We start from the raw sequence: 72,089 nt of genomic DNA, 5'->3' as shown, positions 1-72,089 counted from the left end.
ATGTTGTGATGTCTAACTCAATATCAACTGGATATTTTTCTTAAGAGTAATAACATTAAAGGTTTTGGATACTAGATTTATGGGGATAGAACGTTGATCCAGGGAATTATTCTGGGTTCGGGAAGGAATTTTTCCTCTGTCATGGGACAATTGGCATCAGGTTTTTTGCCTTTCTCTGGATCAACACAGTAGGGTTTTAGGTTGAACTCGGTGGACTCTTTTTACGACCTTACAAACTATGATACTATGTTACTATGATTATAATAGTGTTTCTGAACCAGCTACATTAGCCAGTGAGGTGCAGCGATCTGTGCCACCAACAAAACGTATTCAAGTAGTACCTATTAATGCCTATAGTGCCTATAGTAGTGAATATAATAGATTTCCACAAACACCTTCAGTACTCATTGTGCTGTCATCTCTGCCACGCAAAAAGCGTCCAAATCGTTGACATTTAGATTTGACCAGTAGGATAAAAGTAACCCCAAAAATTTGTGTGAAAAGCAAGTTGGTGGACAGGGTGGAGGGCAGAAGATCCCCGCCATGTTATCTGCCAGTAAGAATGTTTGTGGCAGTTTTAGTACAGGTAGCAGCAACAGCAGCCAGGTTTTGTGTGGTAACCACGTCAGTCATCCCAAGTTCTCACTGCCTGAGAGAGGTTATGAGGTTTCACAGGATGATCCAGCTTTACTGGAATATTTCTATCATACGACTTCTGAGGAGGAAGACTGGCAATCTGACGGTGAATCACACACATGGGGAAGTGGAAAGGTCCATCCTAGACACTGTGCTTTCTCATCTCTGGCTTTGCCTCTCCCCTTATTGCTACGCAGAAGGATAGGACTAGCCACGAGGAGTTGTGTGGGGACAGTCAGTCTTTGGAATGTACTTTCCAAGGAAAGAAATGAGAGAACGGAGAACACACCTGTAGTTTCCTGCTGCCACGGCTTTATTCACAGTTTGTGTAGAACATCATCATGACATCTTCCCCACAGACACGAGCAAGAGGTACGAAGCAGGAGTGTTCACCTGGAATGTGTAGTGACACCTTTTATGGTTGCGCCGATCAGGTTCCACTGCTGACAGCCCCCGCCTATCCTCCTCCACGGACATCTTGCACTCCATGGGGAAGAGCGTAGCTTATTCTCTTCCTCCCACACCCTCCTTTCATCGCTACAATATTAAGTGCTGCCATGTTGTGTTACACCTGCTGAACCTGGACAAGAAAATCCACACATCGGAGGATCTGCTACCTTCCCTGCAACAAGAGGTTTCACACTGGTTCCCAGGTTGTGAGCTGACATTGGGAAATGGTTTCGCCAATAATGTCACAAACATCGTCAAAGCGCTGCGTGTAGATGATATGACACACTCTCCCTGTTTGACACATGTGCTAACCCTTTTGGTCAAATGTTTCTTGACAAGCCAGTGGTGTCTACATGCAAGAAAATTTGCGTTCGGTTTAGGCGTATGTATGCTTTTAAACATGACTTGCTTCATCTACAACTCCAAAATGGCCTTCCCCAACACCGCAGAATTTGCGACATTCCAACATGGTAGAACTCCACTTTATAAATGTTGGACTGCCTCTACCAGCAGCGCAAAGCGGTAAACGACTTTCTTATGCAACAGCAAGACGATTTCTGGAGCCAGTGGGATTTGCAGCTCAAGGATTAGCAGCTAATTAGGGACACGTTGCATGCTCGTGCCTTTTGAGGAAGCTACAAGATATGTCAGCAAGAAAAACAGTATATAGAACAAAAAGTCCCAGCACTCACCAGGTTGCAAGCCAATTTGCATTTATTGTTCACAAGGAAACAGGACGCGTTTCGGCATAGCCTTCCTCTGCTGTCTAGCTAGACCGCATACAACTGTCAACTAAATACATGAGGGGGCGCCCACTAATGACGTCACCCACTGGCCGGCACGCCAGGTGTGACGTCAAGATAGTCATGGTAACAATGTACACAAAGGAATAATAGTAAACAAACAAAAAACATGAGCCAATCTCGCTCTCCTACAGGGGAGTTGGCGCAGCTGGTGCGCATCACAGCGTGCACTAGTAAAGCGGTCACGGAGATAGGACCGTGCATCTGATGTCCTCAGTATTCCCAGCCGGGAACTTTAAAGCTATATGCTCCTTGTCATACACAGCAAAAAGTCTCATAGTTCATGGAGAAGTAATTCCAGATCAGCACATCGGCTGTAAGGTAAATCTGATAATCCGGGGTCCAACAGTCCGGCATACTGATGAAACTTTGAATGGAGACAAAGGCGCATGTAGCGCTCTGGTGTCAATATAAGTCCGTTATGATTAACAAAGCCAATCTCGTTGGTGTAATTAATACTAGGATGCTGTGATAATATAAAGGAGTAAACTCAGCAAGGGGAGCTGAGTTGGCAGAGCACCCAACTAAGGGCTACTTCGAGGGTGGCAGCGTATAACAGATCATAATAAGAGCAAAGTATAGTAAAAGCTATGATCAGCAGGGGGTAGATACAAACGTAAAAATAAAGTACAATGTAGTCAAGCGTATCACCTAGGGGAGAGACAAAAGTATCAATGTATATCAATATACATATATAACCATAGCAATCACAGTAATACATATACCAGATCCTGAAAGGTTAGTCATTTTAGACAGTTTAGACAGCTATAGAGATAACCCAGGCAGCCGCCTGGGCTAAGCAAGCGGAAAGTGAATGGTATGAACACAGTCGGCACACAATTGATAGTAACATACCCATCTTGCAAGATGAAAAGGAGACTATGCAATCCCACCTCCCTGAATATTGGGATCTGATCGAGCCTGGGATAACTAGGAAGAAAAAGAATGGTATGAGAATAAATCTATACATGGTTATAAAAGTCCCGAAATCTCATATTCCCTGTTAAGTCCTTTAGGCTCTAGTGTCTGGAGGGTATGGATCCAATACGCCTCTCTCTGCAATAGGCGTTTTTTTATGTCACCTCCTCTGATAGGCAGGGACACCTGTTCAACAACCTGGTACTTCAATTGGGAAATAGAATGTTTCTTTTGAGCAAAATGGTATGGTAGAGGCAACAGGAAATTGGCACATCTGATGGTGGATTTGTGCTTACACACTCTATCCCTGACGGTCTGCATTGTTTCGCCTATGTATAGTAGTCCACATGGGCACTTTATAGAATAGACCACGTTTTTACTCAGGCATGTGTGATAACCCTTTATTTTTTATGTTCTCTCTGATTGGGGGTGGAGAATCTTGTCTCCTTTTAGCACATTGCTACATTGAAATCATGGAGACAGGGAAATGTGCCTGTGCGTCTGGTGGTAAGCAATCTCTGCATGGTGGCCATCTCATCCGTCGTGGAATGGCTCTAACTAGGTTGTTGGACAGGTTGGGGGCCCTTTTATTGCAAATGAGTGGTGGGGTCGCAAATTCTGATTATGTTCGGGTATGCTTCCTGTAATATGTGCCAATGTTTACGGACAACCGTGTCAACTTTAAATATGTGTGGGTGATATTCTCTCACAAAAGGTATCCGGTGTGGCGTCTCTTGGGTTTGGATGCGTGGAGGGGTATTACGTCTGGCTTCTCTCAACAAATGTTCAGGGTACCCTCTTTCTTTAAATTTAGACTCCATTTCATCCAGTCTGATCTGTTGTATATGGGGATCACTGACTATACGTTGTACTCTTTTAAACTGTGATTTAGGAATGGCTTTCTTGATACTGTATGGATGTGCGCTATTTAAATGTAATAGGCTGTTCCTATCTGTAGTCTTTTGGTACAAGTCACTGGTGATGTGTCCCTCTGTATCTTTCAGAATCAATGTATCAAGGAAAGGTATGGAGTCTTGGCTAAGTGTCATGGTGAATTTGAATTACTGCCAGATGGAATTGAGATATGTCAAGAAAGCCAGGACGGATTCACGTGGCCCCTCCCATATGCAAAAAATGTCATCAATATAACAACGCCACATTTTGGCGTGTACTTGGAAGGTAGGCTGATTGTAAACATAAAACTCTTCAAAAAATGCCATATAGGCATTTGCATATGGGGGGCCAAGTTCGCGTCCATTGCGGAGCCACATGTATGTAAGTAATATTTGTTTTTGAACATAAAGTAATTGTCATGTAAGACAATTTTAAGTAATGACATGAGGAAGTCCTTTTGTTGTTCAGTATACATACTGCGTTGGAGTATACATTGTGTAGCGGTCATGCCTTTGTCGTGTACAATAGAAGTATACAAACTGACTACGTCGATGGTAACTAGCCAGGTGTTGGCTGAAGTCTCTGTGATATGTCTGATAGCAGTCAAAAAATCAGATGTGTCAAGTAGAAAAGATGTGGTTTCTCTCACTAGAGGTGTTAGAGCTTTTTCCAAAGTGAGAGGGGATTGAGACCAGAATCAATGGAAGCCACTATAGGGCGGCCTGGGGGGTTGATTAATGTCTTGTGCACTTTGGGCAGAATATATATCACAGGTGTGATAGGGAAGTCTTTTTCTAAAAAGATGCCCATTTTGACATCTATTGTACCCATGTCCAAGTGATGTGTCACTAAGTCATGTATTTCTTTCTGTATATTGGGCAAAGGATTCCCTGGAAGTAGTTTATATGTAGTGTTGTCAGAAAGTTGGCGGAGTATTTCGTTGTCATATGCAACAGTGTCCATAATGACAATGGATCCCCCTTTGTCCGCTGGCTTAATTGTCAAGTCAGTGTCAGTCATCAGGTCGTTCAGTGCTCTCCTCTCGTTTCGTGTTATGTTATTTCTGATTTCTATGTTATGGTGTGTGTAGGGCATCGTAAGTTTAGTAACCTCTTGCTGAACCAGATATATGAATGTATCTGTAGGATGATAAATGTGTAGGATTATATCTGCTTTTATCCTTGAGCCCAAACTGTTGTAGTGTGAGTGTCTCCCCCATTTGTGTGGGTGTCGTGATGTCGGTCTGGATGGTAGAAAAGTGTGTCTTGAGGCGGACATTACGGTAAAATCTATGTAGGTCTAGGTCAAGTTGGAAGGTATTGAGTCTGTTGACTGGACAGAAGGAGAGGCCCTTCTGTAAAAGGTTAAGTTGTGTTGTGTTGAGAGGTTTAGAGGATATGTTGAGGACGATGGATTTATCCCTACCTGTGCTCGTGTCTGGACCTGGGACCCCACTATGCCGGTGGTGGCGGCCGCCCCTCCTCGTTTTCTTGGTTTGCATCCTCCCCTGGCCCTGGGAAAAGGGTAACGTGATTGTGGAGCGCCTGATTGGTCGCTGCTGGACCCGGAGGAATGGTAGCCACCACTTGCTTGTCTCCCAAAGGGGCGTGCATTTCCTTGGGCGTCCTGCCATCTGTAGACCGTATTGTTCAGGCAGTCCTCGGTATCTCTCAAAAATTTCTGACGTTTAGTCTGTTCAATGTCTTTCTTATAGGTTTCCAATTGATTGTCCAATTTATCCTTCAAGGTTTTTAAATCCTCTGCACTCAGGCAGTCTTGTAGTTGTTTCTCAATACTTTCTATCTTGCTTTTGGATTCGTTGATTGCAGTATGCAGTTTGTCCACTGTCAATACAATAATGTCAAAAGAACACTTATTAATTATTCTTTCAAAGTCCTTACTAAAGGCTGTGTCATCCAGAAAAAAGGTTGGGCGCAGATTAACCTGGATGCCTCTCGGGATCTTGCTCTGCCTGTGGTATTCCGTGAGAGTTGCTGTGTGTAATTCATAAGCAGTTAGTTTACGTGACTCCTTTTAATAGTCACGCTTGATGAATTAACCAGGAGAAATTTGTCTATATTGATCGTTGGTTGTGACAATATGCGGGCAGTATCCTCAGTATCAAATGATAATGTGGTAGACATCTGGCTTGAATCACAGGTGCACGTACAAAAAGATCATGTAGTATAGGAGAAGAAGCCGGCACTTCTGTGGTGGGTGGTACACGTGGAAAAAGTAAAGCATATAGAACAAAAAGTCCCAGCACATAAATGACGATCAGTTGCAATAAAACCAAGGAGATTTATTAAGAACAACGCGTTTCGACGCCAGGTCAGGCGTCTTTCTCAAGTTCATACAACATAATGAAACATATCCAATATATATACACAGAGACATACCGTATTGCAAACCACAATTGGCCTGCATCACACCATGAGACCAGGATCCAGGAGATGGGAAGTTGTCATCAACACAAAAAGTAAGTAATATAAAACATACAAAAAAAAACTAATAATAATTATTAATTATAACCAAAATAGTTCATTAATATATAATCAAAAACAGCATGGTTGTAGTCCATAAAATTTTTTTCAGATTATGCGGTATGCAACAAGAAATACTAGAATTAACCATTTATGCTGTATTCTCGATGGTTTCATTTAACCCATCCAGGTACAAGCATTTAAGCTTGTATATCCAATACGATTCTTTGTTGATTATCTTTTGAAAGCGGTTTCGAATATCTTTGGATATCACCTCGATTATACTAAGCTTCAACAATTCGGGATTATTCATATGTTTTAACGCAAAGTGTCGTGACACATTATGCAAAGGAAACCCTTTCCGAATATTTAACCGTGGGTATTCATGCGGGCCCACATATAGCAGTTGGCACGGGCATTCCAATAAATAAACCGCATAATCGGTTTCACAGTCCCAATCAGTTTTAATAAAAAACAACTCATTAGTAGTATTGGATCGGAAGGTGTTACAATTATCCTGGATAATATTACAACATAAACAGCGTGATTTATTGCACTTCTTAATGTATTTTTATTGCTTTCAGATTTTTTTGCATATTGGTTGCTATTGGTGACATCTTTAAGTTTACTAGGTGCTAAAAAGTTCCGGAGAGACATAGGTTTTCTAAAAGTAATCCGTGGATGGGCAGGTACTAAATCTTTTAAAATAGGGTCACATTTAACGATCGGCCAGTGTTTACTGTATTTTTCGCCGTATAAGACGCACTTTTTCTTCCCCAAAACTGGGGGGAAAAAGTCGGTGCGTCTCATACGGCGAATACACCCCTATCGCGGCGGTCCCTGCGGCCATCAACGGCCTGGGACCCGCGGCTAATACAGAACATCACCGATCGCGGTGATGCCCTGTATTAACCCTTCAGACGCGGCGATCAAAGCTGACCGCCGCTTCTAAAGGGAAAGTGACACTAACCCGGCTGTTCAGTCGGGCTGTTCGGGACCGCCACGATTTCACCGTGGCGGTCCCGAACAGCCCGACTGAATAGCCGGGTTAGTGCTTACAGGACACCGGGAGGGACCTTACCTGCCTCCTCTGTGTCTTCTCCGTTCAGGGATCCCCTGTATGGCCGGCGCTCTCCTTCCTCGTCATCGCGTACCTGCGTCGGCGTGCGTAATGACGTGATGGCGGCGACGGAGAGCTAGGATACCCGGCCGGCAGCAGAGACGTTCCAGAGCGACGGGGACACGGCGACAGCGAAGGAGCGACATCCAGGGCAGCGGTGACGGGTCCGGAGCGGCGGGGACACCTGAGTATTACCTTATATGCAATGGTCTTCAATCTGCGGATCTCCAGATGTTGCAAAACTACAACTCCCAGCATGCCCGGACAGCAAACGGCTGTCCGGGCATGCTGGGAGTTGTAGTTTTGCAACATCTGGAGGTCCGCAGGTTGAAGACCACTATTGGGTTCAAAATCTTTATTTTTTTAGATTTTGCACCTATAAATTGGGTGCGTCTTATACGCCGGTGCGTCCTATAGGATGAAAAATACGGTAATTAAAATCTTTCTAACAGACTCTGATGCACAATTAAAAGTGGTAAGAAAATTATGTGTCGCATCTTTTTTCGGGGTATTACCCTCAAACTTATTTTTTACCTGTGCAAGATCTATCTGTTTAAGATTTTTTGTTTTATTATAAGCTTGGGTTAAGATCTGTTTCGGATATCACTTTTCTAAGAACCTTTTTTGTAATATACCTGATTTAAAATCCTCATCGTCAGAGCAATTTTTGCGTATTCTTAAATACTGGCCATAAGGCATATTTTTAAAGGGGTACTCCGGTAAAAACTTTTTTTCTTTTAAATCAACTGGTGGCAGAAAGTTAAACATATTTATAAATTACTTCTATTAAAAAAATCTTAATCCTTCCTGTACTTATTAGCTGCTGAATACTACAGAGGAAATTATTTTCTTTTTGGAATGCTCTCTGATGACATCACGACCACAGTTCTCTCTGCTGCTGATGTTATTATAATAATAATAACGCTTTACTTATTGTTTTCCTTAGTGGGATTTGAACCCAAGTCCCCAGCTCTGCAAGGCAGCAGTGCTAACGACTGAGCCACCATGTTGCCCTTAGCATACATTTGCTATGCATGGTTGCTAAAATGGACAGAGATGTCAGCAGAGAGCACTGTGTTCGTGATGTCATCAGTGTTCCAAAAAGAAAGGAATTTCCTCTGTAGAATTCAGCAGCTAATAAGTACTGGAAGGATTAAGATTTTTTAATAGAAGTAATTTACAAATATGTTTAACTTTCTGCCACCAGTTGATTTAAAAGAAAAAAGGTTTTCACCAGAGTACCCCTTTAACCCCTTAAGGATGCAGGACGTAAATGTACGTCCTGGTGCGGTGGTACTTAACGCACCAGGACGTACATTTACGTCCTGTGCATAACCGCGGGCATCAGAGCGATGCCCGTGTCATGAGCGGCTGATCCCGGCTGCTGATCGCAGCCAGGGACCCGCCGGCAATGGCCGACGCCCGCGATCTCGCGGGCGTCCGTCATTAACCCCTCAGATGCCGGGATAAATACAGATCCCGGCATCTGCGGCAGTACACAATTTCAATGAATGATCGGATCACCCGCAGCGCTGCTGCGGGGATCCGATCATTCAGAACGCCGCACGAAGGTCCCCTCACCTGCCTCTGTTCGGCTCCCGGCGTCTTCTGCTCTGGTCTGAGATCGAGCAGACCAGAACAGAAGATAGCCGATAGAACAGATCAGTATTAACAATCATGGTATTGCTATGAATAGTCCCCTATGGGGACTATTCAAGTGTAAAAAAAAATGTAAAAAAATGTAAAAGTAAAAAAAAAGTGAAAAATCCCCTCCTCCAATAAAAAAGTAAAACGTCAGTTTTTTCCTATTTTAGCCCCAAAAAGCGTAAAAAATACATTTTATAGACATATTTGGTATCGCCGCGTGCGTAAATGTCCGAACTATTAAAATAAAATGTTAATGATCCCGTACAGTGAACGGCGTGAAAGTAAAAAAAAAATCCAAAATTGCTACTTTTTTAATACATTTTATTTTAAAAAAAATTATAAAAAATGTATTAAAAGTTTTTTATATGCAAATCTGGTATCAAAAAAAAGTACAGATCATGGCGCAAAAAATGAGCCCTCATAGGTCATCAAAATAAAGGGATTATAAACGTACTAATTTGGCTAAAAAGTTTGTGATTTTTTTTAAGCACAACAATAATATAAAAGTATATAATAACAGGTATCATTTTAATCGTATTGACCCTCAGAATAAAGAACACACATAATTTTTACCGTAAATTGTACGGCGTGAAAACGAAACCTTCCAAAATTAGCAAAATTGCGTTTTTCTTTTTAATTTCCCCACAAAAATAGTGTTTTTTGGTTGCACCATACATTTTATGATATAACGAGTGAGGTCATTACAAAGGACAACTGGTCGCGCAAAAAACAAGCCCTCATACTAGTCTGGCGATGAAAATATAAAAGAGTTATGATTTTTAGAAGGCGAGGAGGAGAAAACGTAAACATTAAATTGTCTGAGTCCTTAAGGGGTTAAGCCATTTAGGGTAGTGACAGCTTCGATAGTCTAGGAAACTATTCACATCCACGGTTTTAAAAAACGTTTTAGTCTTCAGCTTATTATCATGATCTTTAAAAATCTCTAGATCTAAAAACTGTACAGCCAATTCTGAGAAGTGAAGGGTAAAAATTAATCCATATGTGTTGTGATTAATAAAATCTACAAATTCTAGCGCTTGCTGTTGTGTACCGGTCCACAAAATGAATAAATCAATGATATACCGTTTTAAAAATATATATATATACTTAAAAAATGGAGAGTCAGGCTGTGCGATATATAGGGACTCGAATCGCTCCATAAATAAGTTTGCATAACTTGGGGCGAAACGAGTCCCCATCGCACAGCCTTTAATCTGTCTTAAAGGGGTAGTCCAGTGGTGAAAAACATATCCCCTATCCTAAGGATAGGGGATAAGTTTGAGATCGCGGGGGTCTGACCGCTGGGGCCCCCTGCGATCTCTCTGTATGGGGGCCAGGCTCTCCGGCCAGATAGCGGGTGTCGACCCACGCACGAGGCGGCGGCCGACACGCCCCCTCAATACATCTCTATGGCAGAGCCGGAGATTGCCGAAGGCAGCGCTTCGGCTCTGCCATAGAGTTGTATTGAGGGGGCGTGTCGGCCGCCGCTTCGTGCGGAGGTCGACACGCCCCCTTCCCGCGGGCTGTCGGGGCTCCGTACAGGAGATCGCAGGGGGCCCCAGCGGTCGGACCCCCCGCGATCTGCAACTTATCCCTTATCCTTAGGATAGGGGATAAGTTGTTCACCACTGGGTCACCACTGGACTTCTCCGTTAAAACCTGACTATTAAAATCAAAACAGTTATGTTCTAAAATAAATTGAATCCCCTCAATTAAAAAATCACATTGGTCGGAATTCACATAGTCATTGGGTTTATGGTCGTGTAAAATAGCCTTAGTTCCTAAGGTGCTGTCAATATTAGAGTAAAGTGCTGCTACGTCTAAAGTAAGAAAGGAATAATTTACAGGGGTATCTAATCATTTAAGTTCTCTAATTAGCTGCGTGGAGTCTTTTAAGTAGCTGGGTAACTGGACGACTAAAGGTTGTAAAAATAAATCAATATAATGTGACAAGTGTCCAGTAATCGACCCGATCCCCGATATAATCGACCGGGAGGATTAGTGGTAAACTTGTGCACTTTGGGCAAATAATAAAAAGGGACTAGTTGATAAGATGTGATTTTTAAGAAGCTCTTTTCTTTTTTATTTAGAAGTTGTAATTTTTCCGCCTTATCGATTAAATTACAATAAAGTGCAAAGTTGCATACCGCATAATCTGAACATTTTTTTATGGACTACAACCATGCCGTTTTTGATTATATATTAATGAATTATTTTGGTTATAATTAATAATTATTATTAGTTTTTTTGTATGTTTTATATTACTTACTTTTAGTGTTGATGACAACTTCCTCTTTGTCCGTCTGACCTGTAGTTCACTTCCGCCCATCTCCTGAAACCTGGTCTCATGGTGTGATGCAGGCCAATCGTGGTTTGCAATACGGTATGTCTCTGTGTATATATATTGGATATGTTTCATTATGTTGTATGAACTTGAGAAAGACACCTGTCCTGGCGTCGAAACGCGTTGTTCTTAATAAATCCCCTTGATTTTATTGCCACTGATCGTGAGAATTGAACACCACAAGGTGGTGGAAGGGATTGGCTGCACGTTGGAGTCTATACACACCTACACCAGTGTTGTGCCTGTCTGTTTGCACAACTATTTTGGGTAAGCGCACGACATTAGCCCATACGTGGTTTACCCTATTAATTGCACTATGGAGCACTCTTTTTGTGTTTTATATCTTTAGAAAATCTACCATTGCATTTTCCTACATTTTGTGTGAAAATTGTGTTGCTTTTTTTCTCCTTTGGCAGTTTTTCCTGTTCCTATGTCCACTCTTTTTTTTTTTTTTAACTCTTTATGATAAATAAAATGTTCAAATGCCAGAAAAAAATGCCAATACAAAACCCACATTGTGTTTTTAATAGTTTTTCTTTCTGTGGGAGAGAAATACCAAGATTTCAGTAAGAAAAAATGCCATAGTCTCAAATTGCTGCAATTTTGAAAAACTGCCATTGAACCCAAAAACGCCAAAGAAGAGGAAAAAAACACCAAAGACAAAAATGCCTAGTGAGCCTGGCTTTCTTAAATCCCTAACATCTGGCTGCAGCATTGTTTTCACCATAAAAGCTGCTGTTTGGGTGTTTTTGTCAGTGTTTTAGGTAAAAGATTAAATAAAATGTGGAAACCTAGTTAGCATCGATGGACTGGGCCGATGCCTGCTGCTGAGATTCAGTAGTGTGAATGTAGCCTAAGATTTGGTCAAGGCCAGTGTTTTCTAACCAGTGTGTCTCCAGTTGTTGCACAACTACAACTCCCAGCATGCCCGGACAGCCAAAGTAAAACTGTTTGGTATGATAAATACCCGAAAATATGGGTAATCTGGAAGAGACAAATGCTCCTTCCCAGCACTGGGTGCACTGTACGCTTTCAGTAAAATACGAGCCTTTTTTTGTAAGGTATTTTACATTCCACAGTTCAGTAAATCTGGTGTAGACAGTGTCAGAATTCAGACCTTTATACAAACATAATTAAAGAATAGAAGTTTTGCCATGCCAAGGAATGTTCTCAAAATATGTGATTTTACAATTAAAAATTGTTGTGGTACGTGGCTTTTTAACCTGCAAACATATTGTAGAATTAAACAATCCTCAAAGGACACATCAAACTTTTCCTGCTACCATATAAAAAAAACACGGAAACATTGCAAATACAAGAAACTGGATATGTTTTGCAAAAGAGGATGTTTTCTTAGAATGAGGGTGATATGTATTTTGGCATATTAATCATTTCTTTTTTTTTATTTCAGCTTTACAAGTTGCAAAATCTAAAAACACCATCTGATCCTCACATATTTCGTTTAAGTAAGGATTTCGCTACATTTTGCCTAAAATTATCTCCTTATTAGACAATTAACTCTTCAAGGTATATCTGTGTCTCTAAGGCTAGGATTCCACTTGGGTTTTTTTCCAGCGTTTTTTTTCACTGAAAAAAAAACGGCAGAAAAAACGCCAGTGCAATGTCCTGGGTCTGACATTTTTTCTGCCGTTTTTGCATTTTGAGTTGAAAAAATTTATTTAAGGACATTTTTAATTTTTATATGAACTTTTAATTAGTTTTTAATAAAGTGTATGTGTGTTTCACTTTTTTTCTAATTGTTTTTTTTTTTTACATTTTTAGGTAGTTCTACTACTCCCAGCATGAAACAGACTGTTCCATGATGGGAGTAGTAGTACCTGTACTAATAGACATATCGCCCCGGTCGTCAATCCTAACACGCGCTGTGATCCTCCTGTAGAATGTATAGATGCAGTGGCCGCTCTTCTATGGTCCCCTGCACTGACGTATATATACACATATTCATATTTCCTGCAGAGAGTTGTGATTGGCTGGAACCATCTGGCCAATCACAACTCTCTGTGGGAAATATGAATATGTGTATATATACGGCAGTGCAGGGGACCATAGAAGAGCGGCCGCCGCATCTATACATTATACAGGAGGACCGCAACGAAACCCAGGGCAATCTGTCAATTAGTACAGGTACTACTACTCCCATCATGGAACAGTGTGTTCTATGCTGGGAGTAGTAGTACCACCGAAAAAATAATTTTTATTATTGTCGGCTATATTTTTAGTGCCCTGCCCGCCCACATAAATTGATCCCTGTTTAAAAATGTATAAAAAAAAAATTGTTACAAAAAGATAAATTTCTTAAATACAATTGTTTGATTTATCAAAACTTGTGCAGAGGAAAACTTGCCCAGTCACCCATAGTGACCAATCAGATCGCTTCTTTCATTTTGTATAAGCCCTTTAAAAAACTGAAAGAAGCGATCTGATTGGTTGCTATGGGCAACTGGGAAACTTTTCCTCTGCACAGATTTTGATAAATCTCCCCCAGTATAGTCCTTTGTGCATATATCCTAACATGAGTAAAATAGCAGTATTTTAAGCTTATTTCATAAATTGTATTTATTCGAAAGCACAGAATAAAAATGTAAATGAGATCATTGAAAAAGAACACTGATCAAAATTAGAGAAAACTTTCAGATACCTGCAAGTTATTGGGGTTAATCTGACAACTGGTGCTAATTTCCTTAAAGAGTACCTGTCATCAACAAAAACTTTTAATATGTTGTTCATAATCATTAATGAAGAGATATTGTAATATATCTTCATTAAAAAATATTAATATTTATACCAGTTTTTTTCATTTTATAATTTTGGCCACTAGGGGTCACTCTTCTATGCCTGGTCTGCAGGCAGCTTCCTATGCTTTTCATAGTAAGTGTACAGCTTTTAGGACTAATGCTGAAAGGGTTCTGGTCCTTCCACCGGAAGTTCAATACTCTCAGCTCAGGACTCGCTCCCAGCCTATGAGCTGAGAGTATTGAACTTCCGGTGGAAGGACTAGAACTCTTTCAGCATTAGTCCTAAAAGCTGTATACTTACTATGAAAAGCATAGGAAGCTGCCTGCAGACCAGGCATAGAAGAGAGACCCCCTAGTGGCCAAAAGTATAAAATGAAAAAACTGGTATAAATATTAATATTTTTTAATGAAGATATATTACAATATCTCTTCATTAATGATTATGAACAACATATTACAAGTTTTTGTTGATGACAGGTACTCTTTAATGATCTGACAAACTCTATTTAACTGGCAGCCTAACTTTCCAGCTTTTACTGACTGCAAAAATGGTGTGCTGTTCCAAAGTGACTGAAATCCTCCGGCAGCAGGTTGTCCAAATGAAGGCCAAAGGGGTGACCCTATCAGCCATAGCAAGAAAAGTTGGTCGTTCCAAGTCTGTGATTTCTAAAATATTTCATCTTTACAACATCACAAACTCATTCAAGTCCCCCAAGAAGGCTGGTCACCCTCGAAAGACAAATGCAAGAGAGGACAGGATAATGCGGAGAATCTCCAAGGGTAATCGTTTCAACACTGCAGCTGGAATTGCTCGCCAGTTCAGTACTGAACAGTGTCTCAACGTTTAAGAGCATTTGGACTGAAAGCCCACTCTGCAGTGACAAAACCTCTTGTGATGTCCCAGTGTGGGATATACTCCCGTACAGTACTTAAAGGGGTACTCCGGTGAAAACCTTTTTTCTCTTAAATCAACTGGTGGCAGAAAGTTAGACATATTTGTAAATTACTTCTATTTAAAAATCTTAATCCTTCCTGTACTTATTAGCTGCTGAATACTACAGAGGAAATTCTTTTCTTTTTGGAATGCTCTCTGATGACATCACGAGCACAGTTCTCTCTGCTGACATTATTAGGATAATAACACTTTATTTATTGTTGTCCTTAGTGGGATATGAACCCAAGTCCCCAGCACTGCAAGGCAGCAGTGCTAACCACTGAGCCACCATGCTGCCCTTAGCATACATCTGCTATGCATGGTTGCTAAAATGGACAGAGATGTCAGTAGAGAGCACTGTGCTCGTGATGTCATCAGTGTTCCAAAAAGAAAGGAATTTCTAATGAGTACTGGAAGGATTAAGATTTTCTTTAATAGAAGTAATTTACAAATATGTTTAACTTTCTGCCACCAGTTGATTTAAAAGAAAAAAGGTTTTCACCGGAGTACCCCTTTAAAGGGGTTCTCCGGTGCCTACACATCTTATCCCCTATCCAAAGGGCACTTTGCATGGCTGAGAAAAGAGCGTTTTAAAGGGGTTCTCCGGTGCTTAGATATCTTATCCCCTATCCAAAGGATAGGGGATAAGATGCCTGATCGCGGGAGTCCCGCAGATGGGGACGCCCGTGATCATGCACGCGGCACCCCGTTTGTAATCAGTCCCCGGAGCGTGTTCGCCGGCGTGTGACGTCACGCCTCCGCCCCGTGTGACATCACGCTCCGCCCCTCAATGCAAGCCTATGGGAGGGGGGGCGTGATAGCTATCACGCCCCCCTCCCGTAGGCCTGCATTGAGGGGCGGAGCGTGACGTCACACGGGGAGGAGGCGTGACGTCACACGCGGCCGGCCCTGTAGTCGCCCGTAATCAGACCCGGAGCGAACACGGTCCGGGGACTGATTACAAACGGGGTGCCGCGTGCATGATCCCGGGAGTCCCCAGCGGCAGGACTCCCGCGATCGGGCATCTTATCCCCTATCCTTTGGATAGGGGATAAGATGTGTAAGCACCAGAGAACCCCTTTAATCCCTGTCAGGTTGAGTCCCTCTGTTGCCTAGGGGCTCTCCTGCAGTGTTTCCTACCATTGTGTTATCTGTATATTAGGTGTATTAGGTATAAAGGACCTTTAACCCCTTAACGACCACGGACGTAAATGTATGTCCTGATTTGGCGGGACTTCCCGCACCAGGATGTACATTTACGTCCTGTGTATGACCGCGAGCATCGGAACGGTGCTCGCGTCATACACGGCAGGCTCCGGCTGCTAGCAGCAGCTGGGGACCCGCCCGTAATGGCTGACATCCACGATCGTGCGGATGTCCGCCATTAACCCCTTAGATGCTGTGATCAATACAGATCACAGCATCTGCGGCATTGCCATACTTTGATTGGATGATCAGATCGCCCGCAGCGCTGCCGTGGCGATCCGATCATCCAGCATGACAGCTGGAGGTCCCCTTACCTGGCTCCGGCCATCTCCCGGGGTCTTCTGCTCTGGTCTGCGATCGAGCAGAACAGAGCAGAAGATCACCGATAATACTGAGCAGTGCTGTGTCCTATGTATAGCACTGCACAGTATTAGCATTCAAAGGATTGCTATAGATAGTCCCCTATGGGGACATAAAAACTGTAAAAAAAAAATTTGAAAAATGTAAAATTAAAAAGTAAAAAAATAAGTGAAAAATTCCCTCCCCCAATAAAAATGAAAATTGTCAGTTTTTCCCATTTTACCCCCAAAAAGCGTAAATTTTTTTTAAAATAAACATATTTGGTATCGCCGCGTGCGTAAATGTCCGAACTATCAAACTATAATGTTAATGATCAAGTACGGTGAATGGCGTAAATGTAAAAAATAAAAAAAGTCAAAAAATGCTGCTTTTTTGTCACATTTTATTTAAAAAAAATGTATTAAAAAATTATCTAAAAGTTTTATATATGCAAATGTGGTATCTAAAAAAGTACAGATGACGGCGCAAAAAATGAGCCCTCATACTGCCCTATATACGGAAAAATGAAAAAGTTATAGGTGGTCAAAATAGGGTGATTTTAGACTACTGATTTTGTACAAAAAGTTTTAGATTTTTTTTAAGTGGTACAAAAATATAAAAGTATCTAGCCATGGGTATCATTTTAATCGTATTGACCCACAGAATGAAGAACACATGTCATTTTTACCATAAAGTGTACAGTGTGAAAACAAAACCCTCCAAAATGTGCAAACTTTTGGTTTTCATAAAAATTTCCTCCCTAAATAATTTTTTTTTGGGTTCATCGCACATTTTATGGTAAAATGAGAGGTTTCATTACAAAGTACAATTGGTCACGCAAAAAACAAGCTCTTATATGGGTCTGTAGATGGAAATATAAAAGAGTTATGGATTTTAGAAGGCGAGGAGGAAAAAACACAAAAATAAAATTGGCCTGGTCCTTAAAGGGGTATTCCAGGCCAAAACTTTTTTTTATATATCAACTGGCTCCGGAAAGTTAAACAGATTTGTAAATTACTTCGATTAAAAAATCTTAATCCTTGCAATAGTTATTATATTCTGAAGTTGAGTTGTTTTTTTCTGTCTAACTGCTTTCTGATGACTCATGTCCTGGGAGCTGTGCAGTTCCTATGGGGATATTTTCCCATCATGCACAGCTCCCGGGACGTGACATCATCATTGAGCAGTTAGACAGAAAACTTCAGAAGCTAATAACTATTGAAAGGATTAAGATTTTTTAATAGAAGTAATTAACAAATCTGTTTAACTTTCCAGAGCCAGTTGATATATATATATAAAAAAAAAGTTTTTGCCTGGAATACCCCTTTAAGGTGAAAATGGGCTTGGTCATTAAGGGGTTAAGGACCTTTGAGTTAGTCACATGATGTTATTGTTGCATGTTTGTTACCCAGAGAGCACCAGCCAACCAGGTGACCTGCTGCTTGACCTATGGGCTCCTTGCTCAGCCCCCCTTTTTAAAGAAGGGAGGAGCTGCACTCTGCCTCTTATCTCTGCACATCTGGAGGCCTCAAGCCTACCTACAGCCACATGTCAGTAAGTCAAGTCTTCTATGTCTGCTGTCAATACCTACAGTCAAGTCAAGCCTATAGTCAAGTCTATTATAGTCAGCGTGGTTGAGTTGAAGTCTGTTCAAACACTACAAGTCCCAGCAAGCTGCAAGGTCCCCTCTGTGTTACTGGCCACCTTTCTGGGATCCCGGCCTAGCTGTAAAGACTAATATCATCTGTCTACCTCAGTAAAGCTACAGTTAACTCTAACATGGTCTTGGACTATTATTACCCTGCCTAACCTAAGGATAGCGGTGCTACCGTTTGGGTGGTTACCAGAAAAACAACGCCCTGGCGTCACAAACATTTAGGGGTCAATACCATCTGCCCTGGGCTACAACATTGCCTCATACACCTCATCACAACCCCGTGGCACACCACACTCTCATTATCAGAAAGAATCAAAAGGCTAGACTCACCTTTGCTGAGGAGCATGTTGTGTGGACAGAGAAGTGGTCCAGAGTTCATTTTAGTGATGAAAGCAAGTTTAAAGGGGTTATGAAGAAATTCGAAGTGGATCTAGCAATTCCAATAAAGCATCGATTTTATTCGTAAGTGAACAGCATAAAAATCTTTTGCAGATAGCACTCACAGCACACCACCAAGCCAGTGATGCACAGCAACATGGACACGTTTCGAGCACATGCGCACTCTTAATCACCAGTTGGATCCAGTTGGTGATCAAGAGCACGCATGGGCTAGAAACACGTCCATGTTGCTGTGCATCACTGGCTAGGTGGTGTGCTGTGAGTGCTATCCGAAAAAGATTTTTATGTTGTTCAATTACGAATAAAATCGATATTTTATTGGAATTGCTGGATCCACTTAGAATTTCTTCATATACTACGCATCAAGCTGGGCCAGGCTTAGGATCCGTGCAAAACCATTGATAGGTGAACTGAAGATTTTCTTTTCGTTTTAAAGGGGTTATCCAGGAAAAAACTTTTTTTTATAAATCAACTGGCTACAGCAAGTTAAACAGATTTGTAAATGACTTCTATTTAAAAATCTTAATCCTTTCAGTACTTATGAGCTGCTGAAGTTGAATTGTTCTCTTCAGTCTAAGTGCTCTCTGATGACACCTGTCTCTGGAGCTGTGCAGAGTAGAAGCAAATCCCCATAGCAAACCTCTTGTACTCTGTGCAGTTCCTGAGACAAGCAGAGATGTCAGCAGAGAGCACTGTTGCCAGACAGAAAACAACAACTCAACTTCAGCAGCTAATAATTATTGAAAGGATTAAGATTTTTTAATCAAAAAGTAATTTACAAATCTGTTTAACTTTCTGGAGCCAGTTGATATAAGAAAAAAGTTTTTTCCTGGAATACCCCTTTAAAGCAGTTTTTTCCAAACAGTGTGTCTCCGGCTGTTGCAAAACTACAACTCCCAGCATGCTGGAAGTTGTAGTTTTGCAACAGCCGGAGACACACTGTTTGGAAAACACTGGGTTAAAGCCTGTAAGCAATAACTAGCATGTTTGGTGACAGATTTCTATAGGGCTCTGCTATGTTTTCTAAAGTTTTTTTTTTTTAATAAACTGGTGTCAGAAAGTTAAGGATTCGTAAATTACTTCTATTTAAAAATCTTAATCCTTCCAGTACTCATCAGCTGCTGGTTGCTACAGAGGAAGTTGTATTTCTTTCTGGAATTCTTTTCAGTCTTACCACAGTGCTCTCTGCTGACACCCCTGTGGACAGAGGGAAGCAGAGAGCACTGTGGTCAGACAGAAAAGAACTCCAGAAAGAAATACAACTTCCTGTGGAGTATACAGCAGCTGATAAGTACTGGAAGGATAATATAATAATTTATTTTTTTGAAAGAAGTAATTTACAAACATGTTTAACTTTGTGGCACCAGTTGATTTAAAAAAAAAATCCACTGAAGTACCCGTTTAACAATGAAGGATAAGCAGTTATAATAAATCATAATGCATAGCATACTGAACAACACGTGAGAATACGTTTATTTAGTTCATATCACTATTTTAGATAGATGGAACATGACATCTAGTGGCCATGCCTAGAAATAACCTACTACTGGAAGCAGCTGTATACACTATAAAGAACTGATGATTTTGTTCTTTCTTATAGTGTTTATGGCACTGGTGGAAATAGCCACACGCTCCTCCTAGTGGCTGGGGATAATGGTGCCTCTTGTTTGGGAGTCACTGATGGTCCAAGGAGTTGTAACTCAAACGATCAAACATTTATCCCCTACCTAGTGCATAGGGAATAAATGCTTCTTTCTAAAATACCCCATTACATGCACCAAGCCTGTACAGCAGAATACTGCCTTAATGGGTTACTCCAGTAAAAATAAATACATTTTTAAATCAACTGGTACCAGAAAGTTAAACAGATATGTAAATTACTTAAATTTAATAATCTTACTACTTCCAGTACTTATCAGCTGCTGTATACTACAGTGTAGGGATCGACCGATTATCGGTTTGGCCGATATTATCGGTCGATATTCACGATTTTTGACGTTATCGGCAATTACCTTGCCAATAATCCGATAATGTCCCCCGCCCCCACCGCATTAGGTTGTAGTTCCCCCACATTAGGTTGGCAGTACAGTTCCCCCACATTAGGGTTGGCAGTACAGTTCCCCCACATTAGCTGCAGTACAATTCCCCCACATTAGGCGCAGTACAATTCCCCCACATTAGGTGCAGTATACTTCCCCCATATTAGGTTGGCAGTATAGTTCCCCCACATTAGGTAGTAGTTCCCCTACATTAGGTTGTAGTTCCCCCCCCCCCCCACATTAGGTGCAGTATAGTTCCCCCACATTAGGTGCAGTATAGTTCCCCCACATTAGGTGCAATAAAGTCCCCCACATTAGGCTTGCAGTATGTTCCCCCACATTAGGTGCAATATAGTCCCCCACATTAGGTTGGCAGTATAGTTCCCCCACATTAGGTGCAATATAGTCCCCCTCATTACGTTGGCAGTATGTTCCCCCACATTAGGTGCAATATAGTCCCCCACATTATGTTGGCAGTATAGTCCCTCCACATTAGGTGCAATATAGTCCCCCACATTAGGCTGGCAGTATAGTTCCCCCATATTAGGTGCAATATAGTCCCCCACATTAGGTGCAATATAGTCCCCCACATTAGGCTTGCAGTTTGTTCCCCCACATTAGGTGCAATATAGTCCCCCACATTAGGCTGGCAGTATAGTCCCCCACATTAGGTGCAATATAGTCCCCCACATTATGTTGGCAGTATGTTACCCCACATTAGGTGCAATATAGTTCCCCACATTAGGCTGGCAGTATAGTCCCCCCACATTAGGTGCAATATAGTCCCCCACATTAGGCTGGCAGTATGTTCCCCCACATTAGGTGCAGTATGTTCCCCCACATTAGGTGCAGTATAGTCCCCCACATTAGGCTGGCAGTATGTTCCCCCACATTAGGCTGGCAGTATAGTTCCCCCACATTAGGCTGGCAGTATGTTCCCCCACATTAGGTGCAGTATGTTCCCCCACATTAGGTGCAATATAGTCCCCCACATTAGGCTGGCAGTATAGTTCCCCCACATTAGGTGCAATATAGTCCCCCACATTAGGCTGGCAGTATAGTTCCCCCACATTAGGTGCAATATTGTCCCCCACATTACATTGGCAGTATGTTCCCCCACGTTAGGTGCAATATAGTCCCCCACATTAGGCTGGCAGTATGTTCCCCCACATTAGGTGCAGTATGTTCCCCCACATTAGGTGCAGTATAGTCCCCCCCATTAGGCTGGCAGTATGTTCCCCCACATTAGGCTGGCAGTATAGTTCCCCCACATTAGGTTGGCAGTATAGTTCTCCCACATTAGGCTGGCAGTATAGTTCCCCCACATTAGGCTGGCAGTATAGTCCCCCATATTACAGTATAGCTGGAGGCTGTATGCCTGTGTACTGCCCCATTTCAGTGTTCCGACCACCGCTCCGGCCATAGCAGGACCGGAGGATCGGTGGTCAGAACACTGAAGGGACGCGCCGCTGGTAAACACTTACCTACTACAAGCGTGCACGTCTTTGCTTCTTCGCTTCTTCTCCGCTGCTCCGTGCTCGGTGCCATGGGCGCACGCATGGGACGTCAGTGACGTCGCTGCGTGCTCCTGCTCCCGGCGGTCCCCGTGTTTTTAAAGTAAACGAGGGCCGCAGGGACTTCACAGAGGCATCCTTGTGTTCCGAAAGCACCTTTCGGAGGGATCGACCGATTATCGGTTTGGCCGATATTATCGGTCGATATTCACGATTTTTGACGTTATCGGCAATTACCTTGCCAATAATCCGATAATGTCCCCCGCCCCCACCGCATTAGGTTGTAGTTCCCCCACATTAGGTTGGCAGTACAGTTCCCCCACATTAGGGTTGGCAGTACAGTTCCCCCACATTAGCTGCAGTACAATTCCCCCACATTAGGCGCAGTACAATTCCCCCACATTAGGTGCAGTATACTTCCCCCATATTAGGTTGGCAGTATAGTTCCCCCACATTAGGTAGTAGTTCCCCTACATTAGGTTGTAGTTCCCCCCCCCCACATTAGGTGCAGTATAGTTCCCCCACATTAGGTGCAGTATAGTTCCCCCACATTAGGTGCAATATAGTCCCCCACATTAGGCTTGCAGTATGTTCCCCCACATTAGGTGCAATATAGTCCCCCACATTAGGTTGGCAGTATAGTTCCCCCACATTAGGTGCAATATAGTCCCCCTCATTACGTTGGCAGTATGTTCCCCCACATTAGGTGCAATATAGTCCCCCACATTATGTTGGCAGTATAGTCCCTCCACATTAGGTGCAATATAGTCCCCCACATTAGGCTGGCAGTATAGTTCCCCCATATTAGGTGCAATATAGTCCCCCACATTAGGTGCAATATAGTCCCCCACATTAGGCTTGCAGTTTGTTCCCCCACATTAGGTGCAATATAGTCCCCCACATTAGGCTGGCAGTATAGTCCCCCACATTAGGTGCAATATAGTCCCCCACATTATGTTGGCAGTATGTTACCCCACATTAGGTGCAATATAGTTCCCCACATTAGGCTGGCAGTATAGTCCCCCCACATTAGGTGCAATATAGTCCCCCACATTAGGCTGGCAGTATGTTCCCCCACATTAGGTGCAGTATGTTCCCCCACATTAGGTGCAGTATAGTCCCCCACATTAGGCTGGCAGTATGTTCCCCCACATTAGGCTGGCAGTATAGTTCCCCCACATTAGGCTGGCAGTATGTTCCCCCACATTAGGTGCAGTATGTTCCCCCACATTAGGTGCAATATAGTCCCCCACATTAGGCTGGCAGTATAGTTCCCCCACATTAGGTGCAATATAGTCCCCCACATTAGGCTGGCAGTATAGTTCCCCCACATTAGGTGCAATATTGTCCCCCACATTACGTTGGCAGTATGTTCCCCCACGTTAGGTGCAATATAGTCCCCCACATTAGGCTGGCAGTATGTTCCCCCACATTAGGTGCAGTATGTTCCCCCACATTAGGTGCAGTATAGTCCCCCCCATTAGGCTGGCAGTATGTTCCCCCACATTAGGCTGGCAGTATAGTTCCCCCACATTAGGTTGGCAGTATAGTTCTCCCACATTAGGCTGGCAGTATAGTTCCCCCACATTAGGCTGGCAGTATAGTCCCCCATATTACAGTATAGCTGGAGGCTGTATGCCTGTGTACTGCCCCATTTCAGTGTTCCGACCACCGCTCCGGCCATAGCAGGACCGGAGGATCGGTGGTCAGAACACTGAAGGGACGCGCCGCTGGTAAACACTTACCTACTACAAGCGTGCGCGTCTTTGCTTCTTCGCTTCTTCTCCGCTGCTCCGTGCTCGGTGCCATGGGCGCACGCATGGGACGTCAGTGACGTCGCTGCGTGCTCCTGCTCCCGGCGGTCCCCGTGTTTTTAAAGTAAACGAGGGCCGCAGGGACTTCACAGAGGCATCCTTGTGTTCCGAAAGCACCTTTCGGAACACAGGGATGTCCTAAAGCAAAAACACCCGGCGGGCCAGGTAAATGCGCTCCGCGGGCCGCATATGGCCCGCGGGCCGTAGTTTGAGGACCCCTGGTCTACATTATAGGCAGGGTTCACAATGTGTTTTGTGTGGAAATAGAACCTGACATTCACACTGACTTTAAAGTGAATCTGTCACCTGTTTTGTGGTAGCAAAATTGGTGACAGTCCAAAATATCCATCGGGAAGGAGAGAACGCACATATTTTTCTTCTCGGTCATGCACTTTGCATGGCTGAGAAAAGAGCGTTTTAAAGGGGTTCTCCGGTGCTTAGATATCTTATCCCCTATCCAAAGGATAGGGGATAAGATGCCTGATCACGGGAGTCCCGCCGCTGGGGACCCCCATGATCTTGCACGCGGGACCCCGTTTGTAATCAGTCCCCGGAGCGTGTTCGCTCCGGGTCTGATTACCGGCGACCACAGTGCCGGCGCCGTGTGACGTCACGCACCGCCCCTCAATGAAAGCCTACGGGAGGGGGCGTGATAGCTGCCATGCCCCCTCCCATAGGCTTGCATTAAGGGGCGGAGCGTGAAGTCACACGGGGGCGGAGGCGTGACATCACACGCCGCCGGCTCTTTGGTCGCCGGTCTAAAAATCGTATTTGTCAGATGTTTTTGTCAGCTTTATTTTACAATAATCATCTTTACTTTTATGTTTCACAATCTTTCTAGAGCAGATTGGAAAACATCTTTATCATCTTCCGCTTGGACTACTCCAACATCCTCCTCTGTGGTCTTCCATTAAAAACACCATCCAATCCATCCTCAACTAATATGGGGCATGGAACATCTTAGCTATGAGGAGCGATTAAAGGAGTTACAATTGTTTAGTCTTGAGAAGAGACGTTTAAGGGGGGATATGATAAATGTATATAAGTATATTAATGGCCCATACAAAAAATATGGAGAAAAACTGTTCCAGGTTAAACCCCCCCAAAGGACGAGGGGGCACTCCCTCCGTCTGGAGAAGAAAAAGTTTAGTCTCAAGGGGCGACACGCCTTCTTTACCATGAGAACTGCGAACTTATGGAACAGTCTACCTCAGGAACTGGTCACAGCAGGAAAATTTACAGCTTTAAAACAGGATTAGATACATTCCTGGAACAAAATAAGATTAATGCTTATGAAGAAATATAAAATCCCATCCCTTCCCCAATATCGCGCCACACCCCTACCCTACAATTCCCTGGTTGAACTTGATGGACATATGTATTTTTTTCGACCGTACTAACTATGTAACTATGTAACTCTGCTGCCCTACTAATCCGCCTCTCACCTCGCTTCTCCTTTACCTCACACCTGTACCAATCCCTTCATTGGCTGCCTGTTGCCCAACAAATTCAGTTTAAACTCTTCACCATGACATATAAGGCCGTCCACAACCTGTCACCTCCAAACATCTCTGACCTGATCACCTGAAACTGCCCCTCACGCAATCTCCGATCATCTGGAGACCTCTACCTACGCTTCCCCCTGTTCCGCACTTCACATGACCGTCCTTAAAGAGGTACTCTGCACCCCTAGACATCTTATCCCCTATCCAAAGGATAGGGGATAAGATGTCAGATCGCCAGGGTCCCGCTGCTGTGGGCCCCGGGATCTCGGCAGCTGCACCCACCTCTACGGCTTCCACCTCACACCGGCAACGCTGGAGGCTTCGGAGACCGACCACAATGCAAGTCTATGGGAGAGGGCGTGACAGACCTCCCATTGAAGGGGCGGGGCGTGACATCACACGGGGCGAAGTCGTGACGTCACGCTCATCCGCCATTGCGGTCGGTCTCCGAAGCCTCCAGCGTTGCCGGTGTGAGGTGGAAGCCGTAGAGGTGGGTGCAGCAGCCGAGATCCCGGGGGCCCACAGCAGCGGGACCCTGGCGATCTGACATCTTATGCCCTATCCTTTGGATAGGGGATAAGATGTCTACGGGTGCGGAGTACCCCTTTAAAGAGGTATTTAGGTGGAAATCAATTTTTGTTTTTTAACCAACTGGTACCAGAAAGTTAAACAGATTAGTAAATTACTTCTATTTAAAACTCTTAATCCTTCCAGTACATATCAGCTGCTGTATACTACAGAGGAAGTTGAGTTGTTCTTTTCTGTCTGACCACAGTGCTCTTTGCTGACACCTCTGTCCATATCAGGAACTGTCCAGAGCAGGAGAGGTTTGCTATGGGGATTTGCTTGTACTCTGGACAGTTCCCGACACTGACAAAAAATGGTAAGACTGAAAAAAACTACACAACTTCCTCTGTAGTATACAGCAGCTGATAAGTACTGGAAGGATTAAGATTTTAAAATAGAAATAATTTACAAATCTGTGTATCTTTCTGGCACCAGTTGATTAAAAAAAAAAATAATTGTTTTCCACTGGAGTACCCCTTTAAGACTTCTCCCGAGCTTCCCCCATACACTGGAACTCACTACCCCGACATATCCAGCTCTCACCAACCAACAAGACCTTCAAAAGCAACCTAAAGACCCATCTATTCACGCAAGCCTGCCTCCACTACACTATGAAGTGTACTTTACCACCTGTTCACAGATGACCTGCTGTCCCCCTCACCTGCTGTTTCCCAAAAATAATTGCAGCTTTTTGTAATGTCACATCCTAGAAAAAGTGGAATAAAATTCATGATCAAAACATCACATATATGCAAAAAAAGGTACCGATAAAAAGCATTTATACACCCGCTTATACGGGAAAAAATAAGAAAGTTATAGGGGTCAAAATAAGACAATGTTATGCATACTAATAGTAGAAAAAAAAAAGTTTTGACTTTTTAAAGCAGTACAATAATAGAAACATGTATATAACATGTCAGTTTTACTATCAAGTGCACTGCGCAAAAATGAAACCATCCAAAAGTTGCAAAATTGCTGTTTTCTTTTCAATTTTCCTGCCACAAATAATAATTTTTCTGTTACGTCAAACATTTTATAGTAAAGTGAAAGGTGTCTTTACGAAGAACAATTGTTTGTGCAAAAAACAAGCCTCCATATGGGTCTGTGGATGGGAAAAAAAGAATTGTCTCCGCTCCGTGACGGATGACTGGGATGCAAACCGCCACGCCCCCTCCATTTACGTCTATGGGAGGAGGCATGACGATTATGTACTGCCATCACGCCCCCTCCATTTACGTCTATGGGAGGAGGCATGACGATTATGTACTGCCATCACGCCCCCTCCATTTACGTCTATGGGAGGAGGCATGACGATTATGTACTGCCATCACGCCCCCTCCATTTACGTCTATGGGAGGAGGCATGACGATTATGTACTGCCATCACGCCCCCTCCATTTACGTCTATGGGAGGAGGCATGACGATTATGTACTAGCCATCACGCCCCCTCCATTTACGTCTATGGGAGGAGGCATGACGATTATGTACTAGCCATCACGCCCCCTCCATTTACGTCTATGGGAGGAGGCATGACGATTATGTACTGCCATCACGCCCCCTCCATTTACGTCTATGGGAGGAGGCATGACGATTATGTACTGCCATCACGCCCCCTCCATTTACGTCTATGGGAGGAGGCATGACGATTATGTACTAGCCATCACGCCCCCTCCATTTACGTCTATGGGAGGAGGCATGACGATTATGTACTAGCCATCACGCCCCCTCCATTTACGTCTATGGGAGGAGGCATGACGATTATGTACTAGCCATCACGCCCCCTCCCATGGACATGAATAGAGGGGGCATGGCGTAACATCACGAAGGCGGAAGCTGCAAGCCCAGAGTTCCGCTGCCGGCCCACCGCTAGGGACCCCGGCATGTTTCCAAAGGAGTACCCTGCGGGGACCCCACGTCATATCGGGTTGGTCACGTCGGCTAACGGTAGCCGGGACCTGTGGCTAATACCAGACAACACCGATCGTGGTGATGCCCATTATTAACCCTTTAGAAGCAGCGATCGAAGTTGATTGCCGCGTCTAAAGAAGAAAAAAAAGCATTCCTGGCAGCTCAGTCGGGCTGATCAAGACCACTGTGGTGTCCCAATCAGCTGTGCGGATGCGAGGAGGGTCCCTATCTTCCTCCTCGGCGTCAGATCGTCATTTGATTGCTCCATGCCTTAGATCCAGGCTGGAGCAATCGATTGCCGAAAACACTAATCAATGCAATGCTATGGCATAGCATTGATCAATGTCTGCAATCAGAAGATTGCATGTTATAGCCCCCTATAGTTAATAAATGTGATTCAACCCCTTCCCTAATAAAAGTTTGAATAACCCCCTTTTCCCCATTTAAAAATAAAAATATGTAAATAAAATTATAAACATGTGGTATCGCCGCGTGCGTAAATGTCCGAACTCAAAATATATCGTTAATTAAACCGCACGGTCAATGGCGTGCACGTAAAAAAAATTAAAAAGTCCAAAATAGCGTATTTTTGGTCACTTTTTATCCCAATAACAAAATGAATATAAAGCTATCAAAAAAAATGGTACCGATAAAAACTTCAGATTACGGCGCAACAAAATTAGTCCTCATACTGCCCCATACGCGGAAAAATAAAAAAGTTATAGGGGTCAGAAAAGGACATTTTTAAATATATTAATTTTCCTGCATGTAGTTATGATTTTTACCAGAAGTCCGACAAAATCAAACCTATATAAGTAGGGTATCATTTTAACCGTATGGACCTACAGAATAAAGATAAGGTGTCATTTTTACCGAAATATGCACTGCGTAGTAACGGAATCCCCAAGAAGTTACAAAATGACGTGTTTTTTAAAAATTTTGTCCCACAAATATATATATTTTTTTGGCTTTCACCGTAGATTTTTGAGTAAAATAACTGACGTCATTACAAAGTAGAATTGGCGGTGCAAAAAACAAGCCCTCATATGGGTCTGCAGGTGCAAAATTGAAAGGGTTAGGATTTTTAAAATGTAAGGAGGAAGAAAACAAAAGTGCAAAACACGGAAAAACGCTATGTTCTTAGGGGGTTGAGTTACGCCTTTTTTCCCCCAAATAGGTCGCCTCCAGCTGTTGTAAAACTACAACACCCAGGATGATCAGACAGCGGTGATGTATATTTTTGCAATAGTTACCAAAATCACGGCAAAAACGCGCAACATTACTGCATTAAAAAACGCACAGCTTATTGTTTATGAATGTTGTTCTAAAATAAGGAGATACAGAAGAGAACGTCATTGTCCACACCCTTCCATGTGAACATACACAGGAAAAACGCATTATCTGCAGACAAGTCCAAAAGCATACAATGAACAGCAAGTCGGTAAACCGTGGAGACATAAGGCGCCCCTAATCCAGTAATTACGGCAGCGTCGGAGCCTCATACAGGGGGAAACCATAAAAAGATCACATGACGCCTGTGGGCGTGGCTTCAGTGCACGTGGCGTTCGTTACGTTCGGCTTCCTGAGTGTTGGTGAGTGACTCGGGTGTTGTGTGCGGGTGACTTATAGGAATGACCCTGTGGGCGCTCGTCAGCGTTATAATAGTCCCGTTGCACATGCGCAGTGTTAGTGAAAGCGGCTTCGCTGTTTACTAGGTCCACAAGTGTACTGGTGACAGTGGAGACGTTGAGCCAATCAGAATTTAGCTTTCATTTTGTAAGTTAGTTTGGTAAATGAAACCTTGAAACTGATTGGTTATCACTGTGATTGTGTAACTAGCGATTTAGCATCATACAGCTGAGTGACAGCTAGCTAACAGTGTTGGTCAGCCATGTCACATACTGCACCTAATGTGGGGGGAACTATACTGCAACTAATGTGGGGGGAACTATACTGCACCTAATGTGGGGGAGACTATACTGCAACTAATGTGGGGGGAACTATACTGCACCTAATGTGGGGGGAACTATACTGCACCTAATGTAGGGGGAACTATACTGCACCTAATGTGGGGGGAACTATACTGCACCTAATGTGGGGGGAACTATACTGCACCTAGTGTGGGGGGAACTATACTGCACCTAATGTGGGGGGAACTATACTGCACCTAATGTGGGGGGAACTATACTGCACCTAATGTGGGGGGAACTATACTGCACCTAATGTGGGGGGAACTATACTGCACCTAATGTGGGGGGAACTATACTGCACCTAATGTGGGGGAAACTATACTGCACCTAATGTGGGGGGAACTATACTGCACCTAATGTGGGGAACTATACTGCACCTAATGTGGGGGGAACTATACTGCACCTAATGTGGGGGGAACTATACTGCACCTAATGTGGGGGGAACTATACTGCACTTAATGTGGGGGGAACTATACTGCACCTAATGTGGGGGAACTATACTGCACCTAATGTGGGGGGTACTATACTGCACCTAATGTGGGAGGAACTATACTGCACCGAGGAGTGCTATCAGCCAGGAGAGAGCGCAGAGGAGTGCTATCAGCCAGGAGAGAGCGCAGAGGAGTGCTATCAGCCAGGAGAGAGCGCAGAGGAGTGCTATCAGCCAGGAGAGAGCGCAGAGGAGTGCTATCAGCCAGGAGAGAGCGCAGAGGAGTGCTATCAGACAGGAGAGAGCGCAAAGGAGTGCTATCAATGGGATTTAGATCTTGACTAATCAGCCAGGAGAGAGCTCAGAGGAGTGCTATCAGCCAGGAGAGAGCGCAGAGAAGTCCTATCAGACAGGAGAGAGCACGGAGGAGTGCTATCAGCCAGGAGAGAGGGCAGAGAAGTCCTATCAGACAGGAGAGAGCACAGAGGAGTGCTGCCAGACAGGAGAGAGCACAGAGGAGTGCTAGCCCACCCTTACTTACTGGACTTTGTCCATGCCTGTGCTGTAGCTTGGATAAAAGCCATGATTTTATAACCCATGATAAAAGGTTTTTGAATCTGACAGTACCCATTTAAGGCCCCATTCACATCACGGTTCCTGCAAACACTGCATGTATATGTCAGTAAACTCTTTGGCAGGTTGGTGATATATACTTGCAATGTGTGCAGGAAGGAGGATGTGAATGGGGCTTAACCCTGGGGTCCATGGTTTTTACAGAAAATTGCAGTATGTCAAACCTAATGGAACTGCAGATCATACAGGCTGGAAAAGATTCTCTGGGTGGTTTTGTCATTAGAGGAATAATTGTATTTTACGTGTAAGTGATGTCACAATAGGTAATTTAGTCTATAATGTTCCTTGATGTGTGATTGCTCTTACATTCTTTATTGGGTAGTCTTATATATTAATATTTTATCTCTTTTTGAATAAGCAGAGGGAAGACAATGTCTCAGGCCACATTCCACGCTCCCCGGAGGAAAAGAAAAGTGTACGAGTCCTATGAATCTCCCTTTCCCATCCCACTAGCTGATGATTCTTATATGAAAGATTTCAGGATCTGTAATGGAGAGCTTATTAACAATAATGTCATTGTGAGGAGTATAGAGGATATAGAGCTTCTGTATGGAAAGGTAAGACCTTTCGTGGGGAGGTGATTCTACTGGAAGATGGCTTAAAGTGTACCTCAATAGCTGCTGTTCTGCACAGTTTAACTTGGATAGACGCAGCTCATGCTTGGCGGTCGGCAACCAACTGAGGCCTAGCGACTTCCATGCAGGAGCCCATTTCTAAATAATAAGACTTGTGCAAAGGGAAATAGTAGTGATTGCAACCACAATTTACATAGAATTTGAGTGATTTAGTGTAGTCACGGCCTAGTACAGAAGTTGGCCAAAGCTAATTGGCATAGTTTTTAATAAGGTTTATTTGTGGCATGTATTATCTACCATAATACATCACGAAAATGCATGCGAATTTCAACCTATTGCCTACAATGGGAATAAAGTCTGCAGTTAGATTCTCTCTAAATGATGTAACACAATTCAGGATTTAAAAAATCCAAGGTCACCATGGCGCCGAGGTTTTTGTCAGCCCTGCGTACAGCAGCCTCAGATTTTGCCAGATGGTACTTGCTTCATTACAACAATTCATGTGTCGGGGTCAGCAGACGAGCAACACGCTGCTTGAGCAGGCGCTCTGCTTGTCGATAGTAGGGAGTGTTCAGACATGTGGGCTGAGAAGAAGCTGTGTCCCGCCCTGTGTTGCAGGGAGAGCAGAGGAGGACGTTCAGGTCAGGAAGCCATGTTCCTGGGCCTTAGGAGGTACAGCGGCTGTCAGAGCTCTCAATGTCACCCTGGGGGGAAGTATTCTGGGGCGCCCTTGTTCATTTTGCAGGTCTCCCCCCCCCCCCCCCTTCAAAATGGGTCAGATGCAGGATAGGAGCCCGTGTCATACCTGTCAGGCACTGCTGCCATCTGCAGTGGTCTGATTACCTTGCCCTCCTACGTCCCCTCCTCCTTATGCATTACATTGATCTATATAAGAAATGGATTTGTTATAATAGGCCGCTAGGGAGGGCCCAAAAATTGTTAATTTTATATATATATATATATATATATATATATATATATATATATATATATAAAATATTACCCTCCCTAATAAAAATTCTAATTACCCATCCCTTTCCCATTTTCCAAATAAAAAAATATAAAAAAATAAAATAAGACCTATCTGGTACCATCGCATGCGAAACTGTCCAAACTATTAAATTATCCCATTCCTGATCTTGCCCTGTCCATGGCATAAGTGCAAAATCATAATTGCTGATTTTTTATCACATCCCAGAAAAAATGGAATAAAAAGTAATCAAAAAGTCAATACAACACAAAAATGACACCAGTTAAAACTAAAGATCCCAACACAAAAAATGTAAAAGGAACTATGCTGGGCTAAGTGATACTTGGATTAACTTCTTAAAAGTATATACAAATGTATTTATTTTTCTCCAGGGATATTTTGGGAAGGGGATTATGTCACGCAGTAGACCAGAGTACAACATTGAACAGGAGGAGCTGAGGGTGCGGTGGAAAGGTAAGATGAATAACTACAGTATTAGTGAATATAAGGAGACGCATAGTATATACGTCTAGGGTTATTTGCTTTATAGAAATGTTTTGTATTGTGTAGCTAAGAGACATGACAATGTAACAGACTGCAGATGGTATTCTTTGTCATTTATGAATTGACCTGCTATCAGTGTCTCAGGATTGTGTGTCACCCAAATCCACAATCAGTAGTTATCAGTATGGGGAAGATTATTCAAATATTAAACAGATTTTCTCATTCACAGGTTCTAAAGTTAAATTTCCGATTATTTCATCCATCAAGTAAGTATTTACTGGTGATTATTTTAATACAGTGTACTGTATAATAGTTGTTATTTTGGAACAACCTGCCTTACAATCTGTGGTCCACATCCATTCCATTATTAAAATTATTGTTCAATTTACATTTAATTTCAGCTCTGTAGCATAAACAAAAGAGCAGCATTAGTCAATTATATTGCTAAGTCAACATTCACGCTACCCTTATGACACGGTAGTGTGACGGCTGTCAGAGGAGCTGGGGAGAATAATGGGAGAAAAAGTACTGCTTGGGACGTCTTTTTCTCCCACTATTCCCATCAAAAAACAACGGCGCCTGACGGACCCCATAATAGTAAATGGGACCCGTTGTTGCCCGTTGCTCCCCGTCAGGAGAACTGTCATTATTAAAGTCACAAGTTTTAGATGTTCTTGATTGGGAGCAACAGCAGTGTCAAAGGGGACAAAAACAGAGATTGCTGGGGTCATAGAAAGAACTGTGGAACTTAAAACCCCTTATTGACATCTGATGTACATAAAGAATTGGAGTATGATGCAGGCTTAGGTGCTGTTAACTACAGTTGAGACCTGCTGTTAGGATCAGAGATAACTCCGATCTCGGCTGTATAAGTGCTAAGATATTATTTGTCAATAATGAAAGTCACGGGGTGCCAATTGTTTAATTTGTCAGTAAGGAGCTTAATAAAGGCCCCTATGTCTGCCATCTTAGTATGCCTAGTACACCCTGTTGAAGGAGAGCTAGTCATCGCCCGATTAGCCAATCACTGGTGGCAGTGGTGACCCACCTCAGTACGTCATTAACTGAGTGTTCGATCACTGCTGAGACTGTCCATCATGAAGGGGAAAAGATGGATGAAGGAAAGGGGTATGAGTGGTTGAAGGGGAGCTGAAGTTCTTGATGTATTGTCCATTGTGTTTTATTTCTCTTTTATTAATAAGTAATTTGGCAAATGATTATATTATATCTTTCTAGATATCAGCATCACTTACAATGGGCCATGGAACTATTGAAAGAACAGAATATGGACTCAGAGACTGTCCGTAAAGTACTTGGAGAATATACCAGTCCTATTTTTCTGCCGGATGAAAAATGGGAAACCATGAAAATGGAGGGCTCCATAGATGAGCTACCACCCGAGTCTGCCGATAAATCAGTTACTGTGGATAAAGACTTCATGGTTGGAGAAGGAAATCCTGGCTATGATCCCTTGTCAAAATATGTCCCAGAGAACCCGGACACTGATCATGCACCGCTAGACAAAGAAGTCCTTGAAAAAATGCACTGCCATAGGCACGATGACTTTATCATACATTGTGGATGTAAGCCTGAAAAACAGACGGGTCACACTGAGTCAGCAGAAAGGGGGCATGAGTATGTCTTGGTAGAAGAGGATGATACAGCAGAGGCTGAAGACATGGATAAGGAAAGAGGTGTAAGTAAGTTCTTATACACATAAAAAAAATAAGTAGGCAGGACTGGCCAACTATCTCATGTATTTGGTAGCCACCTGACTCTCCTCGATAGATGATGTTACTGAAAGAACTAGGCATGTAACAATGCCTGATCCTTTTGTTTTCCTGGGAGGTAAGCCGCTCCCAGAGGTTTATGGCAGTGGCTTTTTCCCCTCTGACAATTTTGAAACACGTTTGCTAACATGGTAGATGATGATAAATGTGTGATCACTGATACCCCGACCGCTGGAACCCCACTGATTAAGAGAGTAGTCGTCTCCAACTGCACCTTGTCCATGAAGTGAAAGAGGACTTAACTTTTGTACAGTGTACTTGACACTATGGCCCAGATTTATCAGCCTGTATTAGGATACGAGATAACTAGCTGATCAGTTGGGGCCCCCAGAAATCAAGATAACAAGGGTCAATTATCCCTTGATTAAATGGAGTGGCAGTGCGCATTCTTTTACACTGCACCCTTCACTCTTTATGGGATTTCCAATCATCGATGAGCGTGAAGCCCTATAAACAGTCAATGGAGAGGTGGCTGAGCAAGGCAACACTATTTTTGTAATCTATTGAGGTCCCAGCTGTCACAACAACACTGAGCTAGTTAGACGGAGGAGGGGGATGCAGCTGCAGTTTCTCTACCATAGCAGAGACTTAGCCATGTGTGAAAGTTGACCCCTCCCTTCTCCAACTTTTAGTTTTTGTGACCAATGTCCACATCTTAATTTTTCCTTTTGTTATATATGGAAACATCCCTTTAATATTTCAAACACACGGGTACCGTTCTCTGGGAGCCGTGGTCTGAAGAGATTATGTGGAGTAGTTACATTGTACCAGTCATTAGCAAAAACCTATTATGTAATGTAGATAATACTACATGCAATATATAGATTATTTAAAAAATGTGCATATTTTTGGGTGAAAAAATGCTGTCCCTGCAGCTATTATGTGTGTCTCTGGGAGGAAACCAAATACAAGAAGTGTGGGTGGGACAAGGAAGGTTTTGTGCAGGCTTCTGGCTTGTTAATAATCCTGCTGTGTGAGCCAGGAACATGTCACAAAGCCTCAGTGCACAGAGCCCTGCTCTTCCTCAGTGTACAGAGCCCTGCTCTTCCTCAGTGTACAGAGCCCTGCTTGTCCTCAGTGTACAGAGCCCTGCTTGTCCTCGGAGCACGGAGCCCCCGCGTGTCCTCGGTGTATGGAGCCCCCGCGTGTCCTCGGTGTATGGAGCCCCCGCGTGTCCTCGGTGTATGGAGCCCCCGCGTGTCCTCGGTGTATGGAGCCCCCGCGTGTCCTCGGTGTATGGAGCCCCCGCGTGTCCTCGGTGTACGGAGCCCCACTCTTCCTCAGTGTACAGAGCCCCGCGTGTCCTCGGTGTACGGAGCCCCCGCATGTCCTCGGTGTACGGAGCCCCCGCGTGTCCTCGGTGTACGGAGCCCCCGCGTGTCCTCGGTGTACGGAGCCCCCGCGTGTCCTCGGTGTACGGAGCCCCACTCTTCCTCAGTGTACAGAGCCCAGCTTGTCCTCAGTGCACAGAGCCCCGCGTGTCCTCGGTGTACGGAGCCCCCGCGTGTCCTCGGTGTACGGAGCCCCACTCTTCCTCAGTGTACAGAGCCCAGCTTGTCCTCAGTGCACAGAGCCCCGCGTGTCCTCGGTGTACGGAGCCCCCGCGTGTCCTCGGTGTACGGAGCCCCCGCGTGTCCTCGGTGTACGGAGCCCCCGCGTGTCCTCGGTGTACGGAGCCCCCGCGTGTCCTCGGTGTACGGAGCCCCCGCGTGTCCTCGGTGTACGGTGCCCCCGCGTGTCCCCGGTGTACGGTGCCCCGTACGGTGCCCCCCCTCACAGAGACACACAGGCAATAGCTGCAGAAACAAAAATTTACACAATTTTTAACCAATGTATATTACAAATATATATATAATGTTATTTTCTACATTCTTTAAAAAATGTTTGCTAATGAGAGGTACACTTTAAGATTCCATCTACTTAGATTTATACTTGGTGTACAATTTGGTCTCTTTTACCTACTGATTTTTTTACACTTAATCGTACATCTAGGAGGTGAAGAAATTAAAACTAGTTTGTCGCCGGAATCCTTTCAGAATTTTTGAGTACTTACAGCTCAGCCATGAAGAAGTAAGTTCCTTCCTCTCTAATATTTCCTATGAAATATTTATAATATTTGGTTTTTCCTTAACAAATTGTCTTTTTAGGCCTTCTTCTTGGTATATGCCTTGGGGTGTCTGTCCATAACCTATAATAAGGTAAGATGCATTGATATTGTTTTTAAAAACATTTATAAGACTTAACAGAACATGACAGGAAAACCTGATACAGTGTGCTATGTGTGCACCTCCTCCAGTGCTGGTCCTGGCTCTCGGATTGATAAAGCCTGGCTGGACCAGGCTTTATCAGTTGAGCACAGAGCACACAGATCAATGTAGTTCTATGGAACTACATTGATCTGTATGAGGAATCTAATGATTCCTCCCAAAAGTCCCCTCCCAAAAGTTGTGTATTTTTGGTCACTTTGTATACCCTAAAATTTTTTATAAAAAACGATCAAAAAGTCCCATCAAAACAAACAAGGTGCCAATAAAAACTATACAGATCATGGTGCAAAAAAATGAGCCCTCACACATCCCTGTATACGGCAAAAAAAAAAGTTATAGGGGTCAGAAGAGGAAATTTTTAAACCTGCTAATTTTCGTGCATAAAGTTATAATTGTTTAACCCCTTAAGGACCCTTGACGTACGCCTACGTCATGACACCCTGGTACTTAAGGACTCATGACGTAGGCGTACGTCATGGAGAATTCCGGCCCCCGCCGGGCGGGGATCGGACCAAGATGCATGCTGAAATCATTCAGCAGGCATCCCGTGCAAACGCCCAGGGGGGTCATCGGACCCCCCCATGTCGGCGATCGCAGCAAATCGCAAGTGAATTCACACTTGCAATTTGCGCGATTCCGGGTCATTACGGGTCTATGGTGACCCGGAATATAAGGGGGATCGCGGTTGTGTAAGACACCCACGATCCCCCTAAAGACATAGGAGTGAGGTGGCAGGGGTGCCACCCCTCCTATCCCTGCTATTGGTGGTCTAGACGCGACCACCAATAGCAGGGCGGGGGGGGGGGTTAACTTTCGTTTTCCCCATCCTGCCCACCCACAATAGGCGGGGTAGGATGGGGAAACGACGGGGACCGGCGCCGAAGATCCACTTACCCGTCGGAGATCGGCGGGCGGCAACGTCATACGGCTGGATCGTACGGAAGCCGGTGAGTTGCCTAGCAACATCTGGAGGGTACAGTTTGAGACCATTATATAGTGGTCTCTAACTGTAGCCCTCCAGATGTTGCAAAACTACAAGTCCCAGCATGCCTAGACAGCTGTTTGGGCATGCTGGAATATGTAGTTTTGCAACAGCTGGAGGGCTACAGTTAGAGACCACTATACAGGGATCTCTAAACTGTATTCCTCCAGATCTTGCAAAACTACAACTCCTAGCATGCCCAAACAGCTGTTTGCACTGTTTGTTTGTTTGTAGTTTTGCAACAGCTGGAGGACCACAGTTTGGAGATCACTTTGCAGTGTTCTCTAAAACTGTAGCCCTCCAGATGTTGCAAAACCCAGCATGCACAAACAGCTGTCTCGGCATGCTGGGAGTTGTAGTTGTGTACCTCCAGCTATTGCATAACTACATCTCCCAGCATGCCCTTCGGCGATCAGTACATGCTGGGAGTTGTAGTTTTGCAACAGCTGGAGGCACACTGGTTGGAAAATACTTTGGTAATAGAACCAACCAATGTGCCTCCAGCTGTTGCAAAAGTACAACTCCCAGCATGTACGGTCTGTCAGTACATGCTGGGAGTTGTAGTTTTGAAACAGCTGGAGGTTTCCCCCCCCCCCCCCCCCCCCCATGTGAACGTACAGGGTACATTCACACGGGCAGGTTTACAGTAAGTTTCCTGCTTCAAGTTTGGGCTGCGGCAAATTTTTCGCCGCAGCACAAACTCCTAGCGGGAAACTCACCATAACACGTCAGTGCGAATGTACCCTAAAAACACTACACTACACTAACACATAATAAAGGGTAAAACACTATATATACACCCCCTTACACTGCCCCCCCCCCCCCCCAATAAAAATTTAAAACGTTTTGTATGGCAGTGTTTCCAAAACGGAGACTCCCAGCATTTCCGGACAGCCACTGACTGTCCAGGCATGCTGGGAGTTTAGCAACAGCTGGAGGCACCCTGTTTGGGAATCACTGGCGTAGAATACCCCTATGTCCACCCCTATGCAATCCCTAATTTAGTCCTCAAATGCGCATGGCGCTCTCTCACTTCGGAGCCCTGTCGTATTTCAAGGAAACAGTTTAGGGCCACATATGGGGTATTTCTGTACTCGGGAGAAATTGCACTTAAAATTTTGGGGGGCTTTTTCTCCTTTTACCCCTTATGAAAAGGAAAAGTTGGGGGTTACACCAGCTTGTTAGTGTAAAAAAATAAAACATTTTACACTAACATGCTGGTGTTGCCCCATACTTTTTATTTTCACAAGCGTTAAAAGAAAAAAAAAGACCCCCAAAATTTGTAACACAATTTCTCCTGAGTATGGAAATACCCCATATGTGGGCGTAAAATGCTCTGCGGGTGCACAACAAGGCTCAGGAGTGAGAGCGCACCATGTACATTTGAGGCCTAAATTGGTGATTTGCACAGGGGTGGCTGATTTTACAGCGGTTCTGACATAAACGCAAAAAAAAATATACCCACATGTGACCCCATTTTGGAAACTACACCCCTCATGTAAAGTAATAAGGGGTACAGTGAGCATTTACGCCCCACAGGGGTCTGGCAGATTTTTGGAACAGTGGTCCGTGAAAATGAAAAATTTAATTTTTCATTTGCACAGCCCACTGTTCCAAAGATCTGTCAAACTCCAGTGGTGTGTAAATACTCACGGCACCCCTTATTAAATTCTGTGAGGGGTGTAGTTTCCAAAATGGGGTCACATGTGGGGGGGGTCCACTGTTCTGGCACCACGGGGGGCTTTGTAAACGCACATGGCCCCTGACTACCATTCCAAACAATTTTTTTTCACAAAAGCTCAATGGCGCTCCTTCTCTTCTGAGCATTGTAGTGCGCCAGCAGTGCACTTGACGTCCATATATAGGGTATTTCCATACTCAGAAGAGATGGGATCCCAAATTTTGGGGGGCATTTTGTCCTATTATCCCTTGTAAAAAAAATTAATTTGAGGGAAAACTAGCATTTTAGTGAAAAAATAAAATAATTTACACATCCAACTTTAATGAAAAGTCATCAAACACCTGTTGGGTGTTAAGGCTCACTGGACCCCTTGTTACATGCCTTGAGGGGTGTAGTTTCCAAAATAATATGCCATGTGTTTATTTTTTTTGCTGTTCTGGCACCATAGGGGCTTCCTAAATGTGACATGCCCCCCAAAAACCTTTCAGAAAAACTCACTCTCCAAAATCCCACTGTCGCTCCTTCCCTTCTGAGCCCTCTACTGCGCCCGCCGAACACTTGATATACACATATGAGGTATTTCCTTACTCGAGAGAAATTGGGTTACAAATTTTAGGAAGATTTCTCTCCTTTTACACCTTGTAAAAATTCAATAACTGGGTCTACAAGAACATGCGAGTGTAAAAAATGAAGATTTTGAATTTTCTCCTTCAATTTGCTGCTATTTCTGTGAAACACCTAAAGGGTTAACAAACCTTTTGAATGTCATTTTAAATACCTTGAGGGGTGCAGTTTTTATAATGGGGTCATATGTGGGGTATTTCTAATAAGAAGACCCTTCAAATCCACTTCAAAACAGAACTGGTCCCTGAAAAAATTTTTTTGAAAAATTGGAAAATTGCTGCTATACTTTGAAGCCCTCTGGTGTCTTCCAAAATTAAAAACATGTCAACTTTATAATGGAAACATAAAGTAGACATATTGTATATGTGAATCAATATATAATTTATTTGTAATATTCATTTTCCTTATAAGCAGAGAGCTTCAAAGTTAACAAAATGCAAAATTTTAAATTTTTTCATCAAATTTTGGAATTTTTCACCAAGAAATTATGCAAGTATCGACAAAATTTTACCACTAACATAAAGTAGAATTTGTCACGAAAAAACAATCTCGGAATCAGAATGAAATGTAAAAGTATCCCAGAGTTATTAATGCTTAAAGTGAAAGTGCAAAAAATGGCCGTGTCCTACAGTGAAAATTGGCTGGGTCCTTAAGGGGTTAACAGAAGTAAAACATCAAACCTGTATAAGTTGGGTATCGTTTTACTCGTATAGACAGAATAAAAATAAGGTGTAATTTTTACCAAAAAGTGCACTGCGTAGAATCGGAAGCCCCCAAAAGTTATAAAATACAGTGTTTTTTTTGTTTTTTTCAATATAGCCCCACACATATTTTGTTTTCTGGTTTTCCAGTAGATTTTGTCATTACAAAGTAAAATTGGTGCAAAAAACAAGCCCTTATATGGGTCTCTAGGTGGAATTTTTAAAGCATTATGATTTTTAGAAGGTGAGGAGGTCCTTAAAGAGTACCTGTCGCCAAACTAAACTTTTAATATGTTGTTTTTTATGTAATTATAAGACACTTTGCTATTTAGTTGCTGTTAAAATTCTCAACCTTTATTTGTTTTTAATGTGTTTGAAAAAATGGCCACTAGGTGGCTCTGTTCTGTTCCTTGCACAAGTCACACAGTTAGTTCGGTCTCCTTCCAACCTGGCAGGAGAACAAACTCAGGAAGTGCGTGCAGGGCATGGGGAGGCACAGCTCTAGCAGGCTTCTGTGACGTTGTGCCTGCTGGGGAATGCCCTCTCTCTCCTGCCGGGAGCTTAAACAATGTGAGAAAGGGAAAAGGTAAGATACACAGCTTTTTAAAGCTTGGAAAAAAAATTAAGGGCAGGAGGAGTATTAGGAGTAGTTAGGGAATATAATCTGAGTTAGTTTAGAAAATATGGTGTGATGACAGGTACTCTTTAAGGGGTTAAACAGGATTTTTACCTACATTTTTTGTGCCATATTCAGCTTAGGTTCACAGTCATCAATGTCTAAATCCTCAACACTTTTAGCAAGGCTAGGGGATCGCCCGCAATCTCCTGCATAGGGCCACGGCTGTGCCTCGGCTCTCCTGTGCAGGAGGCGTGCCGTACGCAGCATGACGTTACGGCTGACACTCCTCCTCCATGTAGTTCTATGGGAGGAGGCAGCGTTCATGTCTCCCCGCCTCTTCCATAGAACTGTATGTGGAGGGGGCGTACCGTCGACCTCTTTAGCTCGACGCTATGCGCATGAGCTCTCTCAATGAGCGCTAATGCAGGGGCCCCGTTCAGAAGATCCACAGGATGGGCATAAGTGTTTGATCACGGGATCCCCAGCGATCAAACACTTATCCCCTATCCTGTGGATAGGGGATAAGTGTTTGAATGCTGCAGTTGTCCTTTAATGTCTAAACCCTGGCAACAAAAGTGAGTACACCCCTAAGTGGAAATGTCTAAATTGGGCCCAAAGTGTCAATATTTTGTGTGGCCACCATTATTTTCCAGCTCTGCCTTTAAAGGGATACTCCGCCCCTAGTCATCTTATCCCCTATCCAAAGGATAGGGGCTAAGATGTCTGATTGATGGGTACCCCCGCAATCTCCCTGCGCCACCCGGCGTTCATCTGGTGCAGTGCCAGAGGCTCGTGATGTCATGGCTGTGCTGCACTCATGACGTTACGGCCATGCCCCCGCAAGGCTGTGACGTCACGAGCCTCCACCCTGTATCACCAGTCATCCGGCACAGAGCAAAGTTTGTTCCACGCACCGGATATCTGGGGTACCGCAGCCTAGATCGCAGGGGTCCCCAGCGGTCAGACATCTTATCCCCTATCCTTTGGATAGGTATTAAGATGTCTAGAGGCAAGGTACCCCTTTAAGCCTTTTGGGTATGAGGTTCACCAGAGCTTCACAGGTTGTTACTGTAGTCCTCTTCCACTCATCCATGACAACATCACAGAGCTGGTGGATGTTAGACACCTTATGCTCCCCCCACATTCCCTTTGAGGATTCCTCACTTAAGCTCAATTGGGTTTAGATCTGGAGACATGTTTGGCCAGTTAATCACCTACAAACTCAGCTTCTCTAGCAAGGCAGTGGTTGTCTTGAAGGTGTGTTTGGAGTCCTTATCATGTTGGAACACTGCCCTGCTGCCCAGTCTCTGAAGAGAGGGGATCATGCTCTTTTTCAGTATATCACAGTACATATTGGCATTCATGTTTCCCTCAATGAACTGTGGATCCCCAGTGCCAGTAGCACTTATGCAGCCCCAGGCTATGACATCCCCACCACCATGCTTGACTGCAGGAAAGACACACTTATCTTTGTACTCCTCACCTGGTTGTCACCACACATTCTTGACACCATCTGAACCATTATCTTGTTTGTTTGTTTTTTTGTACCACAGCACATGGTTCCAGCTTGTCTTCAGCAAACTGTTTGCGGTCTTTCTTGTGCACCATCTTTTAAAGAGGCTTCTTTCTGGGACAACAGCCATGCAGACCAATTTGATGCAATGTGCAGCATATGATTTAAACACTGACAGGCAGACCCCCCCCCCCCCCCCCCTTTTCAACCTTTACAGGAATGCTGGCAGCAATGGCAACCTCTGGAAATGACGCAGAGCATGTGCACTCAACTTCTTTGGTTTACCATGGCCTGTTGTGGTGGAACCTGTCCTGTAAAACCACTGTATGATTGTGCTGAAGCTCAGTTTCAGGGTCTTGGCAATCTTCTTATAGCCTAGACCATTTTTTATGTAGAGCAACACTTTTTTTTTTTTAGTAAGTTTATTGCCATGAGGTGCCAGGTTGAACTTCCCCTGACCAGTATTAGAGAATTTGAGCGATAACCCCAAATTTAAGACACTGCTCCCCTTTCACACATGAAAAACTAACGAGTCACATGACATCGGCGAGAAAAAATGGCCAATTAGGCTTAATTTGTACTCACTTTTTTTTCCAAGGTCTAGACATTAAACCCTAGAGAACCTGGAATTAAGCACACCAGTGTGTACGTTTACGTCCTGAGTCCCGTTATGGCTATGAAGCGAGTGCAGGAGCTGCACTCGCATCATGAACCGTGGGTCCTGGCTGTTTAACCACTTACATGCTATGTTCAGTATTAATCACAACGTCTTCAGCAATGTGGCAGTTTTAATGGTGGATCTGATCGTCCACGGGGATCAGATCATCCAAGATGGCGGCAGGAGGTCTCCATACCTGTCTCCTGGGGTCTTCTTTTCCGGTCTACCTTCGAGCAGACCAGAGTAGTAGATCGCAGATAACGCTGATAAGTGCTATACCTATGCATAGCACTAGTTAGTATTTGCAATCTTAAGTGTTTCCCCCGATAAAAAATAAAATTCCCCCTGGTCAGAACATATCCTAGAAAAAACAAATAAAAAGTGATCAAAAAGTCACATATACACACAAAAGTGATTCCAGTGAAAACTAGCAAAAATTGCAAAAAAATTAGCCCTCACAAAGCCTTGTATACTGAAAAATAAAAAAAAGTTATAGAGGGTCAGAAGAGGATAATTTTAAACATACTCATTTTATTAAAAATAGTTTTTTGTTTTTTTGGTAGAACAATAATAGAAAAGGGTGTAGAGATGGGTATCATTTTATGGCTAGTTACAGCTCTTAGAAGGAGGAAAAAAATGAAAACGCAAAAATGAAAATTTCCTGTGTCCTTAAGGCCAAAATGGGCTGTGTCCTTAAGAGGTTAAAGGGGTTATCCACCATAAGGTGATTTTAGTACTTACCTGTCAGAACTGGGTATTTCCTGTTGGATTTTGTTCTCTAAACTACACATCCCACAGTTCCATGCTTGAAAGTTGGAGATCACTTTCCTTCCTCCCACACATCAGCCACCGCACCCATTGAAACACAGTGTTTTCTAACCAGGGGGCCTACAGCTGTTGCAAAATTGAAGCAGGACAGGCTCCCTCTGATCACCTGACTAGTGATGTCAGGTCTCGACGCACTGCAACCTGGGAAATCCCGAGACATGAGTAATTTTGTATGCTGTTAATAAATATTGGGGCCTGTCACACACAGGTACAGTCACTATATTATGAGCTACACTAACTTTACAGCCCCTGTAGCATAGTCAAATAAAAAAAATTCCTGGAATACCCCTTTAATGGCTGTGTATTGAGTTATATTGAGGGGACACAACATTAAACACTGTTATACAGATTGTGCACTCACTACATTGTAGCAGGGTGCCATTTCTTCAGCGTTGTCACATGAAAAGATCATAATAAAATATTTCCAAAAATGTGAGCAAAGACCAAGCCATGAGGAGGAAATACTTACCTGTACAGCGCAGAGACAGGATTGTTTGTAAGCAAAGATTTAGAGATGGGTGCAAAAATTTCTTCTAAGTAATTGGGGAAAAGGGCATTGGTAAGAGAAGTAACCAAGAACCCAAATGGTCACTCTGACTGAGCTCCTATGAGGTCCTATGTACAGATGTGAGAAACTTCTAAAAGGTCAACTATCACTGCAGGCTCCACCAATATGGTCTTTTATAGTAGAGTGGACAGAAAGTAGCCTCTCCTCTCTGACTGAGAAATAAGATTCTCTGATGAAACCAAGATTGAAGTAATTGTCATGTCTGGAGGAAACAAGGCACTGCTCATCTCCTGCCCAATACCATCCCTACAGTACTTCAGCAAGTACTGAGGGTCTCAATCCTTATGTCAGTGCAGAACGATGGAGTAAAAAGTGTTTCTTTGTTTTCTAAGCACAAGGCCTTAATATAACAAAATGTGAAATAGTCTGCAAACTTTCAGAATGCACTGTATTACAATAATAGAAGTTGAAATGCAGCTAAATTTACACATATGCTGTTTTCTATAGTTTGTAGTTTCTTTTTTGTTTTGAATTAAAATGTGTTCTGTTCTGTTTTCTGATTGTAATTTTTTTATTCATTTTTATGGGGGCAGCTATCTATCTTGCCTGAGCTGTTTTTAACAACATTTTGAGAAATGCTTTACAGCAAGCCCCATGGACATAGGCAACAATAGAAAGGAGCTGTGCCATTGTTTATGGGTGTGCTTTGTGACCTGTGCTGAGGACTTTTCTTAGGGAGGGGGAGGCTGAGCTCTGAGCATCATCTATTGTCTTATCTATCTAGTGATGTTAAATGTCACTGTACCTTGACTCTAAGAAAGTTACTCTTTCTTTATTACTAGGAACCTTTAACTATATTGAAGTTATGGGAAGTGTTTAGTGCAGCACAACCAAACTTCCAGACACGTTACATGGCATATCACCACTTCCGCAGCAAAGGCTGGGTGCCCAAAGTGGGACTGAAATATGGAACAGACCTGTGTAAGTCAGTATTTTCATCACACAGTATTTTCATTACACCCATCTCTTAGTGGCCTGTATTTTTCCAATATTTTTGCATGGTTTAAAGGGGTACTGTGGGCACAGACAAGTGGTGCCAAATTACACTATTATTAAAGGTAATATCAATTGTCAATAAACTTCTGTTTCTAAAAGTAAATTCTGATTTTGTGAAACTCGCCCCTCCCATTGGAAGTTTTATAATGCAGCACTATGAACCCCACCTTCTCTCCATTTCTGATTGCTCCCCTTCCTGTGACTATTAGTTCATTTACACCAACACTGGGGGCTTGGTTTGCGGAGTAGAATCTGCAAGACAAGTGGTGGTTAGAAATGGAGATGAGACGGAGTTGACAGTGCTGCCGAGACATTAGTGTCACTAAATTAGTAAAAAGATTTTGGGGAGAATTTATCAAGATCCTAAAAGCACGTGGGAGAAGCTTAGTGTAAAAGGTGGGAGGGCACTTCACACCTCAAATTTAATACAGTATATGCAAGGGAGCTTAGTGGATATTGTAACTAAAATCTGCCAATTTCAAGGCACACGCAGCAGTGCCTGACAGTCGTCTGCCTTTTAAAGGGGTATTCCGGGCAAAAACATTTGATCCCCTATCTAAAGGATAGGGGATAAGATGTCTGATCGCGGGGGGGCCTGCTGCTGTGACCCCCTGCGATCTACCTGCTGCACCCGCATTCTATGCAGGAACTGAGTCCTCAGTTTCGGAAACCTCTGTGTTTCCGGGACTGGGGACGTGACGCCACGCCCCCTCCATTCATGTCTATGGGAGGGGGCGTGACTGCCGTCACGCCCCCTCCCATAGACATGAATGGAGGGGGCGTCACGTCACGTTCCCAGTCCCGGAAAAACTGAGGTTTCCGAAACTAGAGACGCAGTTCCCGCATAGAATGCGGGTGCTGCAGGTAGATCGCAGGGGGTCCCAGCAGCGGGCCCCCCGCGATCAGACATCTTATCCCCTATCCTTTGGATAGGGGATCAAATGTTTTTGCCTGGAATACCCCTTTAATGAATGTGGACCACACTTCTCTGCTCAGTGGGGTGCCGTTATAAAGAATACTCTATTCCACACCAGCACTGTGTCACTTTCATTTTCATAATTTGGAGGTCTGGAGGCCACAGCGATCGTAAAATGATCATCACTTTAAGAGAAGCCACACTTAGATAAAAAAAAAAGAACAATTTGTAAGTGTGACACATTCATGTCTAAAAGTCTGTCTTTTTCTTGTTTATTTTTTATGTGCTAGATATCTCTGATTTGTGTTTCTTTTATTTTTCAGTGCTATATCGTAAGGGCCCACCCTTCTACCATGCAAGGTTGGTATCCTTGATATGATATATTTAGAATATATATATAGTTTTATTAATTAACTTAAAGGGGTCATTTGGTTTTATGTAACTTAATCACTGCATAGGCCCTTCCTGTAGATGGAACTATAATTATAATAGGACATATTTAGTCCATTAGGAGGGAGACATAGGTGCTGTGCCCGTGCCATCAGCAGTAAGTACTTCCTAGTACTGTAGTAACATACATCCTAGCAGGATGCACTGAATAACAACAATACTGCTGTATCGCAGTGTATTATTTATTTTATGAGCAATAAGAAGATCACTTAGGCAAGTTCAATAGGTGGACAAAAAAAGTTTATTAAGAAAAAGTAAAAAATGTAAAAAGTAAAAAATGTACTAAAAGTTTGTTAAGAAAAAGTAAAAAATGAAAACAAACATAGTAAAATTAAAGAGAGAACTCTTCTGGTGAACTCTAAAAAAAAAAAAAAAAAAAAAATTTATTAAAATCCTTTCTCCTTTTCCAAAAATCTGTCAGAATGAAAAACCCTAAGAACAATCGCTGCATCCTTAAAGGGTCACTCTCATTAAAGCAAATTTTTGCTATTGCACTCCTTATGGTAAATGAAAAATATTTCTAATATACTTTGGTTAAAAAAAATGAAGTTTTCTATGTTTTATTTGTGCTTAAAAAAGCTCAAGAGCACATTTTCCCCCAACACATATACAAGAAGTGCCGCCTGGAGTGCTGAGGTGGGGGGGGGGTTTCCAGCCTCATCCAATCATAGCTCTTCTCACACATAACTGCCATATGCTGTTGGTTGGACACACACCCCTCAGCACTCCAGACGGCACTTCCTGTGTTTGGACTTTGGTCCAAAGTCTGTGTATGAGTTGGGGGAAAATGTGCTCTTGAGCTTTTTTAAGCACAAATAAAACATAGAAAACTTCATTTTTTTTAACCAAAGTATGTTAGAAATATTTTTCATTTACCATAAGGAGTGCAATAGCAAAAATTTGTTTTAATGAGAGTGCCCATTTAAATGCCAAAATAGGCTCAATATTGAGAATACTGTTTGTTCTCGTCTCCTTACAGCTATTCAATCATTGTAGAACTTGTGGATGAAAACTTTGAAGGTCCTCCTCTAAGGCGTCTAACCTGGAGGTCCTTATCCGGCCTCAACAGAACAACTATGAATGTTTCTAAGGTAAAAACAAACCCACAGGAGGGACATTTTTACAATTTATTTCTCCTACATGTAACCTGCATTAATGTATCCAGTATTATCTCTCAGGGCAGATAAGAGTTCACCAAAGGAGTCTGGCACAGCTCTTTTCATTTTGAATACACAAACACCAAGCAGGAGGATATCTGTATCTTTGGAAATGAATCAGAAAAAGAAACAAGTTCTATCTTCTATAAAGCTTTTTTTTCTAAAATACACAAAAATAAATAAAATATATATAGAATAAATATAATAAGGTATAGAGAATAAAGAGAATGCACTCACCCTAAGTAAACCTGCTTGAAAAACTTTATTCAGTAAAAGCAGACATAGTACAGCAGGTGGAATCAGTGGAGCAACCTTGCGGCAACAGACTGTTTCCTGCGCTTGGGCGCAGGAAACAGTCTGTTGCCGCAAGGTTGCTCCACTGATTCTACCCACTGTACTATGTCTGCTCTTACTGAATAAAGTTCTACAAGCAAGTTTACTAAGGGGGAGTTGTAGCAAATAGAAGAACGAAGATAATGCACTCGCCGCCGGTAACGATGCACAAACTTCAGGCTTTATTTTCTAAAGCAGTAACAGACCTCCATTAGCAGGACAGATACACAGGGAGCTCTAGGTGGCACAGGTGAGGAGGGCGCATAACACAGGGGCGGCAGCAAAACTTGTTTCCGCCCCTGTGTTACACACCCGCCTCACCTGTGCCACCTAGAGCTCCCTGTGTATCTGTCCTGCTAATGGAGGTCTGTTACTGCTTTAGAAAATAAAGCCTGAAGTTTGTGCATTGTTACCGGCGGTGAGTGCATTATCTTCGTTCTTCTATTTGCTTCAATTGACATATGGTCTATGGATCTCCATGATAAGAGCACCTCCGCTTTACATGCTTTTTCCTCATTACTATAGGACTCTGTCTCATTGCATTAGCGGTGCCAGACCCTGTTTTCCTTGTTTCTTTGTTACTAAGGGTGAGTGCATTCTCTTCATTCTCTATACATTGCTAGATTTATGGACTGAGTCTTTTACTGAATAGCACCCCGTATAAGATCGTTGTCGGGTGAAGACGTAACCATCAGTATAGCTGGACGTGATTTAACAATAGCGGTACCGGACCAGCTCTAATTTGTTTGGAAATGTAAATATGTATCTATCCCATGATGGGACCTGACACCCCTGCTAATGTGCGTTAGGAAGTTTTCTTGTTAGCAGATATAGTAGCGTTTCTATTGCTTACTAAGCTTGCTCAGTGTTGAGCTTGTTGATAACTGACGTACAGTATATGTGAATGTCTTGACAGGAGCTGCTGATCTGTTATTTAATAAAACCTCCTGGCTTTACTGAAAAGGACATGGACACCCCTGAGTGTATAAAGCGGTTCAAAGTCCAGGCAAGTTTAAAGAGCTGACATATAAAAGGATTGTGGGTTGAGTATGGCATTAAGCCCTGTTCACAATTATGGACATTTATCAACGGGTTTAGTCAGGTTTTCTTTACTATAATTGTCGCAAAATTGTTGCAACTGCGACTACGCGATTTTTCGTGCGACATTTTGACTGGAAAGCGAGAAAAGCAAGCTTTCCAAAAATTAACTACGTAGTAATAATTTTTAAATGGACTACGGGTAGTCGGGTATTTATTAACTGCGACAGTCGCAACTGCGCAAAAAAAGTCGCAACAGGGTTAAAAATTTACTAATCTACTTCAGCTCAAACATGGAGCAGAAAAAGCTACTACCAAAGTAAAAAAGGAAAAATTGCTTACGTGAAAGAAAATTATCAACAGGCTGAAAGCAGTTGATAAATAAGTCACACACAAGCAAAAAAAAGTAAGGAAAAAATTACTAAAAAAAAAGAATACATAAGCAAACATTGATAAATGTCCCTCAATATGTTTCTCATTCAGTCGGACCTCACTTCATGTTTCTGAGCTGGCATTACCTATATGTGACAACCCTTTTAGGTTTCTGTTGTTGGGGATGGCTAATATTTTCTCCCTCTTAAGCTATGGATATGATTTGCAAGCTGTGGCGGACCTGACTCATACATGTACAGACATTCATTGTAATGGACGACATGTAATACAAAATTTTCCCATAGTTAAAGGGGGTATTCCACTGGTTCCAGAAAGTTAAACAGATTAGTAAATTACTTCTATAAAAAAAAAAAATCTTAATCCTACCAGTACTTATCAGCTGGAGTTGTTCTTTTCTGTCTGACAACAGTGCTCTCTGCTGACACCTCTGTCTGTCTCATATACTGTCCAGAGCAGCAGAGGTTTGCTATGGGGATTTGCTCCTACCCTGGACAGTTCCTGAGACAGACAGATGTGTCAGAAGAGAGCACTGTTGTCAGACACGAAAGAACAACTCAACTTCAGCAGCTGATAAGTACTAGAAGGATTAAGATTTTTTAATAGAATCAATTTACAAATCTGCTTAACTTTCTGAAGCCAGTTTATATGAAAAAAAAAATAGTTTTTCACTAGAATACCCCTTTAATCCAGACAAAGCTTACCCAGTGCTTTCAGCTATAGCTGGGGGCATGACCAAAAATGTGTATCACTGTATTTTTGTAAGTTATAGCCGTTCCATGGTATTTAACGGTATTTCGCCCCCCACCCCCCCAGTTTATCCGCCCAGCACTGCGCTGTCCCCCACATCGGGGAACTAATCATGTTACCCTCAAGCACCGCTCTCCTCGTCCTCCTGTGGGTTGCGGGCCGCCGGCACTGGAAATCTGTACTGTACTACATATTCCTATGCCCGGGCTGCAAAAATAAACAAAATAAACTTTAACTCACCTTCCCACATTCCCCCGGTAACGGCCTCACGCTGGGGATGGGAACGTCACACAGCCTATCACCGGCCGAGGCGGGACATCGCTTCGGGTGATAGACTGGCGGCTCTGTGACGTTCCCATCCCCAGCGTGAGGCCATTACCGGGGGAACGTAGTAAGGTAAGTTAAAGTTTATTTTGTTAATTTTTGCAACTCGGGCACAAGTATTTTGTAGTACAGTACAAAGTTAATCAACACAAAAAAGAATTAGAGGCACTGTCTCTGTAGTAGACCATAGGCCACCAATACATATACACCGAAATAAAGGCCGAAGAAAATGGTCATAACGAATATAAATCTTTATTACACAAATACTAAAAACACTACAACATGTTAAAACAACATCAATCAAGAAGTAAAGGATGGTTGCACATACAGAAAAAGGAGATGAGGATATTACATATGGCACCTAATGGGAATAAATAGACAACCTTGTAATAACAAGAGAAAAAGACTAAGACACAATTACAAATAAGCAATGTGTCTAATAACAAAAAGACTGGTGCCAGGATAGATCACATAAATAAACATACGATGTGACAGGGGTAAAGGCTGAAATGCAATAAGGTTATGAGTAACAATGTAAAAACCAGCCATGCCACACACCCCACAGGCAATACCTCACCTCACCCCGAACGCTTTTTCGCTAAGGCTTTGTCAAGGGGCGTTTGACAAAGCCTTAGCGAAAACGCGTTCTGGGTGAGGTATTGCATGTGGGGTGTGTGGCATGGCTGGTTTTTACATTGTTACTCATAGCCTTATTGCATTTCAGCCTTTACCCCTCTGTCACATCGTATGTATATTTATGTGATCTATCCTGGCACCAGTCTTTTTGTTATTAGACACATTGCTTATTTGTAATTGTGTCTTAGTCTTTTTCTCTTGTTATTACAAGGTTGTCTATTTATTCCCATTAGGTGCCATATGTAATATCCTCATCTCCTTTTTCTGTATGTGCAACCATCCTTTACTTCTTGATTTATGTTGTTTTAACATGTTGTAGTGTTTTTAGTATTTGTGTAATAAAGATTTATATTCGTTATGACAGTACAGAGTTCCACAATGATTTTTTTTTGTTTGTTTCACCGTAGATTTTTGGGTAAAATGACTGATGTCATGACAAAGTAGAATTGGTGGCGCAAAAATTTTATGGATTTTAAGGTGGAAAATTGAAAGAGTTATGATTTTTAAAAGGTAATGAGGAAAAACGAAAATGCAAAAACTGAGAAACAAGTCCTTAAGGGGTTAAAGACTAGTTTGAGACAACTGTAATACTGCAAGACTTATGCACCCGAAAGTCCTTTTGAATCAAGTCCTTTTGAATCCATTGTTTTCAGACTGTCCATATAACTATGTCTTTTTTCTTTTGTAGGAAATCCTTGTGAATCGCTGGATCGCCTCCCGTGAGAGATTGGAACATGATGAACTATAACATGATGTCTACAACAAAATGTTTATCCACCCTGCTTGCTTTACTTAAAAGGACTGGTTAACAATATGAATTCAGAACTAGAGTATAAATTATATGGCTTATCTTCCAAAAAGTTCTACATTATTTTTTAACCGTGACGTACATTTACGCGCCGCCATGATCGCCAGCACCGCTCCGGTGCTCGCGTCATGCCTGGCAGGTCCCAACTGCTATCAGCAGCCAGGGACCCACCGGTAATGGTGGACATCCGCGATCGAGCGGATGTCCGCCATTAACCCCTCAGATGCCGTGATCAATACAGATCACGGCATCTGCAGCAGTGCGGTACTTTGAATGGATGATCGGATCGCCCGCAGCGCTGCCGCGGGATCCGATCATCCAGCATGGCGGCCGGAGGTCCCCTCACCTGGCTCCGGCCGTCTCCCGGGGTCTTCTGCTCTGGTCTTAGATCGAGCAGGCCAGAGCAGAAGATCACCGATAATACTGATCAGTGCTGTGTCCTATGCATAGCACTGCACAGTATTAGCAATCAACTGATTGCTATGAATAGTCCCTATGGGGACATAAAAAGTGTAAAAAAAAAAAAAAGTTAAAAAAATTTTTATACACATATTTGGTATCGCCGTGTGTGTAAAAGTCTGAAATATTAAAATATATTAATTATCCCATACGGTGAACGGCGTAAACGTAAAAAAAAATTAAAAAGTCCAAAATTGCTGCTTTTTGGTCACATTTTATTCCCAAAAATTTTTATAAAAAGTAAAACCTAAGCAAAAGTGGTACTGATAAAAACTACAGATCATGGTGCAAAAAATGAGCCCTCATATCGCCCCATATACGGAAAAATTAGAAAGTTATAAGTGGTCAAAATAGGGCAATTTCAAACATACTAATTTTGTTAAAATGGTTTGAGATTTTTTTTAAGCGGTACAATTATAGAAAAGCATATAACATGGGTATCATTTTAATCGTATTGACCCACAGAATAAAGAAAACATGTCATTTTTACCGGAAAGTGTATAGTGTGAAAGCGAAACCTTCCAAAATTTGCTAAATTGCGGTTTTCTTCCCACATAAATAATATTTGTTTGGTTGCGCCGTACATTTTATGGTAAAATAAGTTATGTAATTACAAAGTACAATTGATGATGCAAAAAACAAGCTCTTATATGGGTCTGTGGATGGAAATATAAGAGAGTTATGATTTTTAGAAGGCGAGGAGGAAAAAACGAAAATGCAAAAATAAAATTGGTCTGATCCTTAACCTCTTCAGGACACAGGGCGTATGGATATGCCCTGCATTCCGAGTCCTTAAGGACCGAGGGCGTATCCATACGCCCGTGGGAATTCCGGTCCCCACCGCTAGCCAGTTGGGGACCGGAGCCGGATGCCTGCTGAAATCGTTCAGCAGGCATCGCGGCATATCGCCCAGGGGGGTCATTATGTCCCCCCATGTCGGCGATGGCCGCAGATCGCTGGACAATTCAGTCCAGCGATCTGCGGCGATTCCGGGTCAATCGGCCCCGAACAGCCAGAGCCTGCAGGGGTGAGGTGGCACTGGTGCCACCTCACGATCGCCCTGATTCGTCGGCCGACCACCACAAATCCCAGCATTCCCTTATGGGCATGCTGGGACTTATGGTTTTGCAACAGCTGGAGGCACATTTTTTCTATGGAAAAGTGTACCTTCAGCTGTTGTATAACTACAACTCCCAGCTTGCACAAACAGCTAAAGTGCATGCTGGGAGTTGTAGTGGTGCATCTGCTGGTTGCATAACTACAACTCCCAGCATGCCCGTTGGCTGTCGGTGACTGATGAGAGTTGTAGTTTTGCAACAGCTGAAGGCACACTGGTTCTGAAACTTAGAGTTTTTTTTTTTTACCTAACTCAGTGTTTCACGACCGGTGTGCCTCCAGCTGTTGCAAACTCCAACTCTCAGCAGTCAATGTACACCATGCACCGTACATGCTGGGAGTTGTAGTTTTGCAACAGCTGGAGGCACACTGGTTGTGAAACACCGAGTTAGGTCACAAACTCAGTGATACATAACCAGTGTGCCTACAGCTGTTGCAAAACTAAAACTCTCAGCATGTACAGTCTGTCAGCGCATGCTGGGAGTTGTAGTTTTGCAACAGCTGGATGTTCCCCCCCCCCCCCAATGTGAATGTACAGGGTACACTCACATGGGCGGATGTTTACAGCAAGTATCTGGCTGCAAGTATGAGCTGCAGCAAATTTTCTGCCGCAGCTCAAACTGCCAGCGAGAAACTACTGTGAACCCCCGCCCGTGTGACTGTACCCTAAAAACACTACACTACACTACCACAAAAAATAAAATAAAAAGTAAAAAACACACAGCCCCCCTCCCCAATAAAAATGAAAGCGTCTGGTACGCCACTGTTTCCAAAACGGAGCCTCCAGCTGTTGCAAAACAACAACTCCCAGTATTGTCGGACAGCCGTTGACTGTCCAGGCATGCTGGGAGTTTTGCAACAGCTGGAGGCACCCTGTTTGGGAATCACTGGCGTAGAATTCCCCTATGTCCACCCTTATGCAAGTCCCTAATGTAGGCCTCAAATGCGCATGGCGTATTTCAAGGCAACAGTTTAGGGCCACATATGGGGTGTCGCCGTACTCGGGAGAAATTGTGTTACAAATGTTGGGGGGTATTTTCTGCTTTTACCCTTTTTAAAAATGTAAAATTTTTGGGAAACCAAGCATTTTAGGTTAAAAAAAAATTTTTTTTTTTACATATGCAAAAGTCGTGAAACACCTGTAGGGTATTAAGGTTCACATTACCCCTTGTTACGTTCCCCGAGGGGTCTAGTTTCCAAAATGGTATGCCATGTGTTTTTTTTTTTTTTGCTGTTCTGGCACCATAGGGGCTTCCTAAATGCGGCATTCCCCCAGAGCAAAATTTGCTTTCAAAAAGCCAAATCTGACTCCTTCTCTTCCGAGACCTGTAGTGCGCCAGCAGAGCAATTTTCATCCCCATATTGGATGTTTTCTGAATCGGGAGAAATTGGGCTTCAAATTTTTAGGGGTATTTTCTGCTATTACCCTTTTTTAAAATGTAAAATTTTTGGGAAAACAAGCATTTTAGGTAAAAAATTTTTTTTTTTTTTTACATTTGCAAAAGTCGTGAAACACCTGTGGGGTATAAAGGCTCACTTTATCCCATGTTACATTCCCCGAGGGGTCTAGTTTCCAAAATGGTATGCCATGTGGGTTTTTTTTGCTGTTCTGGCACCAAAAGGACTTCCTAAATGCAACATGCCCCCCAAAAACCATTTCAGAAAAACATACTCTCCAAAATCCCCTTGTCGCTCCTTCCATTCTGAGCCCTCTACTGCGCCCGCCGAACACTTTACATAGACATATGAGGTATGTGCTTACTCGAGAAAAATTGGGCTACAAATACAAGTAAAAATTTTCTCCTTTTACCCCTTGTAAAAATAAAAAAATTGGGTCTACAAGAACATATGAGTGTAAAAAATGAAGATTGTGAATTTTCTCCTTCACTTTGCTGCTATTCGTGTGAAACACCTAAAGGGTTAAAACGCTGACTGAATGTCATTTTGAATACTTTGGGGGGTGTAGTTTTTATAATGGGGTCATTTATGGGGTATTTCTAATATGAAGACCCTTCAAATCCACTTCAAACCTGAACTGGTCCCTGAAAAATATCGAGTTTGAAAATTTTGTGAAAAATTGGAAAATTGCTGCTGAACTTTGAAGCCCTCTGGTGTCTTCCAAAAGTAAAAACTCATCAATTTTATGATGCAAACATAAAGTAGACATATTGTATATGTGATCCAAAAAAAAAAAATGTATTCGTAATATCTATTTTCCTTACAAGCAGAAAGCTTCAAAGTTAGAAAAATGCAAAATTTTCAAATTTTTCATCAAATTACGGATTTTTCACCAAGAAAGGATGCAAGTATCGACAAAAATTTACCACTATGTTAAAGTAGAATATGTCACGAAAAAACAATCTCGGAATCAGAATGATAGCTAAAAGCATTCCAGAGTTATTAATGTTTAAAGTGACAGTGGTCAGATGTGCAAAAAACGCTCTGGTCCTTAAGGCCAAAATGGGCTTGGTCCTGAAGGGGTTAAGGCCAAAATGGGCCTGGTCCTTAAGGGGTTAATTTTACCAAACATTGTCAGTTTATTCTGCACATAGGTCATGTGCCATTTGTCCACTGGCTTCTTATCGCCCATCCATTCTATCTAGGGTGGTCTACCATGTAGTAGTAATTCCTGGACACCTCATGGCACAGGGTGATGTACTTAGACGCCCGGCGGGTTCTTGGCAATACAAATTTCTCGGTAAATTCCTCTTTGGTGAAAGTTTTCTTCTCCTGTAGATGCAGGAGGCTGTTGATGAACTTCAGGGCATACGTGTAGCAGTTGTGTTCTTTTTCATCGTATCTGTAAGAGATATTTGTGAAATGTGTAATGTGAAGCCTGGAAACATGTACACTGTGGAAACCTATAGTTATACCTGTAAGGCAGCCATGTCTCATTACAGGAGAACTCTTCTAGATAGGAATCCCACTGATGGATGAGGGCGTATTGGTCGGGTGGCACTAGTGGTATGCCCACACACTGTTCCCAGCCAGTGGTGTCTTTGTGGGTGCCAGTTTCATTGTAATGATGCACAGTTCCTGAAAAAAATAACACAGATTATTGTACTCAATAGGACAGATGTACCAATACTGTCTAATTCTTAGACAATATAGACGTAGACTAGACAGTCTAAAAGGACAACTGCAGCACAATATACACTTATCCCCTATCTACAAGATAGGGGATAAGTGTTTGATCGCGGGGGGTCCGACCGCTGGGACCCGCTACGATCTCCTGTACGGGGCCGTGGCTCTCCCGTGCAGGGGGCGTGCCTGCCGCAGCATGACGTTGCGGCCGGCATGCCTCCTCCATGCATCTCTATGGGGGAGGCAGTGTTTGTGCCTCCCCCATAGAACTGTATGGGGACGGGGAGGAGACGGGGCGTCACCATTGACCTCTAGGTCGACGCTACGCGCCTTAGCGCTCACTATGAGCACTAATGGCGGCACTCCGTTAGGGAGATCTCGGGGGGTCCCAGCGGTCGGACCCCCCGCGATCAAACACTTATCCCCTATCTTGTAGATAGGGGATAAGTGTATATTGCGCTGCAGTTGCCCTTTAAGATGCATCAGATTTATCACAGTGACTTGTGCGGTTTGTTAAATGTGGCACACCTTTAGATTGTCTAGTTTAACTTTTGACCACCTTCTAGTTGGATAAGCACCCTATTACACAGGGTGATTAAGGGCTAAAAATGGTGACCTCACCTTGTGAAATATGGCCACCGATCAGCCCATGAATGTTCAAATCCTCATAGGGGATGTGCAGTTAATAGCCGATTACAGCAATGGGCCGCAAAGATGATCCAGCAATTGTTTGTGTGTTTATGCAACCCTATACATGATACAGAGCTGTGTAGACGAGCGCCAATCGAGATCTGGGATCATGTACAATTTAGCTTAGACTGTCTAATACAGGTAAAGCATTGCCTTGCCACAATTTTCTAAGCCATCTTTCCTGTTAGCCACATCCCTGCCCTGATAAACCACACTGCCTTGTTGAATGAGGCACATTTTACGGTTCTTTTTGGCACTATACACACAGTCCTTCTTGCTGTGCGCCACAGTCCTCAATCAGTAAGGCTAGGTTCACACGACGGAATTTCTGACCAGAATTCCGCTTAGTATTCAATAGGATTCTGCTGCTCTGTGCAAATGGCAGAATTTCCATGCCAGATGTTTCTGGCATGGAAATTCCATTTTCTCGGTCGCTCTTCATTGGGGGACACCTTACAGATGGGTATATGCTCTTGCCACTAGGAGGTGCTGACACTAGGAAGAAAAAAAAAGTCGGCTCCTCCCTGGCAGGATATACCCGCCCACTGGAAGTGAGGTAATCCGTTTTTATCTAGTGTCACGAAGCCTCCCAGGGTGACTGGGATCCTATTTCTGGCTTTTAGGTTTTACTTCCTTTCCAAATGCATTAAGGGGCCAAGGGATTGCTATCTGACTGTGTCCCCTTATCACCAGCGCCTGGAGGGACACTCATTTCGCCAGACCGTTGTCTACAGTTTCCTTTCTTGTTGGTCTCCCATCTCTGGGCTGCTGCATGCAACTGTCTGAGGGTTCTTGCAGGCAAGGGGTCGGTTGACAGTCAGCCAGTCTTCGTCTGCATGGTCTCCTACACCACCGGGTCGCCCATGCGTTTGGCCGCACTCCTGTGCCCCACTGTCTAGGGGAAGTTTCATAGAAGTGTTCCTGTGTGCTCAGGAATCCTCCACCTGTCAGCCGGACGGCTGTATCCGTAGTTCTCTGCTACATCTGGTCAGATACCATACACTTCCCACTGTGTGGTGGCAGTTCTGGTAACCCACTGCTTCAATGTAGTCCCGAGTGGGTCTCCCCATGTTGCTCTGTGAGCCCTCTGCAATGTGCCACATGCTGATTTAGTGGGGTTTCCTAATTTATCAGGTCCCTCTCCACATGCCTGCCACTCTCATGGCTTCCGGCTCGTAGCCCACCTTTAGTCTGGTTCTGGATGCGGGACCCGGTGTGACCATGGTCTCTTTGCCAGGTAGCCAGACTGTGCCTGCATGTCTTTCGAGTCCTCCAGGTCACCTCCCCCATTCCTGCCGCTTCAGTGGCCACAGTCCAGTGACTCCTTCCATATGCAGATCATCACAGTATGCCTATGGGTTCATGGGACCTCTTCTAGTTCTGCATGTTTCCTGCACCACATGCATCCCTCATCTGTGACAGCAGTCCAGGGGTGTAGCACCATTAGGAGCTGGAGCGTGGGCGTCTCCAGCTGGTTCCATGGCTTTTCTTGGCTACAGCTGCACTCTCTGTTTCCCTTTTCTAGGAGTACCACGTTGGTCTTCTAGGGGCATGGTGGTGACACACCATTGCGTGTTGTGTGTTTTCCATTCTGCCGGACCTTGGGATGTCTGCGGTTTCCTTTGTGGCTGCAGTTTGGTTCCCCTTTACTATCGTGAGGTACCCATGTCTGTGTCCCCCAATTAAGGCTACGAGAAAGAGATTTTACGGTAAGCACAAAAAAATCTCCTTTTCCGTGTCCACATAAAGAATGAACAGAATTCATAGCCGTCAATAAGATGGCGCATTCCCGTGTGGTCCTTGTGCCAGCAGATTATTCTGGCACCCCGCAGTGTCTGGAATGACCGCACAGAGATTCTCCATGCGGACATTCCAGCATGTGAACGAACATAGCCTAAAAATCAAAATGCTGGCGTAGCAGCCATAGTAAATCTGGGTCAAGATTTCCTTCTCTTGTTTCACATTTCAGCTAAAGAAGATTGGAAATCAATGAAGTTCATTTGCATCCTGTATCTAGAACACTCACTCCTCAGGAATACTCTCAGAATAAGTGGCATGTCACGTATTCTAGTATATGCAAAATGCACTCTCAAATGTCCTCAAATTCACAGTGTGAACTGTGGCGCATATTCCAACTGAAAACAATGGGCACACCTTGCACGCGTTGAAAACGGCACACACATTGCAGGTGTGTGCCGAAAAATGTAGGAACATAGCCTTACATAAACCCAAAAGACAACTGGTGTAAACATAGTTCAGATTGTGCAGTAATAATGTTACTCATGCTGCTTTTTTTTCAATGATTTGCAACATTGTACCCAGGTGAGAAGTTTACAAAAAAGTAGGTTGCAGCAGCACTCTTGCTCCAAAAATGGAGGCTCTTAGCGCACTTTTTTTTATCAAAACATGAGAAGTCAGTGTAACAATTAGTCAATGTTTTTTAAATGTCTCGTAACCTTCTTCACCTTTAGAACTTGTGATGCCGACATGGATATCTGAGCTGCCATCGTACTCCCTAGAAGAAACAAAGCGAATGCACTGGTGACCTGAATAATTAAACCAAAAGTACAATAGTACAATAGATATTGTTAAGCAATACTACAAAGTCAGGAGGGGAAATGACTTTAGGAACAGTACTGAGAAAAACAGGAATATCCGGTTCCATAGATAGTAAGCTTAGTATATGGGTGCATCAGCATGAGGTTCTACACACAGATTCCACACCTTTTCATGTATGTGGTGGTAATTTGCACATGCGCCAAATATATTAAATCAGTGGTTCTCAGCCTCTTTCGCAACTGTACTCCCAAAGGGTAAAAGTATGTCCGTGGGTACCTCTCACATGGAACTTACTCATGAGGCGTACCTGCGGACAAAATAAGTCATAAAAGTACTTAAAAGGGTGAAAAACTTTTTTTTTAAATCAACTGGTGCCAGAAAGTTAAACAGATTTGTAAATTACTTCTATTAAAAAATCTTAATCCTTCCTGTACTTATTAGCGGCTGAATACTACAGTGGAAATTCTATTCCGTTTGAAACACAGAGCTGTCTGCTGACATCACGAGCACAGTGCTCTCTGCTGACATCTCTGTCCATTTTGGGAACTGTCCAGAGCAGGAGAAAATCCCCATAGCAAACATATGCTGTTCTGGACACTTCCTAAAATGGACAGAGATGTCAGCAGAGAGCACTGTGCTCGTGATGTCAGCAGACAGCTCTGTGTTTCAAAAAGAAAATAATTTCCGCTGTAGTATTCAGCAGCTAATAAGTACAGGAAGGATTAAGATTTTTTAATAGAAGTCATTTACAAATCTGTTTAACTTTCTGGCACCAGTTAATTTAAAAAAAAAAAAAAAAAAGGTTTTCACCGGAGTACCCCTTTAACCCCTTAAGGACTCAGGGTTTTTCCGTTTTTGCACTTTCGTTTTTTCCTCCTTACCTTTTAAAAATCATAACCCTTTCAATTTTCCACCTAAAAATCCATATTATGGCTTATTTTTTGCGTCGCCAATTCTACTTTGCAGTGACATTAGTCATTTTACCCAAAAATGCACGGCGAAACGGAAAAAAAATCATTGTGTGACAAAATCGAAGAAAAAACGCCATTTTGTAACTTTTGGGGGCTTCCATTTCTACACAGTGCATATTTCGGTAAAAATTACACCTTATCATTATTCTGTAGGTCCATACGGTTAAAATGATACCCTACTTATATAGGTTTGATTTTGTCGCACTTCTGGAAAAAATCATAACTACATGCAGGAAAATGTATACGTTTAAAAATGTCATCTTCTGACCCCTATAACTTTTTTATTTTTCCACATACAGGGCGGTATGAGGACTCATTTTTTGCGCCGTGATCTGAAGTTTTTATCGGTATGATTTTCGTTTTGATCGGACTTTTTGATCACTTTTTATAAATTTTTTAATGGTATAAAAAGGGACCAAAATACGCTTTTTTGGACTTTGGAATTTTTTTGCGCGTACGCCATTGACCGTACAGTTTAATTAATGATATATTTTTATAGTTCAGACATTTACGCACGCGGCGATACCACATATGTTTATTTTTATTTTTTTACACTGTTATTTTTTTTATTGGAAAAGGGGGGTGATTCAAACTTTTATTAGGGAAGGGGTTAAATGACCTTTATTAACACTTTTTTTTACATTTTTTTTTTTGCAGTGTTATAGGTCCCATAGGGACCTATAACACTGCACACACTGATCTCTCATCCTGATCACAGGCGTGAATTAACACGCCTGTGATCAGTGTTATCGGCGCTTGACTGCTCCTGCCTGGATCTCAGGCACGGAGCAGTCATTCGCCGATCGGACACCGAGGAGGCAGGTAAGGGCCCTCCCGGTGTCCTGTCAGCTGTTCGGGACGCCGCGATTTCACCGCGGCGGTCCCGAACAGCCCGACTGAGCAGCCGGGTCACTTTCACTTTAGAAGCGGCGGTGAGCTTTGACCGCCGCTTCTAAAGGGTTAATACCGCACATCGCCCCGATCGGCGATGTGTGGTATTAGCCGTGGGTCCCGGCCGTTGATGAGCGCCGGGACCGACGCGATATGATGCGGGATCGCGGTGCGATCCCGCTTCATATCGCGGGAGCCGGCGCAGGACGTAAATATATGTCCTGCGTCGTTAAGGGGTTAATTTCATGATGGCGTGTGCTTAGCTTTCTAATGCGATACTTAAAGGGGTACTCCGGAGAAAACCTTTTTTCTTTTAAATCAACTGGTGGCAGAAAGTTAAACATATTTGTAAATTACTTCTTTAAAAAAATCTTAATTGTTCCAGTACTTATTAGCTGCTGAATGCTACAGAGGAAATTCCTTTCTTTTTGGAACACTGATGACATCACGAGCACAGTGCTCTCTGCTGACATCTCTGTCCATTTTAGCAACCGTGCATAGCAGATGTAAGTATGCTAAGTGCAGCATGGTGGCTCAGTGGTTAGCACTGCTGCCTTGCAGCGCTGGGACCTTGGGTTCAAATCCCAATAAGGACAACAATAAATAAAGCATTATTATTATTATTATAATAACGTCAGCAGAGAGAACTGTGCTCGTGATGTCATCAGAGAGCATTCCAAAAAGAAAAGAATTTCCTCTGTAGTATTCAGCAGCTAATAAGTACAGGAAGGATTAAGATTTTTTAATAGAAGTAATTTACAAATATGTTTAACTTTCTGCCACCAGTTGATTTAAAAGAAAAAAGGTTTTCACCGGAGTACCCCTTTAAAGGGGTTGTGCGCTGCCCTGACTTTCGGAGCTCCGCTCACAGCGTCCGGAAGTTCATTACTCTGAACGCTGTGTGTGGGTTTCCGTGTTCGCAGCTGCCGGGCGTGACGACTGCTGTCACGCCCCCTTCCCATAGACTTTGGTAGAGGGGGCGGACGAGACGTCACGCCCGGCGGCCGCGAACACGGAAGCCCCCACACAGCGTTCGGAGTAATGAACTTCCGGACGCTATGAGCGGAGCTCCGAAAATTAGGGCAGCGCACAACCCCTTTAATCCACTTGTGCCATTATTCCCCCCTCTATCTTAATCCCCTTGTGCCATTATTCCCCCTCCCTCTGATCCCCTTTTGCCATAATCAGATAATGGCAAAAGGGAATCAGAGGGAGAGGTGAATAGTGGCACAAGGGGATTAAGATGGGGGGGGGGGGATAATGATTACACCCCCCCCCCCCCTTCTTAATCCCCTTGTGCCATTATTCCCCCCTCCCTCTGATCCCCTTTTATTCATACATTTTTAGGAGTCACAAAAAAAGATGCTCCATAATTATTTCATGGACAATTGTTATTTCATTCCCTCCTGACATTTTATTGGCTGAAATTTTTAAATAGACAACTTTGGCAAAAGTGACTGGGAGATGTAGTGCTTCATTCTTGACTATGCAGTGGACGAGATTTTTTTTAACTGCGTCTTTTTAAAAAAACACAAAAATTCTGTAAAAAAAAAAACGCAAATTCATATCACTTCTGCCTAGTTCTGAGGTGATTTTCATTTGTGCAAAATTGATTAAAGTCTCTGCGCCGTTTTGATTAATTTGGTGAACATAAGCCAAAAACAAAGCAAAGAAAAAAGCCTGTGAAGTGGCTGCACACAGACTGATAAATCTCCCCCCTGGTATCTGACCCGGCCTGCCCTTCTCATAAAACTGCATTGTGTCAATGAATGGAGATTGACAATGAAGTCTGTAGATCAGGTCTTGTTGATGATTAACTTACCCTAGAAAGTGTCCTTTTGTTGGTCTCAGTACAAAAGAGCATTTTTCCCTGTGTGCGTTCGTAAAAGGGCTGGGAATGCTGACAGGAGCCGTCTCCAGGTCCCAGGAGCTGACTGGATTTTGCCCACAGAGTGGGCACTGCTGAGGGACGGAGCTGCTGTAAATGTCTCGATCGCAGTGAGTGAACTTGACCAGGTTGGGTGCTACAGGCTCAGCTCCTTCCTGATCTCTGAACACCGCCATAACAGCTGTCTGACTGTCACATGAAACCGGAAGAGACACAACGCCTGAGCTGACCTCACTGGATCCTGGATTAGATATCCAACAATGACAAGAGTGCTGACTGATCAGCTAAGTGCCCCCAGAAAAGAGAAAGAGGGGGCTCAGCCCAATAAATGTAGTATGGGTGCTACTCAGTGATAAAAAAAAAAACGACAATTCAAGTATAGTTCATCAATTAATGACAATGTCATAACTACTGTGTGTGCAATTTGGTGTTACTTTTTGTAAACCATTTTTTTGTCTTTAATAAAATTGGATTTGATGATTTATTGGTGTGCTGCTATATTTCAGTGAGGTCTTTTCTCTATTTTTGAATGATCATCTAAGGGTGCATTCACATCACGATTTTACCATCCTACTTCTCGCGATTTTTTACTTTGAAATCGTACAAATCTGCATGTCAAGTCGTATCCATTGACTTCCTTTCATTAATGACCGACAACAAATGCATCAGTTTTGATCCGCATCCGATTTTGCACGATTTAAAGGGGTACTACCGTGCTGACAACTTATCCCCTATCTAAAGGATAGGGGATAAGTTGCCTGATCGTGCGGGGTCCCGCCGCTGGGGACCCCCACGATCTCGCACGCAGCATCCCGCTCTCATCAGGCCCCAGAGCCAACATCCGCTCCGGGTCTGATGACGGGCCGGTGATCGTGACGTCACAGCTCCGCCCCCGTGGGATGTCATGCTCCGCCCCCTCAATGCAAGTCTATGCCATAGACTTACATTGAGGGGGCGGAGCCTTGATGTCACAATACTCCGGCACCGTGATGTTCGCTCCGGGGCCTGATGAGAGCGGGGTGCTGCGTGCGAGATCGCGGGGGTCCCCAGCGGTGGGACCCCGCCCGATCAGACAACTTATCCCCTATCCTTTAGATAGGGGATACGTTGTCAGCACGGTAGTTCCCCTTTAAGATCGGAGGTAGAATCGTGGTTGACCACGATTTTTCGTCCAGATACTCAATCGGTTCGAAATCGTGTCCCATTTTTTTAATTATTGATGTCTATGTAATTCGCATGGAATCGTGTGACTGCGATTCTATCAGATTAATCGCACACGATTTTTTTGTACGCATGCGCAGTAGACTTCAAAACACATACACTTAACTTCATTGCCATTGGCATACATATTAATTTTAAAAACAGGATCAGATTTTTATTGAAAATCGGATGGAATTTTCATCTGTACGATTTTTGGATACGATTTTAAAATCAGATAGCAAAGAAATTTTTACATACGATTGTATACGATTTTTTGCAATCCGATTTCGTCCGATTTTACGGTCCGATAATCGGATGGTTAAATCATGATGTGACCTTAGCCTAAGTGCGACTAAAACATGAACCTGGCTGGGGCTTATATAAGGTGGCCATCTAACCGGTATTTTACCGGCACAGACAGTGGCGTTGCGACCCGGGTGCGGCCCGCACCGAGTGACACCAACCTAATGGGGTGACACCAAAACGCTCCGCAGCAACCCACCCCCCCCCCCCCCAGCTACACCGACACCCCCCGTCTGTACCCGACCGGCAGCAATCCCCACCCCCCCTTCACCTGCGCTGTGCGCCCGTCCGACAGCACCCCCCCCCGGCATTCATCTGCGCTGTGCGCCCGTCAGCACCCCCACCCGCCCTTCATCGCCGCTGTGCGCCCATCCGTCAGCTGCCCCCCGGCCTTCATCGCCGCTGTGCGCCCGTCCGTCAGCACCACCGCATGGGACGTCAGTGACGTCACTCGCAGGGCGCCAGGAGAAAAGGAGCGCTGCGCTGGATGGGTGAGTGTGTGTGTCTGTCTGTCGCTATCTCTGTCTGTGTGTGACTGTCTCTGTGTGTGTGTATGTATGTGACTGTGTGTGACTCTGTGTGTGTGTATGTGTATGTGACTGTGTGTGTGTTGCAGGGGGACCCAGTAGCGCTACACCCCTGCCCACAATCATTTCTTGTATTGGAATTATGTAGGAGGCCTTCTGGTGTGCCAAGTATGCCTTATTTTCTGTGTGTGTGTGTGACTCTGTGTGTGTGTCTGTCTGTGAGTGTGTGTCTCTCTGACTGTGTATGTGTTTGTGTGTGTGTCTCTCTGTGTTGTATGTGTTTTTTTTTTGTGGGGAGGGGGGGTTAAACAGCGATCTAATGTGGGGAGACTTTGACCCATTGTGGGGAACCTGCAAGGGAACCTGCAGCCTAGTGTGGGGTAACTACTACCAAATGTGGGGAGTCTATGCTACCTAATGTGGGGAGTCTATGCTACCTAATGTGAGGAAACTGCTACCTAATGTGGGGAATCTGCTACCAAATGTGGGGAGTCTATGCTACCTAATGTGGGGAAACTGCTACCTAATGTGGGGAATCTGTGCTACCTAATGTGGGGAAATTGCTACCTAATGTGGGGGAACACGTACCAAATGTGGGGAATCTATGCTGCCTAATGTGGGGAAAATATGCTACCTAATGTGGGGGAACTGCTGCCTACCTAAAGTGGGGGAACTGCTGCCTACCTAATGCTCCCCCCTGGCAGTAGCACCCTCATCATCCACCAGCAACACCCCCCCCCCAGCAGTAGCACCTCCATCAGCAGATCCTGATGGTGGATGATGGCGGTGCTCCTGCCAGGAGGATAATCCTGCGGATGGATGATGAGGGTGATACTGCCAGGGGGGATGGCCAGTTGCACCCTCATCATCCTCCAGCAACACCCCCCCAGTAGTAGCACCCCCATCATCCACTAGCAACACCACCAAAACCCCCCTCCTGTGGTAATAGCATCAGCTAACGGATGTTGAGGGGTGTTACTGCGGTTGTGGTATTATATTCAGAGGGTGCACTGTATGGCAACGTTGCATTCAGAGGGCGAAGTTTGTGGTAGTATTATATTCAGAGGGCGCAGTGGGTGGTAGTATTATATTCAGGGGTACAGTGTGTTGCGGTATTATATTCAGGGGTACAGTATGTGGTAGATTTATATTCAGAGGGTACAGTATGTGATGGTATTATATTCAGAATGTACAGTGTGTGGTAGTATTATATTCAGAGGGTACAGTGTGTGGCGGTATTATATTCAGGGGTACAGTATGTGGCAGATTTAGATTCAGAGTGTACAGTATGTGTTGGTATTATATTCAGAATGTACAGTGTGTGGTAGTATTATATTCAGAGGGTACAGTGTGTGGCGGTATTATATTCAGGGGTACAGTATGTGGTAGATTTATATTCAGAGGGTACAGTATGTGATGGTATTCATAATGTACAGTGTGTGGTAGTATTATATTCAGAGGGTACAGTGTGTGGCGGTATTATATTCAGGGGTACAGTGTGTGGCAGATTTAGATTCAGAGTGTACAGTATGTGTTGGTATTATATTAAGAATGTACAGTGTGTGGTAGTATTATATTCAGTGGGTATGATGTATGGAAGGTTTATAATCAAAGAGTATAGTGTATAGTAGTATTATATTTAGAGGATACAGTGTCTGGCAGGTTTATAATAATTATTGTTTTCATATACAGGATGAGAATGCGCTGACATAGTGAGGAGACGTCTGGGCGTCACATTCTACAGACAGAAGTTTTAGCTGGAACAAGTCCTGGCGGTATGTACCATCTGAATTAGATAAGGGAAGACTATAGAGAAGACGTCACCTGTAATCACTGATATCATTGTGTATTCTCCTCACTATAGAGAAGACGTCACCTGTAGTCACTGATATCATTGTGTATTCTCCTCACTATAGAGAAGACGTCACCTGTAATCACTGATATCATTGTGAATTCTCCTCACTATAGAGAAGACGTCACCTGTAATCACTGATATCATTGTGTATTCTCCTCACTATAGAAAAGATGTCACCTGTAGTCACTGATATCATTGTGTATTCTCCTCACTATAGAAAAGACGTCACCTGTAGTCACTGATATCATTGTGTATTCTCCTCACTATAGAGAAGACGTCACCTGTAGTCACTGATGTCATTATACATTCTCCTCACTATAGAGAAGACGTCACCTGTACTCACTGATATCATTGTGTATTCTCCTCTCTGTGTCCTATCAGAGCTGTAGTCACTTGTAAGTTCTACAGTTATGGTGTGTGAAACTACAACTCCCAGCATAACCTCACCACTGCTCAAAGGGGTACTCTACTGGAAAACATTTTTTTTTTTATCAATTGGTGCTACAAAGTTAAACAGATTTGTAAATTACTTCTATTTAAAAATCTTAATCCTTCCAGTACTTATTAGCTGCTGTATAAGTGATTCACAGGAAGTTCTTTTCTTTTTTAATTTATTTTCTGTCTGACCACAGTGCTCTGTGCTGACACCTCTGTCCATGTCAAGAACTGTCCATAGTAGGAGCAAATCCCCATAGCAAACCTATCCTGCTCTGGACAGTTCCTGACATGGACAGAGGTGTTTTCCAGTGGAGTACCCCTTTAAGTAATTCTGGGAGCTGTATATTTACATGAAAACTTCTTTAACACTTTCCTATTCTGTGGCAACTGGTATATCTGATTATTATACCGCACCGGGTGACACCAATCCTAGCAACGCCACTGGGCACAGACGGTATTTTGGCTTCCTTGCCGGTATTTTTATATTAAAATATTTATCGGTATTTATCCAACCAATCCTCCAACTCCCGGAATGTTGTACCATAACCTATACCAGTGTTTCCCAACCAGAGCGTCTTCAGCTGTTGCAAAACTACAACTCCCAGCATGCCCGGACAGCCGTTGGCTGTCCGGGCATGCTGGTAGTTGTAGTTTTTCAACAGCTGGAGGCACCCCTGGTTGGTAAATGCTGACCTATACTATATAGTCTAACATGCTGGGAGTTGTAGTTTTCATTGGGGGCAGCTGCTTGAGCCACAGGCTGTATCAGGGCATGCTGGAAGTTGTAGTTAGTAACTAACTGCATCTCCAGAATTTAATAAAATAAAAGCAATCAAAAAATAACATAAAAAAAAATGGGACTGTTAAAAACTACAGATCGGGGCACAAAAACTGAGCCTTCATACAGGCCGTATAAGGAGAAATAAAAAACTTATAGAGAGGCCTTTATGAAAGTTTGCTTAGGTATGTTATTTAAAAAAAAAAATTTTCACTTCCATTCTGCTTAAGTGCGACAAATTTACTATATTGTTGCACGGCGTTAATCATTTTTTCGCAGGTAAGCAAAAGTGGGAGTTTTTTTCTCACCTAAGCGGAAACAATAGTCAGTTTCTGTTGGTTAAGCCGAGTATATGTAGTAGGTTTTTTAAAGCCTTAGTGACTTTTTTGCGAATGTCGCGGTTGATATATTTCAAAATTGTAAAAACGCTTATGTACGCCGATTTGAAAAAAAATGCTTTCCCCGCTCTCGTGGCAGATTGTCGCACGAAAAAAGATGGTGGCGCAATTGCAAATTTTTTGCGACAATTTTATGCGAAAAACTCAGGTAAACCGGTTGATAAATGTCTGTCATAAGGGTCAGAATAGGACAAAATTTCTGCCGTATATGTGTATCCTGTGATGTCACGCATATATATCTAATTATGCAATTTAGCATGCCCGGTATATTTGTTTGCAAGAAAGGTGGCAACCCTAGGCGTATACCAGGACCAGGACCATGTCAGGTTTCACTAGGAGTCTCTCAATGGAGCTTTTATACAAATCAAGTAATGGAATCAAATGCATTGTGGCTGTGTGGCAGCAGCTGGTGCCATATATGACAATACTATGTACCATAATTGTATAAAAGATAATAATGTAGTATCCTTTCTGCAATATACTGCTTTGCCTAATGTCATTCGGATAAATTTATGGGGGAAATTTATCAAAACCTGTCCAGAGGAAAAGTTGCTGAGTTGCCCATAGCAACCAATCAGATCGCTTCTTTCATATTTCAGAGGCCTTTTCAAAAATGAAAGAAGCGATCTGATTGGACAGGGATTGATAATTCTCCCCCTATGTGTCTTTTGTCACACCATGGAACAAACGGAATTGGTATAATTGTCACCACACCGATAAATGCAATTCTTTTGCTTGTGTCTAGTTTACCCAAACTGGGACATTTGGAAGATAATATTGTCTTAGGGTATGTGCACATGTACAGGATCTGCTGCATATTTTCTGCAGCTGATTTTTCTACCCATTATAGTTAATGGGTACCAAATCAGCTACACAAAATATACAGCAAAAATATGCAGCAGATCTTGTATGTGTGAATGTACCCTAAGGCTAGGTTCAGACTACGGAATTTCCGCCTGCAATTCCGCTTTGAAATTGCAGGCGGAAATTCCACTTGCTAAAATGTATAGTGTCGTGAATGGGTTTCCGTTCACAAATTCACACTTCAGAATTTGTGAAGCGGAATTTGTGTACGGAAAATCCGCTTGAAAATGTCCGCCTGAAGAATGGTGTTGCTCTTTCTTCAGGCGGAAATACTCGCGGAACACATTGCAGTCTATTGGAGACTGCAGTGTCCGCACGGTCCTAGCGCCGACTGAGTCAGTCAGCGCTGGCTGCACTTGGAATCTCCGGGCGGAAATTTCCTACCCGGAGATTCCGTAGTCTGAACCTAGCCTAAGTGTACATTCACATAATTGGATGCAGGTTACCCACAGCTGAAATTCTGCATGCGGATTATATTGCTCCCAATTGACATCATATTGCGCAATAATCTGCATACCTGCAGCAGTTTGTTTACGCATGCCTTAAACAGAGAAGCATTTCCAGCTACAGATTTTAAAATCTGCACAAAATGTGTGTTGAAATAGAAGCACAGTGGTGACTTCAAATCTGCAGTTTTGGTGACAGATATGCTGTGAATTTATTGCAGATTCTTCCCATTGACTTTAATGGAGAAGTCAGGACCAATTCTAACTTTTCTGCTGCCTGCGGTATAAACTGAAATGGCGTGACTTCCCTGGCTTTTTTGGAAATCACCAAATTACTGTGGAACACTACAGTGGTCCCTCAACATACAATGGTAATTCGTTCCAAATGAATGATCGTTAGTTGAAACCATCTTATGTTGAGGGATCCGTGCAATGTAAAGTATAGGATGTTATACTCACGCTGCCCTGGATGTCGCCCTCCATCGCTGTGTCCCCGCCGCTCCGGACCGTTTCTGTTGCACGGGATCGTCTCTCTTCATTGCCATCATCAAGTTGCTACGCACGCCGCTCCTATTGGA

General features: G+C 43.3%; 2 protein-coding genes across 7 annotated transcripts; one reads left to right on the top strand and one right to left on the bottom strand.

The window, feature by feature from the left end:
* Positions 1 to 29,380: 29,380 nt before the first annotated feature.
* TSEN2 (tRNA splicing endonuclease subunit 2) lies at positions 29,381 to 54,290 on the top strand. Of its 6 annotated transcripts, none has more exons than XM_056524250.1 (12): positions 29,381 to 29,525; positions 31,325 to 31,523; positions 32,904 to 32,985; positions 33,245 to 33,281; positions 34,252 to 34,711; positions 36,798 to 36,875; positions 36,953 to 37,003; positions 46,029 to 46,167; positions 47,482 to 47,518; positions 48,588 to 48,699; positions 50,015 to 50,104; positions 52,925 to 54,289. In XM_056524250.1, the coding sequence occupies exons 2-12, from the start codon at positions 31,338 to 31,340 to the stop codon at positions 52,982 to 52,984; spliced, it is 1,332 nt and encodes a 443-aa protein (XP_056380225.1). In that variant the 5' UTR covers positions 29,381 to 29,525; positions 31,325 to 31,337; the 3' UTR covers positions 52,985 to 54,289. The 6 variants fall into 6 exon arrangements, 5 of the variants coding, with proteins under 5 accessions (XP_056380225.1, XP_056380229.1, XP_056380227.1 ...); XM_056524254.1 differs by lacking the exon at positions 52,925 to 54,289 and adding an exon at positions 49,624 to 49,685 and having other exon boundaries at positions 50,015 to 50,093; XM_056524252.1 differs by having other exon boundaries at positions 29,441 to 29,525; positions 31,328 to 31,523; positions 52,925 to 54,290.
* Positions 54,291 to 55,273: 983 nt separating this feature from the next.
* Positions 55,274 to 65,001, bottom strand: MKRN2OS (MKRN2 opposite strand). The gene is made up of 4 exons (XM_056524249.1): positions 64,637 to 65,001; positions 60,859 to 60,908; positions 57,493 to 57,655; positions 55,274 to 57,419 (listed from the first exon to the last, which is right to left on the bottom strand). The coding sequence occupies exons 1-4, from the start codon at positions 64,876 to 64,878 to the stop codon at positions 57,215 to 57,217; spliced, it is 660 nt and encodes a 219-aa protein (XP_056380224.1). The 5' UTR covers positions 64,879 to 65,001; the 3' UTR covers positions 55,274 to 57,214.
* Between the last annotated feature and the right edge of the window lie 7,088 nt (positions 65,002 to 72,089).

This window comes from Hyla sarda, chromosome 6 (assembly GCF_029499605.1).
Source record: "Hyla sarda isolate aHylSar1 chromosome 6, aHylSar1.hap1, whole genome shotgun sequence".
In the NCBI taxonomy this organism is placed as follows: domain Eukaryota; kingdom Metazoa; phylum Chordata; class Amphibia; order Anura; family Hylidae; genus Hyla; species Hyla sarda.
Note: the sequence above shows the minus strand (reverse complement) of the source record. Positions and strands in the feature narration are given on the sequence as shown.

What these genes read in the sequence shown, in the direction of transcription:
- MKRN2OS (XM_056524249.1), bottom strand. Translation starts at nt 64,878, where the DNA reads ATGGCGGTGTTCAGAGATCAGGAAGGAGCTGAGCCTGTAGCACCCAAC. An exon ending in CGGCATCACAAGTTCTAAAG is followed by an intron (nt 57,656 to 60,858) that starts GTGAAGAAGGTT and finishes TATTTTTTTCAG; the next exon opens with GAACTGTGCATCATTACAAT. An exon ending in GAGACATGGCTGCCTTACAG is followed by an intron (nt 57,420 to 57,492) that starts GTATAACTATAG and finishes TATCTCTTACAG; the next exon opens with ATACGATGAAAAAGAACACA.
- TSEN2 (XM_056524252.1), top strand. Translation starts at nt 31,338, where the DNA reads ATGTCTCAGGCCACATTCCACGCTCCCCGGAGGAAAAGAAAAGTGTAC. An exon ending in TAGAGCTTCTGTATGGAAAG is followed by an intron (nt 31,524 to 32,903) that starts GTAAGACCTTTC and finishes ATTTTTCTCCAG; the next exon opens with GGATATTTTGGGAAGGGGAT. An exon ending in GCTGAGGGTGCGGTGGAAAG is followed by an intron (nt 32,986 to 33,244) that starts GTAAGATGAATA and finishes TCTCATTCACAG; the next exon opens with GTTCTAAAGTTAAATTTCCG.